The sequence below is a fragment of the Bufo bufo genome, chromosome 3, assembly GCF_905171765.1.
Source record: "Bufo bufo chromosome 3, aBufBuf1.1, whole genome shotgun sequence".
NCBI lineage: Eukaryota > Metazoa > Chordata > Amphibia > Anura > Bufonidae > Bufo > Bufo bufo.
In genome coordinates this window covers 560,087,018-560,159,106 of record NC_053391.1, presented here as the reverse complement: position 1 = coordinate 560,159,106, position 72,089 = coordinate 560,087,018, and positions in this window count along the sequence as shown.

Here is a 72,089-nt window from a genome sequence, read left to right as displayed (position 1 = left end):
GGTAAACGTCAGCAGGCCATTCTGAAACTCATATGTTTGGGGGACAGGCCCCACACCGCACAGGAGTTGTGGCGGGGTATTGAACAACAGACCGACGAGTGGTTTCTGCCGGTGGGCCTCAAGCCAGGCCTGGTGGTATGCGATAATGGGCGAAATCTCGTGGCAGCTCTGGGACTAGCCGGTTTGACGCACATCCCTTGCCTGGCGCATGTGCTGAACTTGGTGGTGCAGAGGTTCATTCACCACTACCCCAACATGTCAGAGCTGCTGCATAAAGTGCGGGCCGTCTGTGCGCGCTTCCGCCGTTCACATCCTGCCGCTGCTCGCCTGTCTGCGCTACAGCGGAACTTCGGCCTTCCCGCTCACCGCCTCATATGCGACGTGCCCACCCGGTGGAACTCCACCTTGCACATGCTGGAGAGACTGTGCGAGCAGCAGCAGGCCATAGTGGAGTTTCAGCTGCAGCACGCTCGCGTCAGTCGTACTGCCGAACAGCACCACTTCACCACCAATGATTGGGCCTCCATGCGAGACCTGTGTGCCCTGCTGCGCTGTTTCGAGTACTCCACCAACATGGCCAGTGGCGATGACACTGTTATCAGCGTTACAATACCACTTCTATGTCTCCTTGAGAAAACACTTAGGGCAATGATGTTAGAGGAGGTGGCCCAGGTGGAGGAGGAGGATGAGGGCTCGTTTCTAACACTTTCGGGCCAGTCTGTTCGAAGTGGCTCAGAGGGAGGTTTGTTTAAGCAGCAGAGGACAGGTTCACAAGTCGCCAGCCAAGGCACTGTACTGGAGGACGAGGAGGAGGAGGAGGTGGAGGGGGACGAGGATGACGCAAGTTCACAGCGGGGTGGCAGCCCAGGCCCATCACTGGTGCGTGGCTGGGGGGATACGGTGGACGATGACGATACGCCTCCCACAGAGGACAGCTTGTCCTTACCCATGGGTAGCCTGGCCCACATGAGCGAATATATGCTCCAATGCCTGCGCAACGACAGCAGAGTTGCCCACGTTTTAACGTGTGCAGACTACTGGGTGGCCACCCTGCTGGATCCCCGGTATAAAGACAATGTGCCCACTTTAATTCCTGAACTGGAGCGCGACCGTAAGATGCGCGAGTACAAGCGCACGCTGATAGAGGCGCTCTTGAGAGCATTCCCACATGTCACAGGGGAACAGGTGGAAGGTGAAGGCAGAGGAGTGGCAAGAGGTCGCCAACGCAGCTGTGTCACGGCCAGCTCATCTGAGGGCAGGGTTAGCATGGCAGAAATGTGGAAAAGTTTTGTCTCCACGCCACAGCTATCTGCACCGACACCTGATACGGAACGTGTTAGCAGGAGGCAGCATTTCACTAACATGGTTGAACAGTATGTCTGCACACCCCTCCACATCCTGACGGATGGTTCGGCCCCATTCAACTACTGGGTTTCGAAATTGTCCGCGTGGCCAGAGTTAGCATGTTATGCCTTGGAGGTGCTTTCCTGCCCGGCGGCCAGCGTTTTATCTGAACGCGTATTCAGCACGGCAGGGGGCGTCATTACTGACAAGCGCAGCCGCCTGTCCACAGCCAACGTGGACAAGCTGACCTTCATAAAGATGAACCAGGCATGGATCCCACAGGACCTGTCCCTCCCTTGTGCAGAGTAGTCCTTATTAACTGCCTAAAACATGTCTTGTTGTGCTACGGGCCACTTCTTTATTTGATACAAATTTTATGAAACCCACAGTTGAATGAAACTCTTCTCTGTCTGGGCGCCGGGGCCTAACCTAATGAAAGTGGCCGGTTAAATTAACGGGTGACATGAAGCCATAACCTCTGCCATGCTACCTCTGTCTTCTGTCTGGGTGCTGAGGCCTAAGTCAAATAAAGCGGTCTTCTGCTGTGCTGGGGGATATGAAGCTAATCTCTGACCTCTCTCCTCTGTCTGGGTCCAAAGGCCTAAATCACTGAAAGAGGCCTTCTCCTGTGGTGTGTGATATGATGCCAGAATATGTGCTGTGGGGCCTCTCTCCTCTTCCTGGGTGCAGGGGTCAAATAAACTAAATTGTGGCCTACTCCTGTGGTGGTTGATATGATGCCTGATTCTCTGATGTGGAACCTCTCTCCTCTGTTTGGGTGAAGGGGTCAAAGTAACTAAATGGTGGCTTCTCCTGTGGTGGCTGATATGATGCCAGAATATGTGCTGTGGTGCCTCTCTCCTCTTCCTAGGTGCAGGGGTCAAAGTAACTAAATGGTGGCTTCTCCTGTGGTGGCTGATATGATGCCAGAATATGTGCTGTGGGGCCTCTCTCCTCTTCCTGGGTGCAGGGGTCAAAGTAACTCAATGGTGGCTTCTCCTGTGGTGGCTGATATGATGCCAGAATATGTGCTGTGGTGCCTCTCTCCTCTGTCTGGGTCCAAAGGCCTAAATCACTGAAAGAGGCCTTCTCCTGTGGTGTGTGATATGATGCCTGAATATGTGCTGTGGTGCCTCTCTCCTCTTCCTGGGTGCGGGGGTCAAAGTAACTCAATGGTGGCTTCTCCTGTGGTGGCTGATATGATGCCAGAATATGTGCTGTGGTGCCTCTCTCCTCTTCCTGGGTGCGGGGGTCAAAGTAACTCAATGGTGGCTTCTCCTGTGGTGGCTGATATGATGCCAGAATATGTGCTGTGGGGCCTCTCTCCTCTTCCTGGGTGCAGGGGTCAAAGTAACTCAATGGTGGCTTCTCCTGTGGTGGCTGATATGATGCCAGAATATGTGCTGTGGTGCCTCTCTCCTCTTCCTGGGTGCGGGGGTCAAAGTAACTCAATGGTGGCTTCTCCTGTGGTGGCTGATATGATGCCAGAATATGTGCTGTGGTGCCTCTCTCCTCTTCCTGGGTGCAGGGGTCAAAGTAACTAAATGGTGGCTTCTCCTGTGGTGGTTGATATGATGCCTGATTCTCTGCTGTGAAACCTCTCTCCTCCATCTGGGTGTAGGGGTCAAAGTCTTTCAAAGTCGCCTTCTCCTGTGCTGATTGATATAAAGCTGATGGTTGTGCCATCTGACATGGTTGCCAGGGTCTGATTCAATGGGGGCCTACTCCTGTGGTGGGTGATCTAAATGCCTGATTCTCTGCTGTGAAACCTCTCTCCTCCGTCTGGGTGTAGGGGTCAAAGTCTTTCAAAGTCGCCTTCTCCTGTGCTGATTGATATGAAGCTGATGGTTGTGCCATCTGACATGGTTGCCGGGGTCCCATTAAATTGTGGCCTACTCCTGTGGTGGTTGATATGATGCCTGATTCTCTGATGTGGAACCTCTCTCCTCTGTTTGGGTGAAGGGGTCAAAGTAACTAAATGGTGGCTTCTCCTGTGGGGGCTGATATGATGCCAGAATATGTGCTGTGGGGCCTCTCTCCTCTTCCTGGGTGCAGGGGTCAAAGTAACTCAATGGTGGCTTCTCCTGTGGTGGCTGATATGATGCCAGAATATGTGCTGTGGTGCCTCTCTCCTCTTCCTGGGTGCGGGGGTCAAAGTAACTCAATGGTGGCTTCTCCTGTGGTGGCTGATATGATGCCAGAATATGTGCTGTGGTGCCTCTCTCCTCTTCCTGGGTGCGGGGGTCAAAGTAACTCAATGGTGGCTTCTCCTGTGGTGGCTGATATGATGCCAGAATATGTGCTGTGGTGCCTCTCTCCTCTTCCTGGGTGCAGGGGTCAAAGTAACTAAATGGTGGCTTCTCCTGTGGTGGTTGATATGATGCCTGATTCTCTGCTGTGAAACCTCTCTCCTCCATCTGGGTGTAGGGGTCAAAGTCTTTCAAAGTCGCCTTCTCCTGTGCTGATTGATATAAAGCTGATGGTTGTGCCATCTGACATGGTTGCCAGGGTCTGATTCAATGGGGGCCTACTCCTGTGGTGGGTGATCTAAATGCCTGATTCTCTGCTGTGAAACCTCTCTCCTCCGTCTGGGTGTAGGGGTCAAAGTCTTTCAAAGTCGCCTTCTCCTGTGCTGATTGATATGAAGCTGATGGTTGTGCCATCTGACATGGTTGCCGGGGTCCCATTAAATTGGGGCCTACTCCTGTGGTGGGTGATCTAAATGCCTGATTCTCTGCTTTGAAACCTCTCTCCTCCGTCCGGGTGTAGGGGTCAAAGTCTGTCAAAGTCGCCTTCTCCTGTGCTGATTGATATAAAGCTTATGCTTGTGCCATCTGACATGGTTGCCGGGGTCTGATTCAATGGTGGCCTACTCCTGTGGTGGGTGATCTAAATGCCTGATTCTCTGCTGTGTAACCTCTCTCCTCCGTCTGGGTGTAGGGGTCAAAGTAACTAAATGGTGGCCTACTCCTGTGGTGGGTGATATGATGCCTGGTTCTCTGCTGTGGGACCTCTCTCCTTTGTCTGGGTGCTGTGGTCAAAATAATAGTAAGTGACCTTCTCCATTGGTGGGTGACTTGAAGCCTGATTCTGTGCTATGGGACCTCACTCCAATTAATATTGTTTAATTTTTATTTATTTTATGTTAACTCATCATTTCCCTATCTACATTTGTTTGCAGGGGATTTAACTACATTTTGCTGCCTTTTGCAGCCCTCTAGCCCTTTCCGGGTGTGTTTTACAGCCTTTTCAGTGCCCAAAAGTTCGGGTCCCCATTGACTTCTATGGGGTTCGGGTTCGGGATGAAGTTCGGGTCGAGTTCGGATCCCGAACCCGAACATTTTTCGAAAGTTCGGCCGAACTCGTCGAACCCGAACATCCAGGTGTTCGCTCAACTCTAATTATAACATGATTTTTTTTTGTTTCAAAAATTATATTATTGTGTAAAACTTAAATAAATTTAAAAAAGTATACATATTAGGTATCGCCGCGTCCGTAAAAACCTGCTCTATAAAAATAATACATGACCTAACCCCTCAGGTGAACACAGCAAAAAAATTATATAAATACGGTGTCAAAAGCCATTTTTGTCACCTTACATCACAAAAAGGGTAATAGCAAGCGACCAAAATGTTATTTGCACCCCAAGATAGTGCCACTCAAATCGAGATCTCATCCCGCAAAAAATGAGCTACTACATTAGACAGTTGCCCAAAAAAAAAAAAAAAAATATGGCTTTTCAGAATGTGGAGACACTAAAAAATAATTTAAAAAAAAATGCTTTATTATGTAAAACTGAAACAAAACCCCCCAAAAAGTTGTCATATTTAGTATTGTCACGTCCGTAACAACCTGCTCTATAGAAATAGCACACAATCTAACCTGTCAGATCAACGATGTAAATAACAAAAAATAAAAACAGCTATTTTTTTTGCAAAATTTCCATTTTAATCCATTTTTCCAGTAACAAAGCAAAGGTTAACAGCCAAACAAAACTCAATATTTATTGCCCCGATTCTGTAGTTTGCAGAAACACCCCATATGTGGTCGTAAACTGCTGTATGGCCAAACGGCAGGGCACAGAAGGAAGGGAATGCCATATGGTTTTTGGAAGGCAGATTTTGCTGGACTGGTTTTTTGACACCATGTCCCACTTGAAGCCCCCCTGATGTACCCCTAGAGTAGAAACTCCAAAAAACTACACCCCTCAAGGTATTCAAAACTGATTTTACAAACGATGTTAACCCTTTAGGTGTTCCACAAGAGTTATTGGCAAATGGAGATGAAATTTCAGAATACATTTTTTTTGCTACCTTGCCTCAAAAAAAGTGTAATATAGAGCAACAAAAAATCATATTTACCCTAAAATAGTACCAACAAAACTGCCACCTTATCCCGTAGTTTCCAAAATGGGGTCACTTTTTGGGAGTTTCTACTGTAGGGGTGCAGCAGGGGGGCTTCAAATGGGACATGGTGTAAATAAACCAGTCCAGCAAAATCTGCCTTCCAAAAACCATATGGCGTTCCCTTCATTCTGTGCCCTGCCATGTGCCCGTACAGCAGTTTACGACCAGATATGGGGTGTTTCTGCAAACTACAGAATCAGGGCAAAAAATATTAAGTTTTGTTTGGCTGTTAACCCTTTCTTTGTTACTGGAAAAAATGGATTGAAATTAAAAATTTGCCCAAAAATTTTAATTCTGAAATTTTATCTCCATTTGCCATTAACTCTTGTGGTACACCTAAAGGGTTAACAAAGTTTGTAAAATTAGTTTTGAATACATTGTAGTTTCTAGAATCGGGTCATTTTTAGGTGGTTTCTATTATGTAAGCCTCACAAAGTGACTTCAGACTTGAACTGGTCCTTAACCCCTTCAGGACCGGGCTCATTTTCACCTTAAGGACCAGGACATTTTTTGGAAATCTGACCAGTGTCACTTTAAGTGCTAATAACTTTAAAACGCTTTGACTTATCCAGGCCATTCTGAGATTGTTTTTTCGTCACATATTGTACTTCATGACTTTGGTAAAATGAAGTCAAAAAAATTATTTTTTTTGCACAAAAAAATACCTAATTTTCCAAAAATTTGGAAAAATTTGCAAATTTCAAAGTTTCAGTTTCTCTACTTCTGTAATACATAGTAATACCCCAAAAAATTGTGAAGACTTTACATTCCCCATATGTCTACTTCATGCTTGAATTGTTTTGGGAATGATATTTTATTTTTTGGGGATGTTATAAGGCTTTGAAGTTTAGAAGCAAATCTTGAAATTTTTCCGAAATTTACAAAAACTCAATTTTTAGGGACCAGTTCAGGTCTGAAGTCACTTTGCGAGGCTTACATAATAGAAACCACCTGAAAATGACCCCATCTGAGAAACTACACCCCTCAAGGTATTCAAAACTGATTTTGCATACATTGTTAACCCTTTAGGTGTTGCACAAGAGTTATTGGCAAATGGGGAGGAAATTTGAGAATTTCATTTTTTTGTCTAATTTTTCATTTTAACCCATTTTTTCCACTAACAAAGCAAGGGTTAACAGCCAAACAAGACTGTATCTTTATTGCCCTGACTCTGCCGTTTACAGAAACACCCAAAGTGGCCGTAAACTACTGTACGGCCACACAGCGGGGCGTAGAGTGAAAGGTGCGCCGTTTGGTTTTTGGAAGGCTGATTTTTATGGACTGGTTTATTTACACCATGTCCCATTTGAAGCCCCCTGATGCACCCCTAGAGTAGAAACTCCCTAAAAGTGACCCCATCTAAGAAACTACACCCCTCAAGGTATTCAAAACTGATTTTACATACGTCATTAACCCTTTAGGTGTTGCACAAGAGTTATTGGCAAATGGAGATGAAATTTGAGAATTTCATTTTTTTGCCTAATTTTCAATTTTAACCCATTTTTTCCACTAACAAAGCAAGGGTTAACAGCCAAACAAGACTGTATCTTTATTGCCCTGACTCTGATGTTCACAGAAACACCCCATATGTGGCCGTAAACTACTGTATGGCCACACAGCGGGGCGTAGAGTGAAAGGTGCGCCGTTTGGTTTCTGGAGGGCTAATTTTGCTGGACTGTTTTTTTTACACCATGTCCCATTTGAAGCCCCCCTGATGCACCCCTAGAGTAGAAACTCCATAAAAGTGACCCCATCTAAGAAACTACACCCCTCAAGGTATTCAAAACTGATTTTAAAAACTTTGTTAACCCTTTAGGTGTTGCACAAGATTTAATGGAAAATAGAGATTAAATTTCAAAACTTCACTTTTTCGGCAGATTTTCCATTTTAATATTTTTTTTCCAGTTACAAAGCAAGGGTTAACAGCCAAACAAAACTCTTTATTTATGGCCCTGATTCTGTAGTTTACAGAAGCACCCCATATGTGGTCGTAAACCGCTGTACGGGCACACGGCAGGGCGCAGAAGGAAAGGAATGCCATACGGTTTTTGGAAGGCAGGTTTTGCTGGACTGTTTTTTTTGACACCATGTCCCATTTGAAGCCCCCCTGATGCACCCCTAGAGTAGAAACTCCATAAAAGTGACGCCATCTAAGAAACTACACCCCTCAAGGTATTCAAAACTGATTTTAAAAACGTTGTTAACCCTTTAGGTGTTCCACAAGAATAAATGGAAAATAGAGATTAAATTTCAAAACTTCACTTTTTCGGCAGATTTTCCATTTTAATATTTTTTTTCCAGTAACAAAGCAAGGGTTAACAGCCAAACAAAACTCTTTATTTATTGCCCTGATTCTGTAGTTTACAGAAACACCCCATATGTGGTCGTAAACTGCTGTATGGCCACACGGCAGGGCGCAGAAGGAAAGGAACACCATATGGTTTCTGGAAGGCAGATTTTGCTGGATTGTTTTTAGACACCATGTCCCATTTAAAGCCCCCTGATGCACCCCTAGGTTAGAAACTCCAAAAAAGTGGCCCCATTTTGGAAACTACGGGATGAGGTGGCAGTTTTGTTGGTACTATTTTAGGGTACATATGATTTTTGGTTGCTCTATATTACACTTTTTTGTGAGGCAAAGTAACAAAAAATAGAAATTCAGAAATTTCATCTCCATTTGCCATTAACTCTTGTGGAACACTTAAAGGGTTAACAAAGTTTGTAAAATCAGTTTTAAATACCTTGAGGGGTGTAGTTTCCAAAATGGGGTCATTTTTTGGAGTTTATACTCTAGGGGTGCATCGGGGGGGGCTTCAAATGGGAGATGGTGTCAAAAAACCAGTCCAGCAAAAACTGCCTTCCAAAAACCATATGGCGCTCCTTTCCTTCTGCGCCCTGCCGTGTGGCCATACAGCAGTTTACGACCACATATGGGGCATTTCTATAAACTAAAGAATCAGGGCAATAAATATTGAGTTTTGTTTGGCTGTTAACCCTTGCTTTGTTATGGGAAAAAATTAATAAAAATGGAAAATTTGCCAAAAAATAGCTGTTTTGGCACTGTTTTTATTTTTTATTATTTACAACGTTCATCTGACAGGTTAGATCATGTGCTATTTTTATAGAGCAGGTTCTTACGGACGTGACGATACCTAATATGTATACTTTTTTATTTATTTAGGTTTTACACAATAATATCATTTTTGACACAAAAAAAAAACATGTTTTAGTGTCTCCATAGTCTGAGAGCCATAGTTTTTTCAGTTTTTTGGCGATTGTCTCAGGTTGGGTATCATTTTTGCGGGATGAGATGACGGTTAGATTGGTACTATTTTGGGGTGCACATGACTTTTTGATCGCTTGCTATTACACTTTTTGTGATGTAAGGTAACAAAAAAATAGCTTTTTTGACACTGTTTTTATTTAATTTTTTTTACAGTGTTCACCTGAGGGGTTAGGTCATGTGGTATTTTTATAGATCAGGTTCTTACGGACATGGCAATACCTAATATGTCTACCTTTTTATAATTTATCAGGGTTTTACACAATAATATTTTTGAAACAAAAAAAAAATCATGTTTTAGTATCTCCATAGTCTGAGACCCATAGTTTTTTTATTTTTTGGGCCATTGTCTCATGTAAGGGCTCATTTTTTGCGGGATGAGGTGATGGTTTGATTGGTACTTTTTTGGCGTACATGCGACTTTTTTGATCACTTTTATTAACTTTTTTGGGAAGTAAGGTGGGCAAAATTTCAATTTCCTCATAGTTTTTATTTTTTTATTTTTATGGCGTTCACCGTAGTAACATTTTTTATTTTTATTCAGTGATAAATGTGTTTTTTTGAAACTTTACTTTTTTCACTTTTTTTTCGACCCAGACCCACTTGGTTCTTGAAGATCCAGTGGGTCTGATGTCTGTATAATACAGTACAGAACAATATATATTGTTCTGTACTGTATTTTACACTTGTCTGAACAGATCTATGCCTTTTAGCATAGATCTGTTCAGCACCATGGACAGCAGGCCGCCTGAGAGGCGTCCTGTTGCCATGGGAACCTTCCCCGTCTGCTCAGTACTGGTCAGAACTGCGCAGACGGGGAAGGGTAAGTACAGGGCTGAGGGGGGCTCTCTGGGGGCTCTCTTCCTCTCCCATCGGGGGGCTGCAAAGGCACAGCATGTACGGACCGCTGTATGGAAAGGGTTAAACGGCTGACATCGCATCGCAGATGTCAGCCGTTTATACCAGGGTGCCAGCAATGTGCTGGCACCCTGGTATCCCCACTAGAAGCCAACGATCATTGAAGGGGAGGTGGGCGGGGGATCACGATCCCGCCTGCCGCACCGCCCGCCTCCCGCACCTTACCGCACCTCCTGCGACACCCCCCCTGCACCACCCGCCCACATAACATCATTCAGGGGTGCAGGGGGGGTGAAACATCTTTATTTTGGGCATACTAAAGTTTCTGATCCCCGCGGTCAGGGACCGCGGGGATCAGAAACCGCAGAAAGCGCTACAAACCGCAGGTCTGAATTGACCTGCGGTTTGCAGCGATCGCCGACATGGGGGTCACAGGACCCCCCTCGGCATTGACCTAAGGTGCCCGGCTGTGTGTGACAGCCGGGATCTCAGCGCTGTCACCATGTCTGCAGACATGGTGACAGTTTATGCCATGACGTGTATACTCATCATGGCGCGCTAAGTAGCAGTGCTCCATGATGAGTATACTCGTCATAGGTCGGGAATATTTTCACACTTTCTCCTTCTCTGATCGCTTCCCTGACAGGAATTGGGGCGATCAGAGAAGGAGAAGCACATAGTCCCTCCCTAACCCCCCCTTACCTGCCCCGATGCGCTGTGATTGGTCCCTCTGCAGTAATGGACCAATCACAGTGATCGCGGGCGGGTCAGAGCTCCAATACAGCTCCTGCCGGCTTCTCTGGTTGCCTAGCAACCCCAGCACGCCGGCTTCACTGAAGCTTCAGCGCTTCGCTCCCTGCGCTGACAGTGAAACCCGATCACGTACATGCACGTGGGGATGCGGTGAGGCACCACATTCCCCCACGTACATGTACGTGATGTTGCGTGAAGGGGTTAAAAAGTGGGTTTTGGAAAATTTTTGAAAAATTTCAAGATTTGCTTCTAAACCAACAAGATGAACAGCGCCATCTATTGGTTTCATAGTCTTATGACAAGAGTAATAGTATTGTCATAAGACTATGAAACCAATAGATGGCGCTGTTCATAAGTCATGAACAGCACCATCTATTGGTTTCATAGTCTTATGACAAGACTATTACTCTTGTCATAAGACTATGAAACCAATAGATGGTGCTGTTCATCTTGTTGGGGCGCTAGTAAGTGGGGCACACAGCTCAACAGAGTCCACACATTATAGCACTTAGCCTATAATAGCCTGCGCTAACACTGAGGTGTATATCGGATTGCTGCTATCATTTACACATCTTCTAGCACTTTATCTGCGGTAATATAAGCTTGCTAGGGTGTATCTGAGGACTATTTCCCTGCTTGTAATGACTCATGAACAGCACCATCTTTTGGTTTAATAGTCTTATGACAAGACTATGAATCCAATAGATGGCGCTGTTCATGAGTAGTGTAGATCGCAAATTTTTATCGCAAATTTTCCATGCAAAAGGCTACACTAATAATCTTGTCATAAGACTATGAAACCAATAGATGGCGCTGTTCATGACTCATGAACATCGCCATCTATTGGTTTCATAGTCTTATGACAATACTATTACTCTTGTCATAAGACTATGAAACCAATAGATGGTGCTGTTCATAAGTAGTGTAGTTCGCAAATTTTCCATGCAAATGGTTTTTCAGCTGAAAAGCAAGGCATATTCTGGTAATTTGCATGTCTTTGCCATATGCCCATGTTTATTACATGACAAAACTGTATAGAAAGGTTATTGAATATTATGTTAGGACAATCAGAAAACTTTGTCTCCCTAATGATATTGATCTAGGTGCGCAGGTCTATCCAAGCCATCCAAAAGATCTGAAGTAACTTTGAGGCTTACTGGCTCTCAGTCAGATGAGAGCTGGTTTGGAATGTCTCATAGTAAACAAGGCTGCCATTGTAAGGTATGCTGACTAAGCCTGTCATTTGTCTCATGGATAGATTGATGGCTTGCATATACCTGGCTTTGGGCATATAGCCTTTGTGTGGTTGTTTATTGAATGTCATAGATAATAGTAGTCCAAGACGTATCCAGCTATCCTCTTAATGCTGTTTCCAAACCATTTTGATGGGGTTTCTATCAATTTCTAACCTTTTTTTGTAAACCAGACACCCTCTTCTCTTCCAAGCAGGGGGTGCCTGTGGTTCTCCCATTGACTTCCATTGTGCTCGGGTTCTCGGTAGAACACACGAGCATACCGATGTGTTTGGCCAGAGCACACAAGCACTTTGGTGCTCGATCAACACTATTCATCACCTGCCGTAGCTCTGGTGTGATCTATAAGATCACCTGTGATTGCAAAATAGAGTACATAGGTAAAACGAAGAGGGAACTACCTAGACGTGTTGGTGAACACCTTTGTGATATAGCCAACAAGAGAGACACAACAGTGTCAAGACATGTGCATGAATGTCACCAAGGTGATCCGCAATGTATTAATGTCGTAGGCATTGAACTGGTTAAACCACCAATAAGAGGGGGCGACTGGGACCAATCAGAGGGGGCGACTTCTGCATCGCAAGATACACTTTTTCTACTACATACGGTCTCGCCCATTGGACTTAATGAGCAGCTGAACTTTAGCTGCTTTATTTGAATATTCCCAGGTTACATCACCTTTCATATGTAATTTATCCCAAGTTGATAGAGCGCCCTCTGTGATTGATCTATATCCTAATCTGCGCTCTTGATTCGGTACCTCTCCCTAGTTTATTTACTTATTTGTCTATTTACTTATTTATCTGTTGTGGTCGCAATCTAAATATCGATCTAATCAATGGCCTCTAATACATGTATAATTGGCATGTTTCTGATTCTCCAGACCCAGATTCCAATTTCCATTTACGCTACAAATGCCTTCCTTACATTACATGGCCCCAACTGGGACCGTGTAGGAGTTGGTTGCTGGGGACGCACCCTGGTTGCCCAGCAACCCGACTCACTATTGAAAGCACCGCTATCCGTTCTGTCTGATGTGTTGACGCGATCACATGATAGTGGCGTCATCACGCCATGAACCCTTGAACCCGCATTCTCACTCGTGCGCAGATCGGCAGCGTTCGTTTCGCGTGCACGCGTGTCGCTTCTAACAGCAACGGCACCATCCATTGCCTGCGGCTGTCATCATGCCCCGTGTTTGAGAAGCCAGGGAGTTTTATCTAGCTCTCCCTGTACCCTTGTCTCCTTACATCTATTGGGTGGCGAGGTGTGTTATAACTACTATCACCTCTCCATCCACAGAGGGAACAGTTTATCACACTGTTGACTGCGTGGGGCTATTGTTTATATAGCCCCACTGCAATCTTCCCTTGTCTTGTTACTTGCCTAAAATATCCTGATGATTCCCCTGATGAGTGAATACGAAACGTGCATGTAGGGATTGGGATTAGGATAGAGTTGTATCAGGGCCAGCGAACAGTGAAAGGTTCCAGATGGGGTCGTCCTTTTAAGGACGAGTGCCCTGTGGTTGAGGCTGCTCTAATATCTAGAAATCAGGGTCATTCCACCACAGGTCTACAAAAAGGATAGAATAGACCACAAATCCCTACAGGTATCGCAGTATACAGTCTTCTCTAAGTGGACACATTGATACTTATTTGGATACTGGCCGCACACTGGATCCTGACGACAGAGTGGTAGGAACAAGGTTTTCCATATCAAGTGCAGTCGTGCACTAAGTTTCCTATCCATGAGAATATTTATGTGTTTTTGCTTACTAGCAGCTATTTATATTTATCCTATTATCATAGGGCCTATTTTATTGATGTAAATATTAAAAGTTATGTTTTAGCTTAATACATTTGTGATATTTTCTTTTTGAGGCATTTTTATAGGAGAACTATGCCCAATGTAGCAGTTGTACCCAGTTGTCGTGTTGAGTGGAAACAAAATGCCAAAGATAGTTCTCCAATATCTGATTGACCTGCTCTACTTGCCCGTTGGTTTGAGGGTGATAACCTGAAGAGAAGTCCAGGTCAATTTCTAGCAGTCAGCAGAGAGCTCTCCAGAGCTTGGATGTAAACTTGACGCCTCGATCAGAGTTCGGCAGCCAGGGTACGAAACTGGATGGCGTACTGACCCACAGACGAGGAACCTTGTTGCAGATGCAGAAGAGCTGAAGCAGCAGAGGACGAGCGGCCGGGCTCCTCAAAGACCATCCGGAAGGTAGCCAGGAAAGACTGCAGATTATTGGTCTCTGGACCTCTATGTTACCAAATAGGATTTGCCCAGGCAAGGGTCTCATCAGACAGCAGGGACACAATGAAGGAAACCTTGGACCGCTCAGTGGGAAACCTCTGCCCATGTAACTCAAAGTAGATCAGGCAGTGATTTAGGAATCCACTACAGGACTTTGGATCACCACCATTGTGGGTTGGCAGAGGGAGTTGCACACCAGCGGCACTCAGATCCGGATTCACCGGTGTAGTCGTAGCAGTGGTAGCAGCGACTGGCGACCCTGCAGTGGCTGGAGAAGAGATGGCATACAGACGAGCAGCAACATTTTGCATGAACTGCATCAAGAAATCCTGACGTTCGCTCTGGGGCTTTCATTCCTGTAACAGATCTTGAAGGACAGCCTTGGGATGACCAGCAGGGTCCATGGCCTGAGTCTACTGTCACGGATCAGCAGCTGTGAACCCACTGTGCTACTGACTGGCTATACCATGGAGGGGCGTGACTAAGCAACTACCTGGTCTTTGCTAGAGCCTCTGATGGTGAGGATAGACTTGGGCCGTTAGGGTAGTTGCCAGGTGCCACTCCAGAGAAATCCCAGAGTCAGTAGCAGCTGGTCCAGGCGGACCAGAAGATACCCGAGATAGGTACCAGCAGTACAGGCGTGGTAGACTGGCAGGGTCGTTACCAGGAGCAACAAAGCAGGAACCGAAGGATGAGGCAGAGGCGTAGTCAGACATGCAGAAGGTCAGGGCAGGCGGCACAGGTACAGGTCAGGCAATCCGGGTCAGCAACGGGAGAGACAAAGCAAGCAGGCAGGGATCAGATGATAAACAGAGTCCAGGGATGAAGTATGGGTCAGGAACACAAGTGGTTATGAAGCTCTTTAGCAACAGACTAGGACCTTGACACTCAGGCATCTGGGAAGAGGGCTGAGTCCCTTAAGTATGTGTAGGAGAGCCAGGGTTGGTCAACGAGGTCACCTGACCCAACCCAGCCCAGCGAGTGATGCGCCCTTAGAGCAGTGGCACATGAAACCAGCCAAACTCATGCTGTGTCCAGGGCTGAATGGAAGCTGTGGAGCGGAATCCTCAGAAGCAACATCACTCACACAAAGTGTCCTGGACTGCAGCGGTAACTGGGAAGCACTGGCCACCAACACCGAAGAGCATGGGGCCCAGGACCGTGCAGTAAGCAGGGGAACAGCCTCGCACAGCAGTCGCTGTTACACTGGAATCATTTTGGCATGGAATCCACACCAAATTATATCTGCAAAAGACGTATATTAGTACACAATATCATATAGTATTATTGCACAATATAATGTAGTATTGTTACAAAATATCAATTACATAATTATGTACTGGTATTTAGAAAAGGTTGAAAAAAGACATAAGTCCATCAAGTTCATATAGTATAATTACACAATATCATATACACAATATCATGCAGAATTAGTACACAATATCATGTAGTATTATTGCAAAATATTATGTAGTTAGTACAAAATTCCATGCAGTATTAATACACAATATCATGTAGTATAATTACACAATATCATGTACTGTTAGTACACAATATCATGTAGTATTATTCTACAATATCACTGTCATGTCAGTAAAGTAGATACGGACAAGGACAGTGAGACCCTAGACTGCAGCCCCCACTGTCCCTAACAACCCACTACCTACCTACAGTACAAGTCCTAGATGGCTAGACTGCAACTGGTCAACGGTCCCTACGCTATTAAAGTGCAGAGACAGACAAACAAACAGAGACAGACAGTAAACTCTGCTAGAGACAAAAACCTTTTCCATTTGTTTTAACAATTACAACTGTTCCAAAACCTGTTTGACCCTTTCAGTTTGTTTGTTTGTCTCATCATGGAACTCTAAAGAAAAAGGCAGTTTTATCCCCAATATTTTACTAAATTCTCTCCAGAATCTTGAGATAAACTGCACTCCCCTATCAGACAATGGAATCGGGTATTTCATGTAATTTTGTCACGAGTTGGAGGTCCCAGGAGAGACCACCGCGTCGTCATGCAATAAACAAACGGAAATCAGGTACAGACACATAAGAGTTTATTGCACAAAAAACATGAAAGGCAGCACAGAGAAAACATGAGCTCTATGTACCGTCAGCACAGTGGGAGAAACCCCCCACTGCGCCACTGTCTAGTAATACTCCAGAGGGGCGTAACTAAGCAACTCCTGGTTTTTACTAGAGCCCTAGATGGTAGGTTAGACTTTGCCGCAGGAAGTTGCCAGGGTCCACTCTGGAGCGTGAACTAGACAGTGACAGCAGGGACGAATGGACAACAGGTACCAGAAGGTACCGATGGCACATAGGCAAACATAACAGACAGGTAAATACAAAACAGGGCAAATAATAACACAAGCAGGAGTTCATGCAAGGGAGCAGGAGTGGCAATGAGCAGAGAAGGACTTGCTCCACCAGTAGTAAACTGCATGGCCTTGTCATGTCACTCTGCTGCAAAGGCTTGCTGAACACAGACATATGAATTCAAAACAGGGGAACTAATAATACGAGCAGGAGTTCACGCAAAGGGAGCAGGAGTGGCAATGAGCAGAGAAGGACTTGCTCCACCAGTAGTAAACTGCATGGCCTTGTCATGCCACTCTGCTACAAAGGCTTGCTGAACACAGACATCAGAATAAACACAAAGTAACTAAAACATAACAGGCAGAACAGATAACCGACAGACGACGTTAATGAACAAGTAGGGAAACCCACAGAGCACAGACAGACACGGATCCCATGGGTCAGCAGCATGGGAGAGAGAGTACAAACCAGGAGCAGGACAAGACAACACACACAAGGAGAGCTGACACAGAACTGAGGAAACCTCAGGCTTATATACAGGTTCCATGGGTGCAGCAGAGAGACCACACCCATGGAGCAGACAGAGGATTAACTCCTAATAGGAATACAAGGGAGTTAACTCATACAGAACCACAAATAATACAGAGGAACGGAGCTGCAGCGAGAGCATAGACAGAAGGTCACAGCCAGCGGTAATGACTGTGACAAATTTGAGGATATTGTCAATAAACAAATTGGCAAATTTCTTATAGTCAATGAGTTTTTTCAATGGAATTAGATGACACATCTTTGAGAACCTGTCAATGACCTCCCAGACAACAGTCTTTCCCTGGGAGGAAGGAAGATCAGTTATGAAGTCCATAGAGATGTGGGCCCAAGGTCTCTGCGGAATGGGCAAGGGGCAAAGTTGACCCACGGGACATTTCCTGGGTACCTTTGCCCTTGCGCAAATGTCACATGCAAAGACAACCACATCTCATGACCAAGTAGGCCACCAATAAGCTCTAGAAACCAAATGTCTAGTACCGGCAATCCCCGGATGACCAGTGAGTACAGAACAATGAGACTCCTTCAAAACTTTAAGACGAAGATTGGAAGGGACAACAATTTACCAGAAGGAAGATTATTGGTAGCCAAATCCTAACATTGTATTTCATAGGCAAGATCAGGATCAATGGCTACAATGACAATACCAGGAGGGGGGATGTTAACAGGGTCAGAATCAAGCTAGGACAATAAGTACGATAAAACGATAAAATTAAACTAGGGTGAAGAACGAGGTCCAACAGATACATCAAATTCTTGTGTTCCGTGAGTACAATTACACTGCTCAAAAAAATAAAGGGAACACTTAAACAACATAATGTAACTCCAAGTCAATCACACTTCTGTGAAGTCAAACTGTCCACTTAGGAAGCAACACTGAGTGACAATCAATTTCACATGCTGTTGTGCAAATGGGATAGACAACAGGTGGAAATTATAGGCAATTAGCAAGACACCCCCAATAAAGGAGTGGTTCTGCAGGTGGTGATCACAGACCACTTCTCAGTTCCTATGCTTCCTGGCTGATGTTTTGGTCACTTTTGAATGCTGGCGGTGCTTTCACTCTAGTGGTAGCATGAGACGGAGTCTACAACCCACACAAGTGGCTCAGGTAGTGCAGCTTATCCAGGATGGCACATCAATGCGAGCTGTGGCAAGAAGGTTTGCTGTGTCTGTCAGCGTAGTGTCCAGAGCATGGAGGCGCTACCAAGAGACAGGCCAGTACATCAGGAGACGTGGAGGAGGCCGTAGGAGGGCAACAACCCAGCAGCAGGACCGCTACCTCCGCCTTTGTGCAAGGAGGAACAGGAGGAGCACTGCCAGAGCCCTGCAAAATGACCTCCAGCAGGCCACAAATGTGCATGTGTCTGCTCAAACGGTCAGAAACAGACTCCATGACGGTGATATGAGGGCCCGACGTCCACAGGTGGGGGTTGTGCTTACAGCCCAACACCGTGCAGGACGTTTGGCATTTGCCAGAGAACACCAAGATTGGCAAATTCGCCACTGGCGCCCTGTGCTCTTCACAGATGAAAGCAGGTTCACACTGAGCACATGTGACAGACATGTCAGAGTCTGGAGATGCCGTGGAGAACGTTCTGCTGCCTGCAACATCCTCCAGCATGACCGGTTTGGCATTGGGTCATTAATGGTGTGGGGTGGCATTTCTTTGGAGGGCCGCACAGCCCTCCATGTGCTCGCCAGAGGTAGCCTGACTGCCATTAGGTACCGAGATGAGATCCTCAGACCCCTTGTGAGACCATATGCTGGTGCGGTTGGCCCTGGGTTCCTCCTAATGCAAGACAATGCTAGACCTCATGTGGCTGAAAGACGAAGGCATTGATGCTATGGACTGGCCCGCCCGTTCCCCAGACCTGAATCCAATTGAGCACATCCGGGACATCATGTCTCGGTCTATCCACCAACGTCACGTTGCACCACAGACTGTCCAGGAGTTGGCAGATGCTTTAGTCCAGGTCTGGGAGGAGATCCCTCAGGAGACCGTCTGCCACCTCATCAGGAGCATGCACAGGCATTGTAGGGAGGTCATACAGGCACGCGGAGGTCACACACACTACTGAGCCTCATTTTGAGTGTGACTCCAAATCCAGACCTCCATGGGTTGAAAAATTTGATTTCCATTTTTTAATTTTTGTGTGATTTTGTTGTCAGCACATTCAACTATGTAAAGAACAAAGTATTTCAGAAGAATATTTAATTATCTCAGATCTAGGATGTGTTATTTTTGTGTTCCCTTTATTCTTTTGATCAGTGTATTTGTTCACTAGGCCGTTCAAGGAAACAATGCCATTCCCCGAATGTCCATTTGATGGCTAATAATTCATGATTGCCAATGTCATAATTCCTCTCCACAGAGGAAAAATTTCTTGAAAAGAAGGCACATGGTTGTAAATTAGTTAGAGAAAATGACCCCTGTGACAAAACAGCCCCTATTTCAATCTCTAAAACATCCACTTCAACATTTAATTGATTGGTAACGTCAGGATGAATAAGAATTTCAGCACTACTGAAACTTTCCTTCAGAGTTTCAAAAGCAGACAGCATCAGGAGACCAATGTATTAGATCCGCCCCTTTCCTGGTTAAATCAGTAAACGGCTTGGCAATGATAGAAAAATTTAATACATTTTCTATAATAATTAGAAAACCCAAGAGATCTTTGAAGGGCTTTGAAGGAAGTCGGTCTAGCCCAATTGACAACATCTTGCACTTTAGCAGGATCCATATAAAATTTTTGAGGTGACAGTATATAACCCAAGAAAGAAACTTCTCTTACACCAAAAACACATTTACTGAATTGTCTCTTAGTTTTTGTAGAAATCTTCTCACATGTGTAACACGTGAAGCCCAGTGAGAAGAAAACAATTTAAATATCGTCAAGATAGACAACAACAAAGAGATCAGAAATTTAGGAAAACATCATTAATGAAGTTTTAGAAGACTGCTGGAGCATTACACAGCCCAAAGGGCATTACAAGGTATTAAAAATGCCCTTTACGGGTATTGAATGCCATCTTCCATTCGTCCCTCTCTCATATTGTAATGAAATTATAGGCTCCTCTGAGGTCGATCTTAGAAAACTACCAAACCCCAACAATTTGATTATAAAGATCAGGAATAAGGGGGAAAGGATACTGGTTCCTGACCATTATCGTATTTAATTCCCTATAGCCAATACAAGGGCAGAAACCAACGTCTTTTTTCCCAACAAAAAAGAACCCAGCTCCCATAGGCGATACAGACAGCCGAATATGTCCTTTCCTTAGACTTTCTTAAATATGATCTTTCATGGCCTGTCTTTTGGGTCCAGAAAGATTATAGATTTTGCCCTTAAGGAATTTGACACCAGCTATAAGTTCTTTACAGCACAGTCATAATCACGATGTGGAGGCAAGGTCTCGGATGCTTTTTTGGAAAAAATATCCTGAAAATCTTTAAAGTGGTTGGTCACCTTCTGGTAATTGTTGACAAAGGCTTTTGTGAGATGATTATATGAAATTAACTAATATAATTTTTGTTGAGATTCTGCACCATTTTCTAGATTTAATAAGGTATGCCCATTTGTTTACAATGTCTTTTGTGCTGTCCACACAGAGGTCTTGTCCATAAGATGGCCGCTGATGGAGTGTCATGTGACCAGGCAAATCACCTCCATGTGATGTCTCCCAATACACGGCACCTGACATCTGTACTTGTTCTGTTGGGAGTTTAGTGCAGGTGCAGTGTATTTGAACAGAGAAGACATCACGAGAAGGTGATTTGCCTGGTCACATGACCCACCATCAGCAGTCATCTTATGCACAGAATCTCTATGTGGACAGCACAAAAGACTTTGTAAACAAAGCAGCATACCTTACAAAATATAGAAAATACCACAGAGTTTCAACAAAGACTATATTAGTTAGTGTCATACAATTATCTTACAAACACATTGGTCAACAATAACCAGAAAGTGGCCAACCCTTTTAATATATTCAGGTAACGGACCTTCCTCTAGTTCAAGATCAGAAAGCTGGAAAGAAATGCAATGAATAGAGCACTGAGGACCCCATTTTACTAATTTCCAAACACTCCAATTAAAGACAGGACTATGTACCCTCAACCAGGGTAATCCCAGGATGACGTCAGCAGACAAATTTCTCATGACATATAAGGCACACTTTTCAGAATTAATAAAACCAACCTTCATTAGCAAATCTGGAGTCCTAAACTCAATCAATCCTCCAGTCTAGGGAGTAGTATCCACCCCCAGAGACTGCAATTGGTTCAGGTAAACTAAGTAATTTGAGCAATCACAAATTAAAATTAACAAAACTAGCTGCAGCCCCATCAATTTTTTCACACACTGAAGTTTTATGCCTTTGGCCTAGTGGGACAGGATCACAGTTGATGTGCAGGACTGCCACAGTACCCACTTGTATGGGCTCTTCAGACTCCATTGACTTCTTAACCACAGACAACTGAGAGACAGAAGGGAAGGAAGAAGGGCAAACAGAGACAGAATGCTAACTTTCGCGTTCTCTAAGACGTCCGTTCAGTCGTATAGCCAGAGACATGGCCTCATCTAATGACCTTGGTGTTGGGTCACTAACTAGAAGGACCTTTCGAGTGTCTGAAAGGCCCAGTCTGAACAGTGATCTAAGGGCCAGATCATTCCAGCCAGACACATTACACCACCTGTGGAACAATACTCTACTGGTTGCCTGCCTTGATGCAAAGAGAGGACTCTCCGCGTAATCTGCTCTGTCAGGCTCATCGTATGAAAGACCTAGAGTTGAAAAAAAGGTCAACAGAATATAGCTCCGGGGAATTGAGCGGAAGTTAGAATGCCCATTCCTGAGGGTCACCTTGCAACAGAGACATGATGATACCAACTCTCTGTGCCTTGGTACCCAAAGAATGAGGCCACAAGCAAAAATAGAGTTTGCAACTCAATACTTAAAATTGCAAAACCCTTACAGTTACTTTAGAAACGGTCAGGGAGCTTAATCTTAGGCTCTACCAGTGATGGGGGTGTGGAAGCAGGGGAACTTGTCTGGTGGGATTCTTGCTGCTGGACTCTCCCCGCTAAATCCTGCACCAACTGAGCAATACCCTCCATCTGTGAGGCTAAGGCTGCCATGGCATCAATAATATGGCAGGTACCAAGTCTTATTTTAGAAGGCCAGTGATAATGTCACGTCAGTAGAGTAAATTTCATCAAAAGACCACGGCACTCTGTAAATATTTTAGTTGCTTATTTTATTTCAGATCTTTTTTATATATATATTTTTTCTTTTGTGTATCCATCCAAAAGTAATAGCCACTTGCCAACGTTTCGGTCTAGTCTTAGACCTTGTTCACGGCCTTAGTTCTGTAGAGTATGGAGGATAGTGGATGGCGTCATCCACTATCCTCCATACTCTACAGAACTAAGGCCGTGAACAAGGTCTAAGACTAGACCAAAACGTTGGCCAGTGGCTATTACTTTTGGATGGATATACAAAAGAAAAAATATATATATAAAAAAGATATGAAATAAAATAAGCAACTAAAATATTTACAGAGTGCCGTGGTCTTTTGATGAAATTTGCATGTACCCCTACCACTGAGCACCTCCCAACCTCCAACAAGGAGTGCCGCTGAACCCCCCTTTTCTCAACGTCAGTAGAGTAGACATGGACAAGGACATTAAGGCCCTAGACTGTCTTTACCTAGATGGCTACACTGTCTTTACCTAGATGGCTATACTGCAACTGGTCGATGACAGGAGACACAGAGTGCTCAGAAGACAAGCCGAGGTCAGAAACACAGGATATCAATACAAAAACAAGGAACCTAGCTAGTGAGCCAACAAGACTATTACTGGCACTAGCTAACAGCACTAGGGGGTTTAAATAGAACGCCGGGTACCTGGACCAGAACCTGATTGGTCTGGTGACCCGGCACTCCCATAGGTCAAATAACTAAACAGAACAACAATAGGAAAGAAGCGCTGTCAGTCAGCCCACTGCCCGTCTCCCTCAGCAGCGCATCTCAGCCGACGCGTAAACGTCAGGCCTGAGGATCACGCCACCAGAGCGTTTATTACAATCATGCAGTATTAGTACACAGTATCATGTAGTATTATTACACAATATCATGTAGTATTATTACATAATATCATGTAGTATTAGGACACCGTATCATGTGGTATTATTACACAATATCATGTAGTATTAGTACACAATATCATGTATATTATTGCACAATATCTGTCACCAGCTTGCCAGTCGACTTGCTCTGGGGCTGTGGAGCGGCCGCGAGGAGTGAGACGCGCTGTTTGGCCATGTCCCCATGATGCACAGTTTGTGATGTGCTGCTTAAGCCACACCCCCTGGTGACAAAGCGCACATGCTTGCTGGGGGAGATTAGTAGTTATATGTATCACCCATGTATGTTTATTATGCAGACTGAGTGACAGCTCAGCCTGCCTATCTCAGGACTGCTTCTTTTCTGGTCAAGTGGGGCACTGAGTCCCAGGACTTATGCTCTGATCCAGGGACTCAGTGCTCTATTTAAATCACCTGCAGGCAATACACCCTTGGCAGTTATAGGTTTTCCCTTGCTGTGCTCCGGTTGCTATTGTTCATTCTTGGATTATTGTTATTAGGATTTGACTTCGGCTTGACTTGGACCTCTCTCTCTGCTTAGTGATTTTTTACCATGTTTTCCCATCTGGTTCTGACCTTTGCCTTGGCTTCTCGTGACCACCCTCCGCTCTGTGATTTGGTACTGTATTGACCTCCCGACTTTGACCTATTTTTGTATGACCCTTCTCTGTGTGTTTTTCTGTTTTGGGTTCCAGTTGTGTGAACAGGTCCCTACAGTTTTTACAGCGGGTGCTTGTTTGGCTCTTACCAGCATAGGGATGGTTAACAGTTGTGGACTTGCCGCTTAGTACTTGCTCTTCAAGTTAGGGCTCACTGCGTGAGTGTGTTTCCCAGACTACGGTCATGACAATATCATATCATATTCGTACACAATATCATATCGCATTATTACACAATATGTAGTATCATGTAGTATCATTACACAATAACATGTACTATTATTACACAATACCATGTAGTATTACTACAAAATACCATGTAGTATCATTGCATAATATTGTGTAGTATTATTACACAATTACATGTAGTATTACTACACAATGCCATGTAGTATCATTACACAATTTGGTAGTATTATTGCACAATACCATGTAGTTTCATTACACAGTATCGTAGTACTGGTACACAATGCCATGTAGTATCATTACATAATATGTAGTATTAGTACACATTATGATGTAGTATTACACAATATCATGTAGTATTATTACTGCATTTTTCGCCCCATAAGACGCAGTTTTGTCCCCCCAAAGTGGGGGGAAAATGCCACTGCGAATTATGGAGTGAATACTAATAAGCTCTTCTATTATGGAAGCGTTCATTAGTATCGGAGGACCGGGAAGCGGTGAAGGCTCTCTACTCACCGCTTCCTAGTCCTTGGCCGTCAGCTGTGAAGGCTGCACATAGCGTGAGGGCACTCTGTTACCTCACGCTGTGCGCACAGGTTCACAACACAGTCGACAGCAGGATAAAGAGGATTGCGATGTAGGTGAGGAGCGGCGCCATCCGGGAGCAGGAGAGGTAACATGAGACTGGGGGGCTAATATGAGACTGGGGGGCTGATTAAATGAGGCATGGGGGCTGATTTGAGACTGGGGGTCTGATCTGAGGTCCGAATGGGGTCTTATTTATATTGGGGCTCATATCTGAGGTCTAATTGAGGGTCATTCAGTTTTGGGTGTGAGCTGAGGTCTGATTGTGGGTCTGATTTGAGGTCTTATTGGGGTCTTATTAACATTCGGGATCTGATTGGAGCTGTGATCTGAGGTCTGATTAACATTGGGGGTCTGATTGCTGGTCTGACCTGAGGTCTAATAAAAAAAAAAAAATTCTTATTATCCTCCACTAAAAACTAGGGGCGTCTTATGGGCCGGTGCCTCTTATAGGGTGAAAAATACGGTACACAATACCATGTAGTATTAGTACACAATACTATGTAGTATTAGCACACAATATCATGTAGTATTGCAAAATACCTTGTACTATTAGTACATAATACCATGTAGTAATAGTACACAATTTCATATAGTATTATTACACAATGCCATGTACTATTAGTACACAATAACATGTAGTATTACTACACAATACCATGTAGTATCATTACACAATATCATGTAGTATTACACAATATCATGTAGTGTTATTACACAATACCATATACTATTAGTACACAATATTATGTAGTATTACACAGTAATATGTAGTATTACTACACAATACCATGTAGTATCATTGCACAATATCACGTAGTAATAGTACACATTATGATGTAGAATTACACAATATCACGTAGTATTAATACACAATACAATGTAGTATCATTACAAAATGTCATGTAGCATAATTACACAATACCATGTAATATTACTACACAATACCATGTAGTATTATTTCAGAATACCATGTAGTAGTTGTACACAATATCATGTAAACAATATATGAAATCCAATGCTGCATCAATATTTTTTATTTATAGAAGTGTACAAAGCAGTAAAAATGGTCTACACATTTCAGGCTACACTAGCCCTTTTTCAAAGGTGATTTCTTTGAAAAGGACTAGTGTAGCCTGAAACGTGCAAGTGATTGTTACTCTACAGGGAGTGCAGAATTATTAGGCAAGTTGTATTTTTGAGGATTAATTTTATTATTGAACAACAACCATGTTCTCAATGAACCCAAAAAACTCATTAATATCAAAGCTGAATATTTTTGGAAGTAGTTTTTAGTTTGTTTTTAGTTTTAGCTATTTTAGGGGGATATCTGTGTGTGCAGGTGACTATTACTGTGCATAATTATTAGGCAACTTAACAAAAAACAAATATATACCCATTTCAATTATTTATTTTTACCAGTGAAACCAATATAACATCTCAACATTCACAAATATACATTTCTGACATTCAAAAACAAAACAAAAACAAATCAGTGACCAATATAGTCACCTTTCTTTGCAAGGACACTCAAAAGCCTGCCATCCATGGATTCTGTCAGTGTTTTGATCTGTTCACCATCAACATTGCGTGCAGCAGCAACCACAGCCTCCAGACACTGTTCAGAGAGGTGTACTGTTTTCCCTCCTTGTAAATCTCACATTTGATGATGGACCACAGGTTCTCAATGGGGTTCAGATCAGGTGAACAAGGAGGCCATGTCATTAGATTTTCTTCTTTTATACCCTTTCTTGCCAGCCACGCTGTGGAGTACTTGGACGCGTGTGATGGAGCATTGTCCTGCATGAAAATCATGTTTTTCTTGAAGGATGCAGACTTCTTCCTGTACCACTGCTTGAAGAAGGTGTCTTCCAGAAACTGGCAGTAGGACTGGGAGTTGAGCTTGACTCCATCCTCAACCCAAAAAGGCCCCACAAGCTCATCTTTGATGATACCAGCCCAAACCAGTACTCCACCTCCACCTTGCTGGCGTCTGAGTCGGACTGGAGCTCTCTGCCCTTTACCAATCCAGCCACGGGCCCATCCATCTGGCCCATCAAGACTCACTTTTATTTCATCAGTCCATAAAACCTTAGAAAAATCAGTCTTGAGATATTTCTTGGCCCAGTCTTAACGTTTCAGCTTGTGTGTCTTGTTCAGTGGTGGTCGTCTTTCAGCCTTTCTTACCTTGGCCATGTCTCTGAGTATTGCACACCTTGTGCTTTTGGGCACTCCAGTGATGTTGCAGCTCTGAAATATGGCCAAACTGGTGGCAAGTGGCATCTTGGCAGCTGCACGCTTGACTTTTCTCAGTTCATGGGCAGTTATTTTGCACCTTGGTTTTTCCACACGCTTCTTGCGACCCTGTTGACTATTTTGATTGAAACGCTTGATTGTTCGATGATCACGCTTCAGAAGCTTTGCAATTTTAAGAGTGCTGCATCCCTCTGCAAGATATCTCACTATTTTTGACTTTTCTGACCCATTTTGCCAAAGGAAAGGAAGTTGCCTAATAATTATGCAGACCTAATATAGGGTGTTGATGTCATTAGACCACACCCCTTCTCATTACAGAGATGCACATGACCTAATATGCTTAATTGGTAGTAGGCTTTCGAGCCTATACAGCTTGGAGTAAGACAACATGCATAAAGAGGATGATGTGGTCAAAATACTAATTTGCCTAATAATTCTGCACGCAGTGTATATAATAAAAAATCAATTTTTAATTTGGTGCAGTGTTGGATTTTGTATACTGTACACTGTGGAGTACAAACTCTCCATGACATGCACAGTCCAGAGGAAGTGAGAGGCTACGGCTTGGTGTGCTGGTTGAATGTCGAGACCTACTGTGTACAACATCATGCAGTATTAGTATACAATTCCATATAGTATTATTACCAAATATCATGGATTATTAGTGCGCGATATCATGTAGTATTATTACACAATACCATATAGTAATATTACAAAATAACATGTAGTATTAGTACACAATAGTATGTAGTATTATTACAAAATATCATGTAGTATTATTACACAATACCATCTAGTATTAATAAACAATACCATATAATGTTACTACAAAATGTCATGTATTTATTAGTACACAATACCATGTAGTATCCTTACAAAATAACATGCAGTATTAGTACACAATATTATGTAATATTATTTCAAAATATCATGTAGTATTATTACAGAATACCATGTAGTATTAGTACACAATACCGTGTAGTATTAGTACACAATATCATATAGTATTACAAAATGCCTTGTACTATTAGTAAACAATACCATGTAGTATTAGTACACAATATCATATGGTATTATAAGGCTACTTTCACACCAACAGTTTTTGCAGATCCGTCATTACAATAATACAACCGCATGCATCCATCATGAACAGATCCAGTTGTATTATGTCTTCTATAGCCATGACGGATCCGTCTTGAACACCATTGAAAGTCAATAGGGGACGGATCCGTTTTCTATTGTGCCAGATTGTGTCAGAGAAAACGGATCCGTCCCTATTGACTTACATTGTGTGCCAGGCAGCGTTTTAGTGTCCTCCAGAGCGGAATGGTGACTGAACGGAGGCAAACTGATGCATTCTGAGCGGATCCTTTTCCATGCAGAATGCATTAGGGCAAAAACTGATCCGTTTCGGACCACTTGTGAGAGCCCATGACGGATCTCAGAAACGGAAAGCCAAAACACCAGTGTGAAATTAGCCTTACAAAATATCATGTAGTATTAGTGCACAATGCCATGTAGTATTAGTGCACAATACTGTGTAGTAATAGCACACAATATCATGTAGTATTGCAAAATACCTTGTACTATTAGTACATAATACCATGTACACAGTATTAGTACACAATATCATGTAGTATTAGCATACAATACCATGTAGTATTAGTGCACAATACCGTGTAGTATTAGCACACAATATCATGTAGTATTATTACAGAATACCATGCAGTATTAGTGCACAATACCATGTAGTATTAGTGCACAATACCGTGTAGTAATAGCACACAATATCATGTAGTATTGCAAAATACCTTGCACTATTAGTACATAATACCATGTAGTATTAGCGTACAATACCATGTAGCATTAGTACACAATACAGTGTAGTATTAGTACACTATACTATGTAATATTATTACAAAATTTCTATGATATTTTTCGTTTCCTGCCTTATTAAAGTGACTCCCATTTAGCATATAGCCTAGTAGAGTTCATGGCTATGAAATCACATCCATGGATATTAAACCCGCAGTATTTCTACACAGATTCTGATTATTTTAAACAATGTGTGTTACCTCCCTGGATTCTAGTTGTCATGGAAATATTGTATTGGCAGGTCTCTGAGGGGTCTAGCGGAGAGTCGGTGAGCAGAGATGAGGTATGGCCATGCTGACACGCCGAGGATAGATAGGGAGAAGCTATAGGCAGAGGGCACAGGATGCATTGTGTGAGCACTACACACAAGACAATGGATAGGGCTAGGGAGATAACAAGAGATGGAATTTAACGGAAAGAAAAGAAAGAGAGACATGGAATAAAGTAGAGATAAAAAAAAAAAGATCATCCGAGAGCAAGTTAGAGAAAGACAGCCAGGCTGAACATTTTGTGGGTCTCTCCCTCAGCTGCCTGTCAGACTGATTCAATGAATTAGGCGTGTGGTTCTGTGCTGCAGGAGGGAGCTCAGTGCTGTGAATCAGACCTCAGCAGCTAGCTAAAGGTCAGAATTATTGATTTCTTTCCATAGGGGGGGCTAGAACTGTCCGTCACTGACAGCCCCCTCTTTCAGAAGATGGCAGGCGCAATACTAAAGAGGCAACGTGTGTAGGCATGAGTTGGGTCCGGGACGGAATAGCTCTTAGTTCTAGGGAAATAATATTATTTTAATGGTGACATTATCTGGATAAAAATTACATTATGCAGTCACTGTGTACAACTTTTGCTAGTTAAAAATTAAAGGGATTAAAAAAACAATGCATACGAGTAGCGTTCAGGTTTAAATGGAAGGATGAGTGATGTTTTTTGTTAACTCAAAATCCAAGAACAATCACTAAAAATTAAAGGGTTGGTCAAGCAGCTAATGTTTGTGATAGCCTCCCTACTCTCCCATGAAAGCTCTCCCATGATCAGGAACGGCGAATTGAAATGCCAAGTCCTTTTGTTAGCGGGTATGTGAGCCTGCCCCTCCTGCTAAGCCCCACCCCTTTTCTTGTCACTTTAGAAAAGTGGCGAGAAGCCTTAAAAAGTTTCACATTATGGTGCACATATGATGTGCTTTAGTAAGTGACCCACAATGAGCTCTGAACTTTAACCACTTAGGGACTTAGCCCTATTTCACCTTAAGGACTTGACCATTTTTTGCAAATCTGACCAGTGTCACTTTAAGTGGTGATAACTTTAAAACGCTTTGACTTATCCAGGCCATTCTGAGATTGTTTTTTCGTCACATATTGTACTTCATGACACTGGTAAAATGAAGTAAAAAAAAAAATCATTTTTATTTATAAAAAAATACCAAATTTACCAAAAATGAAGTAAAAAAATAGCAAATTTCCAAGTTTCAATTTCTCTACTTCTTTAATACATAGTAATACCTACAAAAATAGTTATTACTTTACATTCCCCATATGTCTACTTCATGTTTGGATCATTTTGGGAATGATATTTTATTTTTTGGGGATGTTACAAGGCTTAGAAGTTTAGAAGCAAATCTTGAAATTTTTCTGAAATTTGCAAAAACCCAATTTTTAGGGACCAGTTCAGGTCTGAAGTCACTTTGCAAGGCTTAGAAACCACAGAAAAATGACCCCATTCTATAAACTACACCCCTCAAGGTATTCAAAACTGATTTTACAAACTTTGTTAACCCTTTAGGTGTTCCACAAGAATTAATGGAAAATGGAGATACAATTTAAAAATTTCACTTTTTTGGCAGAATTTTCATTTTAATAATTTTTTTATAGTTACAAAGCAAGGGTTAACAGCCAAACCAAACTCAATATTTATGGCCCTGATTCTGTAGTTTACAGAAACACCCCATATGTGGTCGTAAACCGCTGTACGGGCACACGGCAGGGCGCAGAAGGAAAGGAATGCCATATGGTTTTTGGAAGGCAGATTTTGCTGGACTGTTTTTTTTGACACCATGTCCCATTTGAAGCCCCCCTGATGCAACCCTAGAGAACATGACTTTTTTGTTTATTTTTACTTAAAACTTAATTTTTTTTACTTTTTTTTTTTACTTTATTTTTTGTCCCACTTTGGATTGCCGATACGGGGGGGTCACATGACCCCCCCTGGCATTGTGACAGGATGCCCGCTGAATGATTTCAGCGGGCATCCTGTTCCTATTAACCCCCGCCGCGCCTCAATGTACTTTTAAAGTTAGGACGTACCGGTACATCCTGAGTCCATAAGGACTCGGCAAACATGGCGTACTGGTACGTCCTACGTCCTTAAGGGGTTAAAATCCACAAGCATGCATGTCAAGGGAGACATATGTGTATGACTTAAACCAGGCATGCTCAACCTGCGGCCTTCCAGCTTTTGCAAAACTACAACTCCCAGCATGCCAAAACAGCCTACAGCTATCAGCCTACAGCAGGGCATTGTGGGAGTTGTAGTTTTACTACAGCTGGAAGGCCGCAGGTTGAGCATGCCTGACTTAAACAAAACAGAAATCCCCGAAGAACACAGTGCAACTTGAACCACTGTAGGAACACAAATACATATCTAAAAATATACTTTTTTCATCATCACATAATTTTATCACTGCATTTTACTCATATTGCGCTAAAAATTATTTTTCAATTGGTCTTTATTAAAAAAAAAATTGTTTTTGTTCTACATCCTTCACTTTCAGTGTATGTTCAGAATATCTTGCTTTCTACAGTACTTTACAATGAATCCTTCAAGGAACTGCACTGAAGGTTGGATGTGTAGCCCTTATTACTGAACTCCTGACAGCTTATGCACACTCATTTATGCCATATTATTAGCAGTTTAATACAAATTTAGGGCTTATGCACACGACTGTATGTATTTTGCGGTCCGCAATAAAAACACAGATGACGTCCGTGTGCATTCCGTATTTTGCGGAACGGAACAGCTGGCCCCTAGCAGAACTGTATTATCCTTGTCCGTAATGCGGACAAGAATAGGACATGTTCTATTTTTTGCAGAACGGATATGCGGACATACGGAAACGGAACGCACACGGAGTAACTTCCGTTTTTTTTGCAGACCCATTGAAGTGAATGGTTCCGTATACGGTCCGCAAAAGAAATGAAAACGGACACGGAAAGAAAATACGTTCATGTGTATGAACCCTTAGTTATATGTGTTTATGAGCTCAGGGATAAGGTCTACACTAGAAATTACCGAATTTCTTAAAAGTTCGATTCGGCTGATTCTCTGAACTTCACAAAAAAAATTTGCTTAGTGAGCTACTTAGTCACGAAGCACATTTTTTGTAAGTAGCGGGTGCAATGACAGGGATCTGCGATAGCGCCGCCCCCGTCATTGTACCCCTCAGATGCCGCATTCATACATGATCGTGGCATCTGAGTGTAAAATTAACAATAACATTTTTTTTAAATCAAACTTGCCACCTCCATTGGCTCACGACAGGCCTGCCGCCGCCATCTTGCTTGAAGTTTTCTGCTGAAATCCTGTGCGGCGCGAGATTACGTCATCACGCCGGCTTGCGTGGTGACGTATGACATCATCACGCCGGCCTGCGTGATGATGTAATCTCGCGCCGCACGGGATTTCGGCTGAGGTCTTCAAGCAAGATGGAGTCTGGCGGCCCGTCATGAGAAAATGGAGGAGGTAGTTAATTGAATGAAGTGGCTCACTGCCGTTAGCGGGTGGTACGGTGCTACAAACTAAAAATTGAGGACACCCCACCTCAATGTAGGAAATATGTAAAAAGAGTAATGGAAGCGAGCACTCACTCTATGGCAATTTAATGATTAAAAATAAGTTAAAATATTACAAATTGTATTACTTTTCATGAGTTTTAATGACATACAGAGATTGATCGCAATTAATAGAATAAAAAACAAGCAAAAACGCATCAATAAGAAAAAAAAACGCAACAAAAACGCAACATAACCGCATCATGGCGAAAAATTGCCAATAACATTCCAATTCTGGATTATACAACCGGGACTTATAGAGGACCTGGTCAACGTTTAAAAAGGAGGAGGTTAGGGGTGCCGGATATGACCACTGAGGAAGGGATTGGAATCATCCCGAAACGCGTCTGGGATATCAGACACTCTGCTGAAACCTCCATTGAAGGAACTTCTGCATGGCCATGCTACAAAGAGAAACTATTAAATCAAAGAAGGCAACTCTGTGACAATTGAATCGCCCCAAACATCTGAGTGAGTACAGAGACCGGACGGAAGTCCCACTCGTAACATCGCGAGATCGGGCTAGATTGTCAGAGCCTGCAAGCTGTGAAGACGGAGTGGCGTCTCCAGCACATGTCTTACAGCGTACCAAGGAAGAGATCTCCAAACAGAATATTATAGGAGGTAAGACAACTCATCCCTTAGCAAAGACCATCCTCTATTTAGAGGTAAGAGTCGAGCCGATACCATAGACTGTTTATACGAACTAATCATCTAACAGCTGAATATAGCTAACGGCTAAAGTGTTTGATGCGGTTTAGTATATGAAGTGATGCATTGATCCGGAAGTTTCTATCTGCATTAGGAAGGATTACAAGCATATGAGTGTACACGACTGTGTAGGGCTCCAACAGGTGTCCCTTTCTTCTTTTTTCTGAACTATTTTTTTGCAGGCTAACACGCCTTTATTCACTTATACTTTCACTATATGGACATCATTATTAGTTCACTATCCTGATACCAGGAAGAATCTACTTTTTTATCACTAGCAATTTTTTTCTATCACTAGGAATATTTCTGTCACTTAATTGTTTCATCACTATTTTTCCACCAGGCTACCATTGGAGAACTACTTATGCTTAGTTATTATTTTTTCCATGAATTATATTGAATGATATTTGCGACATTCCTAATAGTGTCATATATATGGTCGACCATTTAATCATACATGATATTGTTTTTAATAATTGTATATTGAATTGTAATATTTGAACTTATTTTTAATCAAATGGAGGAGGTAAGTTTGAATTTTTTAGTTTTTTTATACTATTTCAGGTTAAATCGATTTGCTGACACAAAGCACTTGGAAATTCGGCTTCTAGGCGAATCAAATTTATACTGAAATTCGGATCGAATTCCACTTGTGGGATTCGATTCGCTCATCTCCAGTCTACACATTTAGCCATCAGAGCTGTGTCATGACAGATTTATTGTAAAATAGAAAGCAAGATGGTCTGCAAATACACTGAAAGTTAATGATTATTAGTCCAATATGTTTAAAATGCAATGATTTGGATTATGGGCACAGATTTCTGGCCAGTGTTTCGTATTTTGTTCTAATTGTGTGTGCAATGATATCCTTCTGTTGACAGTGAGAATTATATGTGTAGCGCTTATCAAAGTGTTGCTTCCCAGAGAATTGTGAAATATTTTCATTTAGGCTAAGAGGAGCGTCCTCCAATGTGAAGCCTCCAACTGGGAATAATAACCTCATTGACTTAATGAGGGGAATTGATTACCTGTAACCCTCAAGCAAATAACACTTACACAACTGATTCCATGACAGCAGAAAACTAATTAAGGGCCCTAAGAGTTCAAATACCAACATATGTATCCATTAAAATATGATTGCATAAGTGTTTAATTAGATGGACGATCCACATCCTATAGTTTAAATGTATTCCTTATATTGAAATTGTGGTTTCTATCTTGTACCAGAAATAGAAGGAATTACAACAGTTAGATACAAGGGCAATGAATAAGTTAAGTTGTTAAAATATTAGAAGACGTTATCATTTGTCAACTTTGGTAAGTAGACATTTATTTTCTGTACAGCATTGTATGTTTATATATCTATATGTACTAATGTACTAGGTTTTCCAATGTTTACTATTCCTACTGTGGGCTTCTTATTACTTATTTGGCTGCAAACTGTCTAAAATAAAATGAATATATAATAAATATAATAAGCATATGGAGTTCATGGTCAGATTCACCCGCAGGCAGGGGTGGGATTCAAACTTTTAACAAAAGGTTCCCTACTGAGCGGCGGAAAGGCGTTGTCAGCGTCACGACACACGTTTACATACACATACACCATATATATGCAACACACATACAGTACAGACCAAAAGTTTGGACACACCTTCTCATTCAAAGAGTTTTCTTTATTTTCATGACTATGAAAATTGTAGATTCAAACTGAAGGCATCAAAACTATGAATCAACACATGTGGAATTATATATATAACAAACAAGTGTGAAACAACTGAAAATATGTCATATTCTAGGTTCTTCAAAGTAGCCACCTTTTGCTTTGATTACTGCTTCGCACACTCTTGGCATTCTCTTGATGAGCTTCAAGAGGTAGTCCCCTGAAATGGTTTTCACTTCACAGGTATGCCCTGTCAGGTTTAATAAGTGGGATTTCTTGCCTTATAAATTGGGTTGGGACCATCAGTTGCGTTGAGGAGAAGTCAGGTGGATACACAGCTGATAGTCCTACTGAATAGACTGTTAGAATTTGTATTATGGCAAGAAAAAAGCAGCTAAGTAAAGAAAAACGAGTGGCCATCATTACTTTAAGAAATGAAGGTCAGTCAGTCAGCCGAAAAATTGGGAAAACTTTGAAAGTAAGGGCTATTCGACCATGAAGTGATGGGGTGCTGCGCCAGATGACCTGGCCTCCACAGTCACCGGACCTGAACCTAATCGAGATGGTTTGGGGTGAGCTGGACCGCAGAGTGAAGGCAAAAGGGCCAACAAGTGCTAAGCATCTTTGGGAACTCCTTCAAGACTGTTGGAAGAACATTTCAGGGGACTACCTCTTGAAGCTCATCAAGAGAATGCCAAGAGTGTGCAAAGCAGTAATCAAAGCAAAAGGTGGCTACTTTGAAGACCCTAGAATATGACATATTTTCAGTTGTTTCACACTTGTTTGCTATGTATATAATTCCACATGTGTTAATTCATAGTTTTGATGCCTTCATAGTCATGAAAATAAAGAAAACTCTTTGAATGAGAAGGTGTGTCCAAACTTTTGGTCTGTACTGTACATAAATACACCATATATACATTACACACACATACCACCCAATTAAGGAGCTAAACTATTAGCGGCGCGAAGCAATGGAAGTGTACATCTGCAGCTGCCCTACTTCCACGAGAGCACCGGATTGGGACTCAGCCAGTAACACAGTTCTCTGATCTAGTTGTGATTTTAACAACCGGATCTGGAGAACTGGAGGGAACTGGACGAATCCCATGCCTGCCCGCAGGGCCCACCATGTAGGGATTTATTGTGTTCATTTATACCTCTGCTCTGCTCATTCTGTGCTTAGGAGTCCAGTGGGCAGTCCTACTTAGTGACTGACAGCTAAGTTTGCATGAACACTTACAGGGAAGGCTGTCAGTCACTGATAAGACCGCACATCCTGCTCGTCTGTAGAAGCGAATGGACAGAGCTGTGGACATGTATGACCATCTCTCCATTCATTGTCCACCTGGATGCGCTAGCGGCAGCCACCTTACCAGGTGAGATAGGACTTGATGGACACCTGTGGGTCCTTTTACTATATGGGTAATGTTTCTGGACTTGGTAGAGTGTCTACCTTGCACCAAATTTATCATCCAACCTGAGCCACTGTGATAAATGTGGTGTAGGTCTAGACAGAATGTATACTTTTACATAATCTATAGGTTTAGTAAATCTGCCCCAATGCTTTTTTACTACTGTTAGCTGTATAAAAGCAAGGCTGTTGCATTTTCCTACATAATTTTGACTATGAACCTGTTCAACCTATAGAAAAGGAGAATGACTAGTTTAATGTGAAGGTACATTACCAGTCAAAAATATGAATGCAACAGTTTATTCCATGTTTTTTTTTTACATTGTAGATTCATATTGAAGAGGTAAACATTTTCCAACAGTTTTGACAGAGTTCCTAGAGGTGCTGAGCACTTTTTGGTTGTTTCTTAATCCATCTCAAAAGGTCAGGTGATTGTGGAAGCCATGTTATCTGACACGGCAGTTCATCACTTTTCTTCTTAGTCTGGTAGCCCCTACACAGCCTGGAGGTGTATGTTGGGGTCATTGTCCTGTTAAAAAAGAAATGATGGTTCCACTAAGCGCAAATCAGATGGGATGGCATATTGTTGGAGAAGGCTGTTGTAGTGTTGCTGGTTAAGTGTGCCTTGAAATTTTAATAAATCTCAGTGACACCTGTGAAGTACCCCAACACCATCACACCTCCTCCTCCATGCTTTTACGATTGGGAACCACATTTGCAGAAAAACCATCTGCTCTACTTTTGGCTGTTGGAACAAAAAAATCAAAAAGTTTGACTTATCAGACCAAAGTACAGATTTCCACTGGTGTAATGTCCATTCCTTGTGTTTCTTGACCCAATAAATTCTCTTCTTGTTCTTCTTCTTCCTCAGTAGTGATTTCTTTGCAATAATTTGACCATAGAGTCCTATTTCCTGAAGTCTCCTCCAAAGAGTTGATGTTGAGAAATGTCTGGTACTTGATCACTGTAAAGCTCTAATTTGAGGTGCTGTTAATTTGTGTTTTTTGAGGCTGGTAACTAATTAACTTAATCACTGGACAACTGAACGTTTGTGTAGTTGTATACTTAAAATGTTAAACTTTATTAGTATACCCTAAAATATAGAACGGGAGTAATATCCAAGAGAAACTAATGTTCACAATAGGGGTTATCCCTTGTATAGCACTAGCTCCGGACAGTAATTAATCCCACCCCGTTCACTTATATGGGGTACATGAAGGGAATATGTAACTGCCGGACACAAGTCTAGCAAGTAGATAAACCCCTATCAATTGTGGAGCATCCACCAAGGATTTGATGTGATGCTTCCACAAATAAATCAACAGAAACCGAGCACTGAGAGGGGGATTATTTGTAGTAATACAGAGAAGCGTGGGTAACGGTGCTGGCTGCAGTAATATTCAGAGCGTAATTGTGTGCTCATCCTGCATAGCCACCCAAAAGTCCACAGCTACTCCTGTTACTTCCCCTAGTAAGATCACCCTCTCATAAATACTTCAGTGCCCGGGACGGCACATCGCCCTATACCTAGTCGCTAAAGTCTGTCTATGTCTATATGTTGCCCATTAACTGCTCGACGCGTTTCTTAACACCAATCATCAGGAGCTGGGGCTTAGACACACAACACTTAACAGACAAACACAGAGCGCTGCCCCTCTCAGTTGTGGAGGCGGCAGCGTGGGCGCTAGTATGGCCGTGACGCGGGCGCCGGGAACAGCTGTTTAAGTCACCTAGGCACCTCCCATCGAAGGCGGAGATCATCCCTAAGGCGGCCTATCAGAAGGCTAGATGTGCGGTTGCGTAACAAGCCACCGCCCCTGTGTTAGCCGCCCCACTCTAGGGACAAAACATCCGAAGTGTCAACACACCAAAGGTAACAAGAATTCTTCGGCGATTATTTAAAAGGGCAGGAAGACGTCATACTGCAACGAAGCACACTAGAAGAAAAATTAGTAATGTTAACTACAACACATTGTGTCTAACACTTCGGATGTTTCGTCCCTGGAGTGGGACGGCTAATACAGGGGCGGTGGCTTGTTACGCAACCGCACATCTAACCTTCTGATAGGCCGCCTTAGGGATGATCTCCGCCTTCAATGGGAGTGGCCTAGGGATTGACTTAAACAGCTGTTCCCTGCGCCTGCGTCACGGCCATCCTAGCGCCCACGCTGCCGCCTCCACAACTGAGAGGGGCAGCGCTCTGTGTTTGTCTGTTAAGTGTTGTGTGTCTAAGCCCCAGCTCTTGATGATTGGTGTTAAGAAACGCGTCGAGCAGTTAATGGGCAACATATAGACATAGACAGACTTTAGCGACTAGGTATAGGGCGATGTGCCGTCCCGGGCACTGAAGTATTTATGAGAGGGTGATCTTACTAGGGGAAGTAACAGGAGTAGCTGTGGACTTTTGGGTGGCTATGCAGGATGAGCACACAATAACGCTCTGAATATTACTGCAGCCAGCACCGTTACCCACGCTTCTCTGTATTACTACAAATACCCCCCCCCCCCCCCCAGTGCTCGGTTTCTGTTGATTTATTTGTGGAAGCATCACATCAAATCCTTGGTGGATGCTCCACAATTGATAGGGGTTTATCTACTTGCTAGCTTGTGTCTGGCAGTTACATATTCCCTTCATGTACCCCATATAAGTGAACGGGGTGGGATTAATTACTGGCCGGAGCTAGTGCTATACAAGGGATAACCCCTATTGTGAACATTAGTTTCTCTTGGATATTACTCCCGTTCTATATTTTAGGGTATACTAATAAAGTTTAACATTTTAAGTATACAACTACATAAACGTTCAGTTGTCCAGTGATTAGTGTTTATAGGTGAACGTAATCCAATTATATCTCAATTAGTGATTTACTAATGAACTTATCCTCTGCAGCAAAGATAACTCTTGATCTTCCTTTCCTGGGGTGGTCCTCATGAAAGCTAGCTTCATTATACCATTTGATGGTTTTCATAACTGCACTTGAGGATACCTTTAAAGTTCTGGAATTTTTTCAGATTCACTGACCTTCATGTCTTATTGTAATGATGGGCTGTCGTTTCTCTTTACTTAGTTGAATGGTTCTTGCCCTAATATGGATTAGATAGGGATAATCTCTGTAATTTTGTACCAATCCTACCTCCCTACAACACAACTGATGGTCTCAAGCACATTATTGCAGTGAGTCCCAGAAAAGCCAGTGCAGAGGATGGGAGTGGCCCTGATAAAGTGTTGTGTCATGGTGTACTGCCTCAGGCTGTTAATCCCTGGGGATCGTTGCATTGAAAATGTAGTTTTGAAGAATGAGGCCAGAAATAAACGTAGAACAGTTTATTTTACTAAGTGCTAAATATAAATTCAGGTACATTCAATAGCAGCGGATTCCAAGTGCAATTCTGGCACCAGTAAGGATTGTAGAGGTAGGTTGGATAGCTGCAGTTTAGCAGTAGTGGCCTAGTACTATTCTGGGTCATGGGTGTCTTAGCTATAGTCGCTCACCTCACAACAGTGTCTATTACCGGTCTTGGCTGTCTGATTCCTCTCAAGTATCTGCTTGAGGACATCTTTAGTTATTTTCTTTGGAGAACCCTTTATGGGAGCAGGAGCTCAGGTGTGTGCTTCCTCTCCTCTCTGTGGTTTACAGGAACTCCCCCTCCTGGCAGGAAGCAGGAGCAGTCCACTCCAAATACACTCCAAGAGTGGAGGAACAGGGTGGATAGCCCTGTTCCTTGACAACCATTGCCATCCACTCCTTACTGGTAGTAACGGTTATAGCATACAATATAAAATACATAACCATGCCACACAACTTTTGAAAAGCACAAAGAGGGACAATATGTGTGGTGCACCACTGCTAATATTTTCATACTAGGCTACCCATCTCATAACATAACTCCTAACTATACACACCCAATCCCACCCAGTCTCTTTAATGACCCCAGATATTAATTATTTCCCCTTTGTGCCACCACACAGTGGTTATGCTCACATTGCGCCCCCTCACGTAGTTATGCCGACATTGTGCTCTATCACAGTAGTAATGCCCAAACTGTACCCCTTTCAGTAGCAATACCCAAATTGTGCCCCTCACAGTAGTTATGCCTACATTATGCCCCTTTCACAGTAGTAATGCCCACATTGTTCCCCTTCACAGTAGTAATTTCCATATTGTGCCCCTAACAGAAACAATGGCCACATGTGTGCCCTTCACAGTAGTTATGCCCACATGTGTGTCCTTCACAGTAGTTATGCCCACATGTGTGTCCTTCACAGTAGTTATGCCCACATGTGTGCCCTTTACAGTAGTTATGCCCACATGTGTGCCCTTCACAGTAGTTATACCCACATGTGTGCCCTTCACAGTAGTCATGCCCACATGTGTGCGCTTCACAGTAGTTATGCCCACGTGTGCCCTTCACAGTAGTTATGCCCACTTGTGCCCCCTTCACAGTAGTTATGCCCAGATATGTGCAACCTTCATAGTAGCAATGCCCGGATATGTACCCCCTTCACAGTAATTATGCGCAGATATGTGCCCTCTTCACAGGAAGAAAAAAAACTGTAAATAGTCACCTAGTTCACCCTGCGCTCCCCAGCAGAAGCAGGTAGGATACTGTTACACATCACGCTGCTGGGTTGTGTAGGAGGATTAAACAATATCAGTCACAAAATTCACATAGATTTGCGTTCACATATAATGATCCTATGCGAAGAAGAACACCCTACAGTAACGTACCCACTCAGTGTACATCAACATACACAAACAAAGGATAAACTGAGACTAAACGGGTTTAGTAGCAAAATGTAAATATACTTTATTCAATAATTCTCATAAAAAATATATGATGTAATACATCAGATAAAAAGGTGGACTGCACCTGAGGGGACATAACACAATAAACCAATAGGTAGAGGGCAATAAGGCAACCACAATTGGCTAGAATATACACCAAATACACTGATATATAAAAGTATCACATAAATATCACAAGTATCTAGATCATATCAAAGTGCAAGTATATATCTCTATAAATATACAGGGAGTAACTATCGATATCACATAAATATCACAAATATCCAGGTCATATCAAGGTACAAGTACATATCTCTATAAGTACACAGAGAATAACTATCAATACCCTAAGAATGGAGCCGTAAATAAAGGTATATACACTGCTCAAAAAAATAAAGGGAACACTTTAACAACACAATGTAACTCCAAGTCAATCACACTTCTGTGAAATAAAACTGTCCACTTAGGAAGCAACACTGAGTGACAATCAATTTCACATGCTGTTGTGCAAATGAAATAGACAACAGGTGGAAATTATAGGCAATTAGCAAGACACCCCCAATAAAGGAGTGGTTCTGCAGGTGGTGATCACAGACCACTTCTCAGTTCCTATGCTTCCTGGCTGATGTTTTGGTCACTTTTGAATGCTGGCGGTGCTTTCACTCTAGTGGTAGTATGAGACGGAGTCTACAACCCACACAAGTGGCTCAGGTAGTGCAGCTTATCCAGGATCGCGCATCAATGCAAGCTGTGGCAAGAAGGTTTGCTGTGTCTGTCAGCGTAGTGTCCAGAGCATGGAGGCGCTACCAAGAGACAGGCCAGTACATCAGGAGACGTGGAGGAGGCCGTAGGAGGGCAACAACCCAGCAGCAGGACCGCTACCTCCGCCTTTGTGCAAGGAGGAACAGGAGGAGCACTGCCAGAGCCCTGCAAAATGACCTCCAGCAGGCCACAAATGTGCATGTGTCTGCTCAAACGATCAGAAACAGACTCCATGAGGGTGATATGAGGGCCCGACTTCCACAGGTGGGGGTTGTGCTTACAGCCCAACACCGTGCAGGACGTTTGGCATTTGCCAGAGAACACCAAGATTGGCAAATTCGCCACTGGCGCCCTGTGCTCTTCACAGATGAAAGCAGGTTCACACTGAGCACATGTGACAGACGTGACAGAGTCTGGAGACGCCGTGGAGAACGTTCTGCTGCCTGCAAAATCCTCCAGCATGACCGGTTTGGCATTTGGTCATTAATGGTGTGGGGTGGCATTTCTTTGGAGGGCCGCACAGCCCTCCATGTGCTCGCCAGAGGTAGCCTGACTGCCATTAGGTACCGAGATGAGATCCTCAGACCCCTTTTGAGACCATATGCTGGTGCGGTTGGCCCTGGGTTCCTCCTAATGCAAGACAATGCTAGACCTCATGTGGCTGGAGTGTGTCAGCAGTTCCTGCAAGACGAAGGCATTGATGCTATGGACTGGCCCGCCCATTCCCCAGACCTGAATCCAATTGAGCACATCTGGGACATCATGTCTCGCTCTATCCACCAACGTCACGTTGCACCACAGACTGTCCAGGAGTTGGCAGATGCTTTAGTCCAGGTCTGGGAGGAGATCCCTCAGGAGACCGTCCGCCACCTCATCAGGAGCATGCACAGGCGTTGTAGGGAGGTCCTACAGGCACGTGGAGGCCACACACACTACTGAGCCTCATTTTGACTTGTTTTAAGGACATTAAATCAAAGTTGGATCAGCCTGTAGTGTGTTTTTCCACTTTAATTTTGAGTGTGACTCCAAATCCAGACCTCCATGGGTTGAAAAATGTGATTTCCATTTTTTTTATTTTTGTGTAATTTTGTTGTCAACACATTCAACTATGTAAAGAACAAAGTATTTCAGAAGAATATTTAATTAATTCAGATCTAGGATGTGTTATTTTTGTGTTCCCTTAATTTTTTTGAGCAGTGTATATGTATAAAGATCGGTCACTTAAATGGCCATGCCCACTGTCAGTGAACACAAAATTTACAAAGATCAATCTTCCTATAACATATAGCGAATGGCCAAGTGTACCAAAAGTAACATATACCACTTATGCAAGAAACGAACTCACACCATAAAGTAACATACCCATAAAGCAGTAGTGTCCACCTCAGGAGAGCCACATACCCCAACACACGTTTCGGCTAGAAGGCCTTCCTCTGGGGGATGTCATTCTTAGGGTATTGATAGTTATTCTCTGTGTACTTATAGAGATATATACTTGTACCTCGATATGATCTGGATATTTGTGATATTTATGTGATATCGATAGTTACTCCCTGTATATTTATAGAGATATGCACTTGCACTTTGATATGATCTAGATACTTGTGATATTTATGTGATACTTTTATATATCAGTGTATTTGGTGTACAGTATATTCTAGCCAATTGTGGTTGCTTTATTGCCCTCTACCTATTGGTTTATTGTGTTATGTCCCCTCAGGTGCAGTCCACCTTTTTATCTGATGTATTACATCATATACAGTCAGGTCCATAAATATTGGGACATCTACACAATTCTAACATTTTTGGCTCTATACACCACCACAATGGATTTGAAATGAAACAAAGAAGATGTGCTTTAACTGCAGATTGTCAGCTTTAATTTGAGGGTATTTACATCCAAATCAGGTGAACGGTGTAGGAATTACAACAGTTTGCATATGTGCCTCCCACTTGTTAAGGGACCAACAGTAATGGGACAATTGGCTTCTCAGCTGTTCCCTGGCCAGGTGTGTGTTATTCCCTAATTATCCCAATTACAATGAGCAGATAAAAGGTCCAGAGTTCATTTCAAATGTGCTATTTGCATTTGGAATCTGTTGTTGTCACCTCTCAAGATGAGATCCAAAGAGCTGTCACTATCAGTGAAGCAAGCCATCATTAGGCTGAAAAAACTAAACAAACCCATCAGAGAGATTGCAAAAACATTAGGCGTGGCCAAAACAACTATTTGGAACATTCTTAAAAGGAAGGAACGCACCGGTGAGCTCAGCAACACCAAAAGACCCGGAAGACCACGGAAAAGAACTGTGGTGGATGACCGAAGAATTCTTTCACTGGTGAAGAAAACACCCTTCACAACAGTTGGCCACATCAAGAACACTCTTCAGGAGGTAGGTGTATGTGTGTTAAAGTCAACAATCAAGAGAAGACTTCACCAGAGTGAATACAGAGGGTTCACCACAAGATGTAAACCATTGGTGAGCCTCAAAAACAGGAAGGCCAGATTAGAGTTTGCCAAACGACATCTAAAAAAGCCTTCACAGTTCTGGAACAACATCCTATGGACAGATGAGACCAAGATCAACTTGTACCAGACTGATGGGAAGAGAAGAGTATGGAGAAGGAAAGGAACTGCTCATGATCCTAAGCATACCACCTCATCAGTGAAGCATGGTGGTGGTAGTGTCATGGCGTGGGCATATATGGCTGCCAATGGAACTGGTTCTCTTGTCTTTTTTAATGATGTGACTGCTGAAAAAAGCAGCAGGATGAATTCTGAAGTGTTTTGGGCAATATTATCTGCTCATATTCAGCAAAATGCTTTAGAACTCATTGGACGGCACTTCACAGTGCAGATGGACAATGACCCAAAGCATACTGCAAAATCAACCAAAGAGTTTTTTAGGGGAAAGAAGTGGAATGTTATGCAATGGCCAAGTCAATCACCGGACCTGAATCCGATTGAGCATGCATTTCACTTGCTGAAGACAAAACTGAAGGTAAAATGCACAAAGAACAAGCAGGAACTGAAGACAGTTGCAGTAGAGGCCTGGCAGAGCATCACCAGGGATGAAACCCAGCGTCTGGTGATGTCTATGTGTTCCAGACTTCAGGCTGTAATTGACTGCAAAGGATTTGTAACCAAGTATTAAAAAGTGAAAGTTTGATTTATGATTATTATTCTGTCCCATTACTTTTGGTCCTTAACAAGTGGGAGGCGCATATGAAAACTGTTGTAATTCCTACACCGTTCACCTGATTTGGATGTAAATACCCTCAAATTAAAGCTGACAGTCTGCAGTTAAAGCACATCTTGTTCGTTTCATTTCAAATCCATTGTGGTGGTGTATAGAGCCAAAAATGTTAGAATTGTGTCTATGTCCCAATATTTATGGACCTGACTGTATATTTTTTATGAGAATTATTGAATAAAGTATATTTACCCGTTTAGTCTCAGTTTATCCTTTGTTAGTGTATGTTGTGTAGGAGGAGACCAGGGTGATTCCCAGGCCTGCACCCTCCTCCTATACAGCCCAGCAGAGGGATGTCTGACTGCATAGTGTGTGCTGGGGAGCATCGGCAGCTGAGCTAAATGATGAAGCAGGGAACGGATGGCTCCCTGCTTCACCATTACAGGCAACTGTTTCTGTGTCCGATGGATGCAAAGACAGCTTGGACTGGGGCATACCTTAGCTGTTCTGGGACTGCGGGATAGCCACCGAAATCCGGGACTGTCCCACCGGGTCCGGGATGGTTAGGAGGAATGCATAACTATACAAAACATAATAATACAAACCATATACATAGCAATTGCAGATACCCTGGGTCTGGGGTATTGCATTATGAAGGCAAGAAATTGCCCAAATTAAAAGGAACCTGTCATCAACTTTATGCTGACCTCACTGAGGACAGCATAAAATAGTGACAGAAATGCAGATTTCAGCGGTGTGTCACTCATGAGCTAAAAGTAAGTGGTTGCTGAGAACCAGCTTTATAATCATTACAGCCCATGCCTTGAAAAGAGTCAAATCTACCTGAGAAGAGCCATGGTTGTTCATAATCTCCTGCTCTGCCGCCCATCTGCTGATGATTGGCAGTTCTCTCCTAGAGAGAAAGGGAGAAAACTAGGTAGAAGACTGTCAGTCATCAGCAGGTGGGCGAGGAGAGCAGGACTTCATGAATAACCAGGACTCTTCTCAGGTGGCCGGGACTCTTTTCCAGCCCCAGTCTGCAATGATTGTGATGTTGGTTCTCGGCAACCATTTACTTTTAACTTTTAAATGACAGACCGCTGAAATCAAGTCACCTGTCTCTACTTTATGCTCCCGTTAGTATGGGCAGTATAAAGTTTATGACAGGTTCCCTTTAACTCTTGACAATGCATGTCTGTTGAAAACCATTCAAGGTGACTACCTCAAAAAGCTGACTGAGAGAATGCAAAGCTGCCATCAAAGCAAAAGAGGGACTACTTTGAAGGATCTAAAATATAAAACATATTCTGGCTTGTTTAATGCTTTTTTGTTCACTACTCAATTCGCTATGTGTTCCTTCACCGTTTTTATGTCTTCCATATTCTTCTACAATTTATAAAAAAATTAAATAAAATAAATCCATGGAATGAAATGGTGTGTCCAAACATTTGACTGGTACTGTATGTTTCTAATTAGTGTTAGCTATTGACTATGGGGTCATTTACTAACCAGAAATACACCTATATTAGGTGTATTTCTGGTGCAGATTGCAGTGCAAAGGTCCTTTGTGCCGCAATCTGCAACTTTTCCCTGCTCACAGTGGCATAGCGTTGGGGTTGGGGCAGGGGGCGGTTGCACCGGGCGCCCAATTGCAGGGGGCGCCAGGCAGCAGGAATTTCAAGGAGGGCCTATGGCTCCCGTCCCCTCCGTTCTGCCTCATAGCCTTCAGGCCAGGCCTGAAGCCTATGAGGCAGTAGAACGGCGCAGGAGATCGCGGTTACCTGTCACAGACGTACCGAGACATACGGACGGCGACAGTGAGTGGCAGGAGATCTGTGATACTGGCAACTAGAGATGAGCGAATCGAAGCTGATGAAGTGGAATGCGGTTAGAATATCAGGAAAAATTTGATTCGCAACAAATGCGAATTTCCTGGCACTTCATGGTAACAAATGACATTTTTCCTAAAATGGTGGCTACACATGTGAGGACTGAGGATATGGGGCAAGGAACTCTGGGAAGGCGGGATCACCCAGATTGACATGCCTGCATGCAGCCAATCAGCAGCCAGCCAACCCTGTGATGTTACAGCCCTATAAATACGTTGGCCATCTTACAGTCAGACATTTTCCAGCATTCAGAATGCAGGGACAGATGTGTGAAGGCGCTAGGGACAGCTATTAGTGATGATCAAGCACCTTAGTGCTCGGGTGCTCTGGCCGAACACATCGGGATGCTCGGGTGCTCTACGAAGCACCCGAGTATAATGAAAGTCAATGGGAGGACCCGAGCATTAAAGCAGGCACCCCCTGCTTGGAAGAGGGGAGGGTGCCTGGTTCATATGAAAAGTTCAGAAATTGTTGGAAACACCACCAGTTATCATTATGGGAGACTTTAATCCTCCTGATGTAAACTGGAAAACCAAAATAGTTCTGCCAGGAGTACAGATATTCTAAATTACCTACTGGCATTATCTCTACAGCAAGTAGTTGAGGAGCCAACCCGGAAGGAGGCCATTTTAGATTTAGTATTCACAAATGGGAATTTGGTATATGATATTACTGTAGGGGAAAGCTTGGGATCTAGTGATCACCAGTCAGTGTGGTTTACTATAAGTACAGTGACTGAGTCACACCACACAAAAACAAAAGTTTTAGATTTTAGAAGAACTGACTTTTCTAAAATTAGATTAGTGGTATACGAGTCCCTATCAGATTGGAACAGTTTCAATGGCGTCCAGGAGAAATGGGACTACTTAAAATTGGCACTATTGAAGGCAACAGAAAATCGCATTAGGCTTGTCAGTAAAAGCAAAAAAAGGAAGAGACCACTGTGGTACTCAGCAGAAGTGGCCAAAATCCTTAAAAACAAAAAGATAGCATTTTGTAATTATAAAAATAAAAAAAAACGAGGATGACAGGCAGATTTATAAAATTAGGCAGAGAGAGGCCAAACAAGTTATAAGAGCTTCGAAAGCACAGGCAGAAGAGAAATTAGCTCAGTCAGTGAAAAAAGGCGATAAGACATTCTTCAGATACATAAATGAAAAAAGGAAACTAAAACAAGGAATTACCAAATTAAAAACAAAAGAAGGAAGGTATGTGGAAGAAGATAAAGAACTAGCTGACTGCCTCAATGAATACTTTTTACAAAGAAAAATGAAGGAAAAGGACCTCAGTTAGGAAAGAAGACTAATGAATCTTTTGATGCATGTGTCTTTACAGAGGAAGAGGTTCTAAGTCAGCTGTCTAAAATTAATACAAATAATTCACAGGGGCCTGATGGGATACACCCAAAGCTATTAAAAGAGCTCAGCGGCGAACTAGCAAAACCATTAACAGATTTATTTAACCAATCACTGGCAACAGGAGTCGTCCCAGAAGATTGGAAATTGGCAAATGTTGTGCCCATTCACAAGAAAGGTAGTAGGGAGGAATCGGGCAACTATAGGCCAGTAAGCCTGACATCAATAGTGGGGAAATTAATGGAAACCATACTTAAAGAGGACCTTTCACTAGATAAAAAAATCTAAACTAATTATACAGACATGTAGAGCGGCGCCCAGGGATCTCCCTGCACTTAGCGCTGGCCAATCACAGCGCTCAGCTCATAGCCTGACAGTTTATTTTTTTCTCTCAGGCTAAGAGCTGAGCCCTGCGATTGGCCAGCGCTACAGAATGGGAGAAAGAGACGCCGGCAGGTTCCCCTGGGTGGAGCCTAACATGTGAAGATACCGAAGGCTATACCGGGCGAATGGAGCGGCGCCCAGGTATAACAGTAAGTGCAGGGGGATCCCTGGGTGCCGCTCTACATATCTGTATACTTAGTTTAGATTTTTTAATCTAGTGAAAGGTCCTCTTTAAGGAGAGGATTGTGGAACATCTAAAGTCCTATGGATTGAAAGATGAAAAACAGCATGGGTTTACTTCAGGGAGATCATGTCAAACTAATCTTATTGATTTTTTTGATTGGGTGACTAAAATAATAGGTGGCGGAGGTGCAGTAGACATCGCTTATCTGGACCGTAGTAAGGCTTTTGATACTGTCCCACATAGAAGGCTTATGAATAAATTGCAGTCTTTGTGTGTGGACTCCCATATTGTTGAATGGATTAGGCAGTGGCTGAGGGACAGACAACAGAGGGTTGTAGTCAATGGAGTATATTCAGACCATGGTCTGAATATACATGATCTTGAAAAAGCTTGTTGGAAGAACGAGTGAAATGTTTTCAAGAAATCTACAGTAAGTCCAGTTGCCTTGATTTATTCTTTACAGATAGACAGACCATGGTCTTGTTACCAGTGGGGTACCTCAGGGATCTGTTCTAGGACCCATATTGTTTAATATCTTTATCAGCGAAATTGCAGAAGGCCTCGATGGTAAGGTGTGTCTTTTTGCTGATGACACAAAGATTTGTAACAGGGTTGATGTTCCTGGAGGGATACACCAAATGGAAAAGGATTTAGGAAAACTAGAGGAATGGTCAAAAATCTGGCAACTAAAATTTAATGTTGATAAGTGCAAGATAATGCACCTGGGGCGTAAAAACCCAAGAGCAGAATATAAAATCTGTGATACAGTCCTAACCTCAGTATCTGAGGAAAGGGATTTAGGGGTCATTATTTCAGAAAACCTAAAGGTAGGCAGACAATTTCATAGAGCAGCAGGAAATGCTAGCAGAATGCTTGGGTGTATAGGGAGAGGCATTACTAGTAGAAAGAGGGAGGTGCTCATGCCGCTCTAAAGAGCACTAGTGAGACCTCATTTGGAGTATTGTGCGCAGTACTGGAGACCATATCTCCAGAAGGATATTGATACTTTGGAGAGAGTTCAGAGAAGAGCTACTAAACTGGTACATGGATTGCAGGACAAAAACTTACCAGGAAAGATTAAAGGACCTTAACATGTATAGCTTGGAAGAAAGACGAGACAGAGGGGATATGATAGAAACTTTTAAATACATAAAGGGAATCAACAAGGTAAAAGAGAAGAGAATATTTAAAAGAAGAAAAACTGCTACAAAAGGACATAGTTTTAAATTAGAGGGGCAAAGGTTTAAAAGTAATATCAGGAAATATTACTTTACTGAGAGAGTAGTGGATGCATGGAATAGCCTTTCTGCAGAAGTGGTAGCTGCAAATACAGTGAGGGAGTTTAAGCATGCATGGGATAGGCATAAGGCCATCCTTCATATAAGATAGGCCCAAGGGCTATTCATAGTATTCAGTATATTGGGCAGACTAGATGGGCCAAATGGTTATTATCTGCCGACACATTCTATGCTTCTATGTTTCTATGTCTGCATGCATCTTGGACATGCTGCTGGGAGCGATGTTGTCCGAGTAGTATGCCACTTTTACAGACTGACAATAATACGTACAAAACCAAAGGAAATTAGGAAACATTATTTCCTGTATATTTACTTGTATATAAAGTGCAAGTTCAGTAAAAAATAAATAGATTTTCGGAACTGGGGCCATGATTAAGAGGGCCGGCCGGTGGCATCTGTATTGTACTGCTAGAGGTGAAATTCTTGGACCGGCGCAAGGCGAACCACAGCCAAAGCATTTGTTGCCACGAATCTTTTCATTAATCAACAATGAAAGTCGGAAGTTCGAAGACGATCCCACAGGCGATCCAGCGACGTTATTCCCATTACCCGCCGAGTATTTTCTGGGAAAACAAACTCTTTGGGTTCCGGGGGGAGTATGGTTGAAAAGCTGAAACTTAATTAACGGAAGGGCACCACCAGGAGTGGAGCCTGCAACTTAATTTGACTACGCACGGGAACCCTCACCCGGCCTGGACACGGAAAGAATTGACAGATTGATACCTCTTTCTCGATTCTGTGGGTAGTGGTGCATGGCCGTTGTGAGCAGGTGGATTAAGACGATTTGTGTGATTCATTCCGATAACCAACGATACTCCTCCGTGCTAAGTAGTTACGTGACCCCCGGTGGTGAGGATTGTGTTGACCAGACTCTTGGATAGTGAGACTGGACTTGTAGGTGAGGGCCTGCTGGTAAGCTGACCATGTAAAAGATTGTAGGTGAGGGCCTGATGGTGAGATGACCCTCTCAAACATTATTTGCAAGGGCCTGCTGCCGCTTTGTTGACTCTAGATTACGTCTGGGTGATCGCACGTCCCCGTGATGTCGACGATCCATTTGGATGCCTGCCCTATCAACTTTTGATATTCTTTTATGCTCCTACCATGGTGACCATGGGTAACCATGAATCAGGGTTCGCTTCCGGAGAGGGAGCGTGAGTAACGGCTACGGCTACCACTTCCAAGAAAGGCAGACGGGGCGCGCAAATTAACCACTCCCGAATCAGGGAGGTAGTGACGATAAATAACAATACAGGACTCTTAAGAGGCCCTGTCACTGGAATGAGTACCCAAAAATTACAGGGAACGTCATAGGTATTTAGGATGAGGAAATGTTATACAGGAGAGGTACCACAGATAATGACATTGTTCGCAGCGTCTACGGCAAAGGTACACTGTATCTCACAGATATACGAGGGCCTGCTGGTGAGCTGACCCTCTAAAAGATTTCCACTGAGAGCCTGCTGGTGAGCTGACCCTCGAAAAAGATTTCCGCTGAAGTCCTGCTGGTGAGCTGACCCTCTAAAAGATTTTATTTTTTCACTTTACACAGCAGATATGGCGTGGATAATTTAACTGTCCACAGCGGACACCGTCTACGGAAAAAGTATGATTGATGGCCTGCTGATGACCCTCAAAAACATTATGGGTTAGGGCATGTTGGTGAGCTGACCCTCTAAAAGATTTTCGCTGAGGGCCTGCGGGTGAGCCGACCCTGTAAAAAATTTAATGAGAAGTCCTGCGGGTGAGCTGACCCTGTAAAAAATGATATGAGAGAGCCTGCGGGTGAGCTGACCCTGTAAAAAATTAAATGAGAGGGCCTGCAGGTGAGCTGACCCTGTAAAAAATTATATGAGAGGGCTTGCGGGTGAGCTGACCCTGTAAAAAATTATATGCGAGGGAATACAGTATATACGAGGGCATTATATGCGACGAATAAGCATGTTGATATGATGGAAGAGGAGGAGGAGAAAAGGAAGATTCAACCATAGACCCTTTTTGTGGTGGAAGGGGTGCATGGGAATACAGAATATTCAGTACATTATAAACAACACATTTAAAGTGCCTTTATATTCATCAGTTTTCCTCTGGTGGAGTCGAGAAGTGAGGGGCAATTCAGGCCTTGTTCATTTTTATAAGAGTAAACCTGTCAGCGCTTATCTGTTATGATGCCACCAGCAGCACAAAAATACCCGCTCAGACAAAACGCTAGCAGCAGGGCAGGCCAGCACCTCCAAGGCATAGAGCGCCAGTTCTTGCCACATGCCCAGCTTGGACACTCAGTAGTTGTAAGGCACTGAGGGATCACTAAGGACGCTGACATGGTCTGCTACGTACTCCTTTACCATCTTCCAAAACTTTTCCCTCCTTGTGACACTAGACCGCACATCAGGGTGAGGGTGCTGGCGGGGTGTCATGAAACTGTCCCAGGCCTTGGAGAGTGTTGCCCTGCCTCTGTTTGAACTGCTGTGTGTTCCCCACAGCCGGTGAGCTGGCAATTTCAAGCGCTGCTGCAGCGTTGACAGAATGGCTGAAGCTGTCGATGACTTGCGGAAATGTGCACACACGCGGCGCACCTTCACCAGTAGCTCAGGCAAATTGGGGTAGTCTTTGAGAAACCGATGAACCACTAAGTTTAAGACGTGGGCTAGGCATGGGATGTGTGTGAGCTTGCCGAGCTCCAAAGACGCCACCAAGTTACGGCCATTATCACACACAACTATGCCTGGTTGTAGGTTGAGTGGCGAGAGCCACACCTCAGTCTGGTCTCTTATCCCCTGCAACAGCACAGCGGCAGTGTGCTGTTTGTCCCCTAAGCATATCAGCTTCAGCACGGCCTGTTGACGCTTCCCCACTGCAGTGCTACACCGGCTGATGGCTGAATGGTGCTGCACGCGGATAATTCGGAGGTGGAAGTAGAGGAGGAGGCGGAGGAGGAGAAGTGGGGGTTGGAGCCACTAACGTAGGTGCTGGCGGAAACCCTGATCGACGTAGGGCCCGCAATCCTCGGCGTCGGTAGCACCTGTGCTATCCCAGAGTACGACTCGCTCCTGTCCTCCAGAACGTTCACTCAGTGTGCCGTCAGGAAAATGTAGCGTCCCTGCCCGAATGCACTTGTCCATGTGTCCGTGGTTAAGTGGACCTTTCCAGTAACTGTGTTGGTCAGGGCACGTGTGACGTTTCGGGACACATGTTGGTGTAAGGCGGGCACGGCACACCTTGAAAAATAGTGGAAGCTGGGGACAGAGTATCGCGGGACAGCCGCCGATATCAGGCTGCGGAAGGCCTCAGTGTCCACAAGCTTAAATGGCAACATTTCCAGGGCCAGTAATTTTGAAAGGTGCGCATTTAGTGCTATGGCCTGTGGGTGGGTGGCTGGGTATTTGAACTTGCGTTCAAATGCCTGGGGTAAGGACATTTGGACGCTGCGCTGGGACAGGGAAGTGGATGTGGTCGCTGATGGTGCTTGCAAAGGTCCAGGTGTAGGGAGGGAGGCATCCTCATCTGCGCCTTCGACAGTCGATTGGCCAGCACGTACCATAGTGGAATAGGAGGCCGTGGTGTGACCCGCAGACACAGATTGTGGACCCAGCCGTTTGTCCCACTTATTACGGTGCTTGGATGCCTTGAATGCGGATCATGCTGGTGGTGGTGAGGTTGCTAGCATTTACGCTCCGGCTCATTTTGGTGTGGCAAAGGTTGCAAACTACTATTCTTTTGTCATCCGCACTTTCCTCAAAAAAGCGCCATACTGCGGAACACCTACCCCTTGGCAAGAGAGATTTACGCAAGGGGGTGCTCCGTGGAACATTTGCGGGCCTTTTTGGTGTGACCTGCCTTCTCCCTTTTGCCACCCCACTGCCTCTTCCAGCCTGTTGCAGTGCTGCAGATCGCTTCCCCTCTGTACTGCTGTACTCACTCGGCTTTCCACCTTCCCAGGTTGGGTCAATGACCTCATCATCCACCAAGTCCTCTTCCACTTCCTCACTCTGATCATCCTCCTGATTTGTTGACACAACCACAAACTCAGTCATTGACAACTCTGTATCATCCTCTTCATCAACCTCTTGAGACAGTAATTGCGGTAGGCTCAATGGCAACTGTGTCTCATCATCATCCACCTCATTACACACAAATTGCTGTTCCCCACCGTCATCTTCTTGTGACTGTGGATGCTGTAGAGGTTGGGAATCAGGGCACAAGATCTCATGTCCCTCTTCAAGCGTGCTTGGCGAGAGGGCCAAATCAAGTAATGGCGATAAAAAGAGCTCCTCGGAATATCCGAGTGTGGGATCACTTGTTTGGCCAGACTCTCCACGGTGGGAGGAAGGAGGATCAGGGTGAGGATTCTGTTGACCAGACTCTTGGCTACTGAGACTGGACTTGGTGGAAGACAGGGTGGTGCTTAACCGACTGGAAGCATTATCTGACTTCAAGAGTTTTGTCCTGCGATGCCCTGCAAACTGGGACATGAAGCTAAGTATCGTGGATGATTGTTTTTCTTGTGCTCTGGCAGCAGGCACAGTTTCAACGCACCCAGGGCCACAGCCTCTGTCTCTGTGTGAGCCATCAGCATCACGGCCACTTCCCCGTACCTTAATGCTCGCCTTCTTCATATTAAATGTTATATGGACGCTTGACACACAAGATGTGGCATGGATGTAGTTCACAGCAAGCACAGTATATGGAAAAGTACATAAAAGTATGGAAATAGGAAAATAGATTTCACTTATATTTTTTCTATTTCTTTCCCTGACACACACAAGGTATTGCACAGATGTCAGAAGTAACTGCAGGCACCCTTCTATAGGAAAAGTACGTAAAAGTATGGAAAAAATATACTAGTTTTCAATTATATTTTTTCTATCCCTGGCCCTGACACACACAAGGTATTGCACAGATGTCAGAAGTCACTGCAGGTACCCTTCTATAGGAAAAGTACATAAAAGTATGGAAAAAATATACTAGTTTTCAATTATATTTTTTCTATCTCTGGCCCTGACAGACACAAGGTATTGCACAGATGTCAGAAGTCACTGCAGATATCCTTCTATAGGAAAAGTACGCAAAAGTATGGAATAAATATACTAGTTTTCGCTTATATTTTTTCTATCTCTGGCCCTGACACACAGAAGGTATTGCACAGGTGTCACAAGTCACTGCAGACACCCTCTATAGAAAAAGTATGGGAAAAAAAATTGATGGCTATATTATATTGCTGCCACCACACACAATAGTCCTTAAAAGGACTTTTGGGTCTTTGAAACGTTTTTCAACTAAATAGATTGCGATCACACTCCCTACACTATCTGTCCCTTCCTAAGCGCAACTCTCCCTGACTAATAATGAGCCAAAAGCGCGCCATCGGGTGATATATAGCAGCCGATCACGTGTTCCGGCCAGCCAATCACTGTAATGCCAGTAACCAACAAGGCTACAGCATTACAGTGATGGCAGTACTTACCTGCAAATTTATTGGCTGCATAGCAGCTAAGAAACGTGCGGGGAGGAGACTCGAGCGTGGCGCTCGAGCACATGCGGTACTCGGCCGAGTACCGCCATGTGCCGAGCATAGCGATGCTCGAGCCGAACAGCAGTTAGGCCGAGCATGCTCACTCAACACTAACAGCTATTGGAAAAAAAAAGACAGAAAAAACAAAAGGATAGGGAGGAATCATTTCACAGCACCTTAGTGCAGGGAGAGACGTCTGAAGGCGCTAGGGGCATTGATAGGAAAGTGATTTACAAGGGCAGGCAACGATTATTTGGGGATCCAAATAGTCATTAGACAGCTCTGTCATTCAAGCTTTTTGATATTGGGCTGTAAGTCTTAAAGAAAAGTCTTTAGAGGCTTATGTCTTAGTATCTTATTCAGTACTGCAAGAAAAATATATACAGTCAGGTCCATAAATATTGGGACACTGACACAATTCTATCATTTTTGGCTCTATACACCACCACAATGGATTTGAAATGAAACGAACAAGATGTGCTTTAACTGCAGACTGTCAGCTTTAATTTGAGGGTATTTACATCCAAATCAGGTGAACGGTGTAGGAATTACAACAGTTTGCATATGTGCCTCCCACTTGTTGAGAGACCAAAAGTAATGGGACAATTGGCTTCTCAGCTGTTCCATGGCCAGGTGTGTGTTATTCCATCATTATCCCAATTACAATGAGCAGATAAAAGGTCTAGAGTTCATTTCAAGTGTGCTATTTGCATTTGGAATCTGTTGCTGTCAACTCTCAAGATGAGATCCGAAGAGCTGTCACTATCAGTGAAGCAAGCCATCATTAGGCAAAAAAAAAAAAAATGAAAACATCAGAGAGATAGAAAAACAACTGTTTGGAACACTCTTAAAAAGAAGGAATGCACCAGTGAGCTCAGCAATACCAAAAGAAGCGGAAAACCATGGAAAACAACTGTGGTGGATGACCTAAGAATTCTTTCCCTGGTGAAGAAAACACCCTTCACAACAGTTGGCCAGATCAAGAACACTCTCCAGGAGGTAGGTGTATGTGTGTCAAAGTCAACAATCAAGAGAAGACTTCACCAGAGTGAATACATAGGGTTCACCACAAGATGTAAAACATTGGTGAGCCTCAAAAACAGGAAGGCCAGATTAGAGTTTGCCAAACGACATCTAAAAAAGCCTTCACAGTTCTGGAACAACATTCTATGAACAGATGAGACTAAGATCAACTTGTACCACAGTGATGGGAAGAGAAGAGTATGGAGGAGTAAAGGAACTGCTCATGATCCTAAGCATATCACCTCATCAGTGAAGCATGGTGGTGGTAGTGTCATGGCGTAGGCATGTATGGCTGCCAATGGAACTGGTTCTCTTGTATTTATTGATGATGTGACTGCTAACAATAGGGGCGTATTTCAGTAACAAAGAAAAATATATACGCACTGCACTGTTGCAGTTATTTCTGGTGAAAGCATATAAGGGCGTATTTCAGTTAAAAAAGAAAAATATATACGCATTTAACTTCTGCAGTTATTTCTGTTGAAAGCGCATAGGGGCGTATTTCAGTAACAAAGAAAAATATATACGCACTGCACTGCTGCAGTTATTTCTGGTGAAAGCGTATAGGGGCGTATTTCAGTACTACCAGAAAAATATATACGCACTTCACTATTTAATTGTTTTCTGGTATAGTGGCGTATAGTGGCCTATTTCATTCCAACAAGAAATATATATTCTCAGGTCACTTCTGCAGTTATTTCTGGTGAAAGAGTATTGGGGCGTATTTTGTTAAAAAAAGAAAAATATATACACACTGCACTGTTGCAGTTATTTCTGTTGAAAGCGTATAGGGGTGTATTTCAGTAAAAAAAGACAAATATATATATATGTACTGCACTGTTGCAGTCATTTCTGCTGAAAGCGTAAAGGGGCGTATTTCAGTAAAAAAATACAAATATATATATGCACTGCACTGTTGTAGTTATTTCTGGTTAAAGCATATAGGGGCGTATTTCAGTACTTCACGAAATATTTATATGAATTCACTCTTTAATTTTTTTCTGGTCAAAGCGTATAGTGGCCAATTTCAGTACAACAAGAAAAATATATTCTCAGTTCCCTGCTGCAGTTATTTCTGGTGAAAGCGTATAGGGGCATATTTCATTACTGCAAGAAATATATATACGCACTTAACTTAATTTTTTTCGGGTCAAAGCGTACAGTGGCCTAATTCAGTCCAACAAGAAATATATATTCTCAGTTCACTGCTGCAGTTATTTCTGTTCAAAGCGTATAGGGGCGTATTTCAGTACTGCAAGAAATTTATAGGCGCAGTTCTCTCTTAAAAAAATTTCTGGTCAAAGCGTATAGGGTTGTATTTTAGTACAACAAGAAAAATATATTCTGAGTGCATTTCAGCAGTTAATTGTGATGAAAGCGTTTAGTGGCCTATTTCAGTACAAAATTTCAGAAAAATATATTTGTAGCTTTTAGGGGTGTTTTAATTTCCATTTCATTTGTTTCGTTCAGCTACAAGTATGTCAGGCAGAGAAGTGCCAGGACATGCACAGAGGAGTGGCAGAGGCCTGAATGTTTCTGGAGCAAACAGAGGACACAGCAGAGTAAGGGGTCGTGGAAGCAGTAGTTGCAGCGAGAGGCCTGAGCTCCCGGTGTCATCTAGCAGTCGTGTCTTGACCAGCAACCCTGCGGTTCTTGATTGATTAACTCGGTCATCCACGTCATCGCAAGTGACATCAGACACCCCCACCCAACAGTCGGTGGGTTCGTCAGACACAACCCTTATTTGGCATGCCCGGGAGCAGGCTCTGTGACATCACCTGTCCTCAACCTGCTTCTGGCCTTTTCTGTTCTATCACAGCAATAAGTACTACATGCAGTGGACTTAGCTTCACTTTTTAGAGCCACTAGAGCCACTAGAGTACAGTCAGCAGCTACTGTCCAGCCAAGATGTGGAGGATACTTCCGCCACTTCCTCCGCTAGGCGGGCAAGTAGTGATGAGGAGAGTGGCATGGGAGCTTGTGTTGCGAGTGGTCAGGCACCTGACCCAGAGGCCGTTGAGGAGGACATAAGTGATGACACTACTCAATGATGATGAAGCCGAAAGCACTTGGGAGCCGGGCAAAGAAGGGGCTTCATCATCATCAGTAGAAGAGTGTGGCAGCTTTCCCGTCAGGCAGCGGCTGAGCCAGCAAGTCGCTAGCGTGGCCGTGAGTCAGCAGGGTGGCAGCAGTGGGAGGTCGGGAGCCAAATGTGCCTGTGGTAGACCACCTGCTTCGCAGCAGCCTACCTGCCCAGGAAGTAGTGGTGCAGGAGTTCACGGAGGCAGCGGCGGTAGCAAGCAGTCAGTGTGGACTGTTGGGGAAAAAATCACCTACTCGGTGGTGTGGCAGTTTTTTTTCAAATCGCCAGAGGAGGTGAACATGGCCATATGTCGCATCTGTGGGCAAAAGGTAAAGCGTGGCCAGGGTGCCAATGTTGGCACTGCGGCCCTGCATCAACATATGCAGCGTTGCCATACAGTGGCCTGGGAGAATCGTGGCTCTGATGTGGTGGTCCTGCCTGCCGCAGCAACCGCTGCATCAGCCAGTGGCACGCACCAGGTTTTAGGCAGTCAAGGCTCCACCACCTCAGCCGAAGGCAGCTGTCTGTCATTCACATATTCTACTGGTCCAGATGCTCCTGCTCCTCCTACTCCTCAGCAGTAATTCCGTTAGCTATCGATCACCGAAGCGATTGCCAAGAGACATCAGTATGCGTGCACGCATCCAACGGCGCAGAAGCTGAACGTGCTTCTGTCCAAGTTGCTTGTGCTGCAGTCCCTCCCTTTCCAAGTGGTGGACTCTGCACCTTTCAGAGAACTGATGGCTTGTGCCGATCCGAGGTGGAGAGTCCCAAGCCGTCATTTCTTTGCTAAAAAGGCATCACCAGCCCTGCACAAATATGTAGAACAGAAGGTGGGCCAGTCCTTGAGCCTGTACAGCAGCGCCGACGTGTGGAGCTGTAACTATGGTTAGGGACAATACATGTCTTTCAAAGTGTTTTTTTCAGATGTCACACAACCTCACACGATGTAATTCGGTCCATACAGTAAAAGGAGTTTTTCAGTCATCCAAAAGGACACGCTCCCGATCCAGATAGGCCACGCCCCCTCCCACTCCTTAGCCGACAGGGATTGAAAAAATGAAGTTAAAAATCAACTTCTAGGTGCCGCTAGGCCACGTTCTGTCAGCTGCAGAGGTGGGAGGGAGGGTGACTTTCTCCCTGACAGGGGGCATGGCCTAACTGGATCGGGAGCGTGTCCTTTTGAACAGCTCACTCTAAGAGAGCAGCACTGTGCTGTCTGAGTGAAGGCTGCAGGGAGAAAGTCACCCTCCCTCCCACCCCTGCAGCTGATAGAAGTTGATTTTTACCTTCATTTTTTCAATCCCCGTTTGCTCAGGATGGGAGGGGGCATGGCCTAAACAGATCATGGGCGTGGGTTAGTGGGACCTGGGGGCAGGGTTTTAAGTCTTTTGAGGGTGGACACATTGTGGCAGGGGGCGTGTCTGGGCTCCTTCCTGCAAGAGTGACGCCCCTCTGGGCACCTTACTGGCTCATTTGCATACCAAATAAACTAGATTTTCAGAGGATACAAACATCTATTGCTGGAGCAAAGAAACATCTTGAAATAAGGTACTAAGTGCTATTAGGCCATGACTTTACTTTAATAGCAATTATTCTGGTGACAGATTTCCTTTAAAGCTCTCCTACAGCAGTGAAGATAAATGGCTGGGTTGTTATGGAAACCTGGAGTAAAACTGTGTATGTGGAGACTAGAGGACCTATTCTATCTATCTCAGGAACGGTATGTCCAGGGGAGGTGCAACGATTTTTGCCGCCCTAGGCAAGATAAAAATTGCACCCCCTTCCTTATCAGATGATCTGCCCATATCATGACATCACATATGTTCCATCCCTTTCTCAGCATTTAAATTAAAAGAACTGCTATGTTTCCCTTAGGGTTAATCAAGCTTCTTGTAGCTGTCTCCTTGACAGCCGCTAGAGGTGCTTCCGCGATTCTCACTGTGAAAATTACAGTGGGAAGAAGCGGAACATAATTTTGAATGCGTGCGCATTCGCAGATGAGAGGAGGATCGGGGAGAAGAGTTCCCAGTGCCGGCACTGGAGAAAGGTAAGTGGCTGAAGGGGTTTTAACCCCTTCAGCCCAGTGGGAGGGGGACACGAGGGTGCCCCACTCCTAACAACTATATAGTGCCAGGAAAATGAGTTTGTTTTCTGGCACTATAGTGCTCTTTTAACACCAGTACTGCACAGTGTCTTTTCTCTGCAGGAACAGGCTATAGACACCAGTACCACTACATTTAACTGTAGTGGTTCTGGGACTATAGTGTCCTTTTAATGTGAGGTAAATTAGTTTCCAATGTAGTATTAATAACTAAACAATTAAATAATAAACATATTGCATTGTCTACTTACCACCAGGACGATAAGATGATCTGGTCTCTGGCTGCAGTCTGGCTCTTGGTCTGGCTCTGGGGACTCCCTTGTCACTCTCTTCTCCCCCCTCCCTCCCTTGTCACTCTCTTCTCCCCCCCTCCCTTGTCACACTCTTCTCCCCCCCTCCCTCCCTTGTCACTCTCTTCTCCCCCCTCCCTCCCTTGTCACTCTCTTCTCCCCCCCTCCCTCCCTCGTCACTCTCTTCTCCCCCCCCTCCCTCGTCACTCTCTTCTTCTCCCCCCCTCCTCCTCACTCTCTTCTCCCCCCTCCCTTGTCACTCTCTTCTCCCCCCTCCCTCCCTTGTCACTCTCTTCTCCCTCCTCCCTCCCTTGTCACTCTCTTCTCCCCCTCCCTCCCTTGTCACTCTCTTCTCCCCACTCCCTCCCTTGACAATAAGATGATCTGGTCTCTGGCTGCAGTCTGGCTCTTGGTCTGGCTCTGGGGACTCCCTTGTCACTCTCTTCTCCCCCCTCCCTCCCTTGTCACTCTCTTCTCCCCCCTCCCTCCCTTGTCACTCTCTTCTCCCCCCTCCCTCCCTTGTCACTCTCTTCTCCCCCTCCCTCCCTTGTCACTCTCTTCTCCCCACTCCCTCCCTTGACAATAAGATGATCTGGTCTCTGGCTGCAGTCTGGCTCTTGGTCTGGCTCTGGGGACTCCCTTGTCACTCTCTTCTCCCCCCTCCCTCCCTCGTCACTCTCTTCTCCCCCCTCCCTCGTCCCTCTCTTCTCTCCCCCTCCCTCGTCACTCTCTTCTCCCCCCTCCCTCGTCACTCTCTTCTCCCCCCTCCCTCGTCACTCTCTTCTCCCCCCTCCCTCGTCACTCTCTTCTCCCCCCCTCCCTCCCTTGTCACTCTCTTCTCCCCACTCCCTCCCTTGTCACTCTCTTCTCCTCCCTCCCTTGTCAATCTCTTCTCCCCCCTCCCTCGTCACTCTCGTACCGAATTTTGGGGTGTCCGTGACAAGGACCCGAACCCGAACATTTTCGTAAAAGTCCGGGTTCGGGTTCGGTGTTCGGCGCTTTCTTGGCGCTTTTTGAAAGGCTGCAAAGCAGCCAATCAACAAGCGTCATACTACTTGCCCCAAGAGGCCATCACAGCCTTGCCTACTATTGGCATGGCTGTGATTGGCCAGTGCAGCATGTGACCCAGCCTCTATATAAGCTTGGGTCACGTAGCGCTGCACGTCACTCTGCTGATTAAAGCATAGGGAGAGGTTGCTGCTGCGACGTTAGGGCGAGATTAGGCAGATTAATTCCTCCAAAAGACTTAATTCAGTGATCGATCTCCAGCTGTGGATCATTGAAGTGCTAATATTGAATTGCTCACTTTTTTTAGGCTGCCCAGAGCGTTTTTATATCACTTTTTTCTGGGGTGATCGGCGGCCATTTTGTGGCTTGTGGTGCGCCAGCACAAGCTACCACCAAGTGCATTTAACCATCAATAGTGTGGTTATTTTTTGCTATATCCTACATCAGCTGCAGGCTGAGCCTGTGTCACCGAAGTGCATTTAACCATCAACAGTGTGGTTATTTTTTGGCCATATACTACATCAGGTGCAGGCTGAGCCTGTGTCACCCAAGTGCATTTAACCATCAACAGTGTGGTTATTTTTTGGCCATATACTACATCTGGTGCAGGCTGAGCCTGTGTCACCCAAGTGCATTTAACCATCAACAGTGTGGTTAATTTTTGGCCATATACTACATCAGGTGCAGGCTGAGCCTGTGTCACCCAAGTGCATTTAACCATCAATAGTGTGGTTATTTTTTGGCCATATACTACATCAGGGGCAAGTTGAGCCTGTCACCCAGAACCTAAAAAATAGACCTGACATTTATATTCCTCCAAATCAGTACTGTTTTAGCTGGTCAAGTTATTTGTAGTGACCGTAAAAGCACAGTTTTTTTTCTGGGTTGAAAAACTATTCCCAAATTTGCCATTCTCAAAATTAGTAGTTTCTGCTATATCAGGCCTACTTTAAATCTATCCCAAAAAGGATATCTTAGATTCAAGGTGCTGATAGTGTCATTCAGAAAAACTTAACACACACGCTACCGTGCAGATACAAGTCTAATTCTGTGATTAAAGGTATATCTGTCACACAGCGCGTAAAAAATAGGCCTCACATTTCTATTCAACCAAATCTGTACTGTTTTAGCTGGTCAAATTATTTGTAGTGACCGTAAAAGCACAGTTTTTGTTCTGGGTTGAAAAACTATTCCCAAATTTGCCATTTTCAAAATTGTGGTGAACGGGAACAATGAGGAAAACATCTAATAAGGGACGTGGACGTGGACATGGTCGTGGTGGTGTTAGTGGACCCTCTGGTGCTGGGAGAGGACGTGGCCGTTCTGCCACAGCCACACGTCCTAGTGTACCAACTACCTCAGGTCCCAGTAGCCGCCAGAATTTACAGGGATATTTGGTGGGGCCCAATGCCGTTCTAAGGATGGTAAGGCCTGAGCAGGTACAGGCATTAGTCAATTGGGTGGCCGACAGTGCATCCAGCACGTTCACATTATCTCCCACCCAGTCTTCTGCAGAAAGCGCACAGATGGCGCATGAAAACCAAGCCCATCAGTCTGTCACATCACCCCCATGCATATCAGGGAAACTGTCTGAGCCTCAAGTTATGCAGCAGTCTCTTATGCTGTTTGAAGACTCTGCTGCCAGGGTTTCCCAAGGGCATCCACCTAGCCCTTCCCCAGGGGTGGAAGAGATAGAATGCACTAACGCACAACCACTTATGTTTCCTGATGATGAGGACATGGGAATACCACCTCAGCACGTCTCTGATGATGACGAAACACAGGTGCCAACTGCTGCGTCTTTCTGCAGTGTGCAGACTGAACAGGAGGTCAGGGATCAAGACTGGGTGGAAGACGATGCAGGGGACGATGAGGTCCTAGACCCCACATGGAATGAAGGTCGTGCCACTGACCTTCACAGTTCGGAGGAAGAGGCAGTGGTGAGACCGAGCCAACAGCGTAGCAAAAGAGGGAGCAGTGGCCAAAATCAGAACACCCGCCGCCAAGAGACTCCGCCTGCTACTGACCGCCGCCATCTGGGACCGAGCACCCTAAAGGCAGCTTCAAGGAGTTCCCTGGCATGGCACTTCTTTAAACAATGTGCTGACGACAAGACCCGAGTGGTTTGCACGCTGTGCCATCAGAGCCTGAAGCGAGGCATTAACGTTCTGAACCTTAGCACAACCTGCATGACCAGGCACCTGCATGCAAAGCATGAACTGCAGTGGAGTAAACACCTTAAAAACAAAGAAGTCACTCAGGCTCCTCCTGCTACCTCTTCTGCTGCTGCCGCAGCCTCGGCCTCTTCTGCTGCTGCCGCCGCTTCGGCCTCTTCCTCCGCCTCTGGAGGAACGTTGGCACCTGCCGCCCAGCAAACATGGGATGTACCACCAACACCACCACCTGCGTCACCAAGCATCTCAACCATGTCACACGGCAGCGTTCAGCTCTCCATCTCACAAACATTTGAGAGAAAGCGTAAATTCCCACCTAGCCACCCTCGATCCCTGGCCCTGAATGCCAGCATTTCTAAACTACTGGCCTATGAAATGCTGTCATTTAGGCTGGTCGACACAGACAGCTTCAAACAGCTCATGTCGCTTGCTGTCCCACAGTATGTTGTTCCCAGCCGCCACTACTTCTCCAAGAGAGCCGTGCCTTCCCTGCACAACCAAGTGTCCGATAAAATCAAGTGTGCACTGCGCAACGCCATCTGTGGCAAGGTCCACCTAACCACAGATACGTGGACCAGTAAGCACGGCCAGGGACGCTATATCTCCCTAACTGCACACTGGGTAAATGTAGTGGCGGCTGGGCCCTTAGGCCGAGAGCTGTTTGGCGCACGTCCTTCCGCCGCCAAGGATCGCAGGGCAACATTCTTTGCCTCCTGTCTCCTCCTCCTCCTACTCAGCTTCCTCCTCCTCTTCTTCCACCTGCTCATCCAGTCAGCCACACACCTTCACCACCAACTTCAGCACAGCCCGGGGTAAACGTCAGCAGGCCGTTCTGAAACTCATATGTTTGGGGGACAGGCCCCACACCGCACAGGAGTTGTGGCGGGGTATAGAACAACAGACCGACGAGTGGTTGCTGCCGGTGAGCCTCAAGCCCGGCCTGGTGGTGTGCGATAATGGGCGAAATCTCGTTGCAGCTCTGGGACTAGCCGGTTTGACGCACATCCCTTGCCTGGCGCATGTGCTGAATTTGGTGGTGCAGAAGTTCATTCGCAACTACCCCGACATGTCAGAGCTGCTGCATAAAGTGCGGGCCCTCTGTTCGCGCTTCCGGCGTTCACACCCTGCTGCTGCAAGCCTGTCTGCGCTACAGCGTAACTTCGGCCTTCCCGCTCACCGCCTCATATGCGATGTGCCCACCAGGTGGAACTCCACCTTGCACATGCTGGACAGACTGTGCGAGCAGCAGCAGGCCATAGTGGAGTTTCAGCTGCAGCACGCACAGGTCAGTCGCACTGCGGAACAGCACCACTTCACCACCAATGACTGGGCCTCCATGCGAGACCTGTGTGCCCTGTTGCGCTGTTTCGAGTACTCCACCAACATGGCCAGTGGCGATGATGCCGTTATCAGCGTTACAATACCACTTCTATGTCTCCTTGAGAAAACACTTAGGGCGATGATGGAAGAGGAGGTGGCCCAGGAGGAAGAGGAGGAAGAGGGGTCATTTTTAGCACTTTCAGGCCAGTCTCTTCGAAGTGACTCAGAGGGAGGTTTTTTGCAACAGCAGAGGCCAGGTACAAATGTGGCCAGACAGGGCCCACTACTGGAGGATGAGGAGGACGAGGATGAGGAGGAGGTGGAAGAGGATGAGGATGAAGCATGTTCACAGCGGGGTGGCAGCCAAAGCAGCTCGGGCCCATCACTGGTGCGTGGCTGGGGGGAAACACAGGACGATGACGATACGCCTCCCACAGAGGACAGCTTGTCCTTACCTCTGGGCAGCCTGGCACAGCAGAGTTGCCCACATTTTAACGTGTGCGGACTACTGGGCTGCCACCCTGCTGGATCCCCGGTACAAAGACAATGTGCCCACCTTACTTCCTACACTGGAGCGTGATAGGAAGATGCGCGAGTACAAGCGCACGTTGGTAGACGCGCTACTGAGAGCATTCCCAAATGTCACAGGGGAACCACTGGAAGCCCAAGGCGAAGGCAGAGGAGGAGCAAGAGGTCGCCAACGCAGCTGTGTCACGGCCAGCTCCTCTGAGGGCAGGGTTAGCATGGCAGAGATGTGGAAAAGTTTTGTCACCACGCCACAGCTAACTGCACCACCACCTGATACGGAACGTGTTAGCAGGAGGCAACATTTCACTAACATGGTGGAACAGTACCTGTGCACACCCCTCCACGTACTGACTGATGGTTCGGCCCCATTCAACTTCTGGGTCTCCAAATTGTCCACGTGGCCAGAGCTAGCCTTTTATGCCTTGGAGGTGCTGGCCTGCCCGGCGGCCAGCGTTTTGTCTGAACGTGTATTCAGCACGGCAGTGGGCGTCATTACAGACAAACGCAGCCGCCTGTCTACAGCCAATGTGGACAAGCTGACGTTCATAAAAATGAACCAGGCATGGATCCCACAGGACCTGTCCATCCCTTGTGCAGATTAGACATTAATTACCTCCCCTTAACAATATATTATTGTACTCCAGGGCACTTCCTCATTCAATCCTATTTTTATTTTCATTTTACCATTATATTGCGGGGCAACCCAAAGTTGAATGAACCTCTCCTCTGTCTGGGTGCCGGGGCCTAAATGTGTGACAGTGGCCTGTTCCAGTGGTGGGTGACGTGAAGCCTGATTCTCTGCTATGACATGAAGACTGATTCTGTGCTGACATGAAGCCAGATTCTCTGTTACGGGACCTCTCTCCTCTGCCTGGGTGCCTGGGCCTAAATATGTGACAGTGGCCTGTTCCAGTGGTGGGTGACGTGAAGCCTGATTCTCTGCTATGACATGAAGACTGATTCTCTGCTGACATGAAGCCAGATTCTCTGTTATGGGACCTCTCTCCTCTGTCTGGGTGCCGGGGCCTAAATATGTGACAGTGGCCTGTTCCAGTGGTGGGTGACGTGAAGCCTTATTCTCTGCTATGACATGAAGACTGATTCTCTGCTGACATGAAGTCTGAATCTCTGTTACGGGACCTCTCTCCTCTGCCTGGGTGCCTGGGCCTAAATATGTGACAGTGGCCTGTTCCAGTGGTGGGTGACGTGAAGCCTGATTCTCTGCTATGACATGAAGACTGATTCTCTGCTGACATGAAGCCTGAATCTCTGTTACGGGACCTCTCTCCTCTGCCTGGGTGCCTGGGCCTAAATATGTGACAGTGGCCTGTTCCAGTGGTGGGTGACGTGAAGCCTGATTCTCTGCTATGACATGAAGACTGATTCTCTGCTGACATGAAGCCTGAATCTCTGTTATGGGACCTCTCTCCTCTGCCTGGGTGCCTGGGCCTAAATATGTGACAGTGGCCTGTTCCAGTGGTGGGTGACGTGAAGCCTGATTCTCTGCTATGACATGAAGACTGATTCTCTGCTGACATGAAGCCTGAATCTCTGTTACGGGACCTCTCTCCTCTGCCTGGGTGCCTGGGCCTAAATATGTGACAGTGGCCTGTTCCAGTGGTGGGTGACTTGAAGCCTGATTCTCTGATATGACATGAAGACTGATTCTCTGCTGACATGAAGCCTGAATCTCTGTTACGGGACCTCTCTCCTCTGCCTTGGTGCCTGGGCCTAAATGTGTGACAGTGGCCTCTTCCAGTGGTGGGTGACGTGAAGCCTGATTCTCTGCTATGACATGAAGACTGATTCTGTGCTGACATGAAGCCAGATTCTCTGTTACGGGACCTCTCTCCTCTGCCTGGGTGCCTGGGCCTAAATATGTGACAGTGGCCTGTTCCAGTGGTGGGTGACGTGAAGCCTGATTCTTTGCTATGACATGAAGTCTGATTCTCTGCTGACATGAAGCCTGAATCTTTGTTATGGGACCTCTCTCCTCTGCCTGGGTGCCTGGGCCTAAATATGTGACAGTGGCCTGTTCCAGTGGTGGGTGACGTGAAGCCTAAATGTGTGACAGTGGCCTGTTCCAGTGGTGGGTGACGTGAAGCCTGATTCTCTGCTATGACATGAAGACTGATTCTGTGCTGACATGAAGCCAGATTCTCTGTTACGGGACCTCTCTCCTCTGCCTGGGTGCCTGGGCCTAAATATGTGACAGTGGCCTGTTCCAGTGGTGGGTGACGTGAAGCCTGATTCTCTGCTATGACATGAAGACTGATTCTGTGCTGACATGAAGCCAGATTCTCTGTTACGGGACCTCTCTCCTCTGCCTGGGTGCCTGGGCCTAAATATGTGACAGTGGCCTGTTCCAGTGGTGGGTGACGTGAAGCCTGATTCTCTGCTATGACATGAAGACTGATTCTCTGCTGACATGAAGCCAGATTCTCTGTTACGGGACCTCTCTCCTCTGTCTGGGTGCCGGGGCCTAAATATGTGACAGTGGCCTGTTCCAGTGGTGGGTGACGTGAAGCCTGATTCTCTGCTATGACATGAAGACTGATTCTCTGCTGACATGAAGCCTGAATCTCTGTTACGGGACCTCTCTCCTCTGCCTGGGTGCCTGGGCCTAAATATGTGACAGTGGCCTGTTCCAGTGGTGGGTGACGTGAAGCCTGATTCTCTGCTATGACATGAAGACTGATTCTCTGCTGACATGAAGACTGAATCTCTGTTACGGGACCTCTCTCCTCTGCCTGGGTGCCTGGGCCTAAATATGTGACAGTGGCCTGTTCCAGTGGTGGGTGACGTGAAGCCTGATTCTCTGCTATGACATGAAGTCTGATTCTCTGCTGACATGAAGCCTGAATCTTTGTTATGGGACCTCTTTCCTCTGCCTGGGTGCCTGGGCCTAAATATGTGACAGTGGCCTGTTCCAGTGGTGGGTGACGTGAAGCCTGATTCTCTGCTATGACATGAAGACTGATTCTCTGCTGACATGAAGCCTGAATCTCTGTTATGGGACCTCTCTCCTCTGCCTGGGTGCCTGGGCCTAAATATGTGACAGTGGCCTGTTCCAGTGGTGGGTGACGTGAAGCCTGATTCTCTGATATGACATGAAGACTGATTCTCTGCTGACATGAAGCCTGAATCTCTGTTACGGGACCTCTCTCCTCTGCCTGGGTGCCTGGGCCTAAATGTGTGACAGTGGCCTCTTCCAGTGGTGGGTGACGTGAAACCTGATTCTCTGCTATGACAGGAAGACTGATTCTGTGCTGACATGAAGCCAGATTCTCTGTTACGGGACCTCTCTCCTCTGCCTGGGTGCCTGGGCCTAAATATGTGACAGTGGCCTCTTCCAGTGGTGGGTGACGTGAAGCCTGATTCTCTGCTATGACATGAAGACTGATTCTGTGCTGACATGAAGCCAGATTCTCTGTTACGGGACCTCTCTCCTCTGTCTGGGTGCCGGGGCCTAAATATGTGACAGTGGCCTGTTCCAGTGGTGGGTGACGTGAAGCCTGATTCTCTGCTATGACATGAAGACTGATTCTCTGCTGACATGAAGCCAGATTCTCTGCTATGGCATGAAGAGACTGATTCTCTGCTCACATGAAGCCAGATTCTCTGCTATGGCATGAAGAGACTGATTCTCTGCTGACGTTAAGCCCGATTCTCTGCTATGGGACCTCTGTCCAATTGATATTGGTTAATTATTATTATTTTTTTAATTCATTTCCCTATCCACATTTGTTTGCAGGGGATTTACCTACATGTTGCTGCCTTTTGAAGCCCTCTAGCTCTTTCCTGGGCTGTTTTACAGCCTTTTTAGTGCCGAAAAGTTCGGGTCTTCATTGACTTCAATGGGGTTCGGGTTCGGGACGAAGTTCGGGTCGGGTTCGGATCCCGAACCCGAACATTTCCGGGAAGTTCGGCTGAACTTCTCGAACCCGAACATCCAGGTGTTCGCTCAACTCTACTTCCGAGCATGGACAGCTCTGTTTAAGTCACACCACAGATTTTCAATTATATTCAGGTCTGGGGACTGAGATGGCCATTCCAGAATGTTGTACTTGTTCCTCTGCATAAATGCCTTAGTAGATTTTGAGCAGTGTTTAGGGTCGTTGTCTTGTTGAAAGATCCAGCCACGGCGCAGCTTCAGCTTTGTCACTGATTCCTGGACATTGGTCTCCAGAATCTGCTGATACTGAGTGGAATCCATGCGTCCCTCAACTTTGACAAGATTCCCAGTCCCTGCATTGGCCACACAGCCCCACAGCATGATGGAACCACCACCATGTTTTACTGTAGGAAGCAGGTGTTTTTCTTGGAATGCTGTGTTCTTTTTCCTCCATGCAGAACGCCCCTTGTTATGGCCAAATAACTCAATTTTGGTTTCATCAGTCCACGGCACCTTATTCCAAAATGAAGCTGGCTTGTCCAAATGTGCTTTAGCCCACCTCAAGCGGCACTTTTTGTGCTGTGGGCGGAGAAAAGGCTTCCTCTGCATCACTCTCGCATACAGCATCTCCTTGTGTAAAGTGCACCGAATGGTTGAACGATGCACAGTGACTCCATCTGCAGCAAGATGATGTTGTAGGTCTTTGGTGCTGGTCTGTGGGTTGACTCTGACTGTTCTCACCATTCGTCGCTTCTGTCTATCCGAGATTTTTCTTGGTCTGCCACTTCGAGCCTTAACTTGAACTGAGCCTGTGGTCTTCCATTTCCTCAATATGTTCCTAACTGTGGAAACAGACAGCTGAAATCTCTGAGACAGCTTTCTGTATCCTTCCCCTAAACCATGATGGTGAACAATCTTTGTCTTCAGGTCACTTGAGAGTTGTTTTGAGATCCCCATGTTGCTAATCTTCAGAGAAAATTAAAAGAGGAGGGAAACTTACAATTGACCCCCTTAAATACTCTCTCATAATTGGATTCACCTGTGTATGTAGGTCAGGGGTCACTGAGCTTACCAAGCCAATTTGAGTTCCAATAATTAGTTCTAAAGGTTTTGGAATCAATAAAATGACAACAGTGCCCAAATTTATGCACCTGCCTAATTTTGTTTAAACAATTATAGCACACTTTCTGTAAATCCAATAAACTTCTTTTCACTTCTCAAATATCACTGTGTGTGTCTCCTATATGATATATTTAACTGACATTTTTTATCGTAACAACCAACGATTTATACAGGAAAATCATGACGATTAACAAGGTTGCCCAAACTTTCGCATCCCACTGTACTTCAAACAAAAGATAGTCAACATCAGAGAAAGCTTCAGTACACAGTCCCAAACAGACCCTCTACACAACTGCTCAGTCCTCTTCTCCCAAAACACGCTTCTTCACCATTACAGAAGAAAAACTCTCCACTCTACTCTCCAGATCACATCTCACCATCTGTGCACTTGACCCAATCCCATCCCACCTCATCCCTAACCTCACCACAGTGTTTATCCCAGCCCTAACTCATCTTTTCAACCTATCACTAACCTCTGGTGTCTTCCCCTCTGCTTTTAAACATGCTATCATTACACCCATCCTCAAAAAGCCTTCACTTGACCCATCTTCTTTGTCCAGTTATCGCCCCATATCACTTCTTCCGTATGCCTCAAAGCTACTTGAACAACATGTCCATCGGAACTGTCCTCTCACCTCTCCTCCTGCTCCTTCTTTGACCGGCTACAATCTGGCCTCTGACCCCACCACTCGACTGAGACTGCCCTTACCAAAGTCACCAATGACCTACTAAAAGCCAAAACCAAAAAACATTACTCTGTCCTCCTTCTCCTTGACCTGTCCTCTACCTTCGACACTGTTGACCACTCCCTTCTGTTGCAAACTCTC